This window comes from Vicia villosa, linkage group LG4 (genome assembly GCF_029867415.1).
Source record: "Vicia villosa cultivar HV-30 ecotype Madison, WI linkage group LG4, Vvil1.0, whole genome shotgun sequence".
Classification (NCBI taxonomy): Eukaryota; Viridiplantae; Streptophyta; class Magnoliopsida; order Fabales; family Fabaceae; genus Vicia; species Vicia villosa.
Genome location: NC_081183.1, coordinates 153,978,189 through 154,035,064, shown reverse-complemented (window position 1 = coordinate 154,035,064; position 56,876 = coordinate 153,978,189). Strand labels below are relative to the sequence as shown.

At 30.8% G+C, this 56,876-nt stretch overlaps 6 protein-coding genes across 19 annotated transcripts; 4 read left to right on the top strand and 2 right to left on the bottom strand.

The window, feature by feature from the left end:
- Nucleotides 1–7,829: 7,829 nt before the first annotated feature.
- On the top strand, nt 7,830–8,944 carry LOC131599999 (chitinase 2-like). The gene has a single exon (XM_058872233.1). It carries the CDS (start codon nt 7,872–7,874, stop codon nt 8,778–8,780), a length of 909 nt encoding a protein of 302 aa, XP_058728216.1. The 5' UTR covers nt 7,830–7,871; the 3' UTR covers nt 8,781–8,944.
- Nucleotides 8,945–25,243: 16,299 nt separating this feature from the next.
- On the top strand, nt 25,244–26,981 carry LOC131595572 (U-box domain-containing protein 35-like). 4 transcript variants are annotated; one of them, XR_009281949.1, is made up of 6 exons: nt 25,244–25,523; nt 25,626–25,670; nt 25,774–25,895; nt 26,283–26,404; nt 26,541–26,833; nt 26,921–26,981. XR_009281949.1 is itself a non-coding variant. In XM_058867952.1 (5 exons), the coding sequence occupies exons 2-5, from the start codon at nt 25,646–25,648 to the stop codon at nt 26,629–26,631; spliced, it is 360 nt and encodes a 119-aa protein (XP_058723935.1). In that variant the 5' UTR covers nt 25,244–25,523; nt 25,626–25,645; the 3' UTR covers nt 26,632–26,977. The 4 variants fall into 4 exon arrangements, 2 of the variants coding, with proteins under 2 accessions (XP_058723935.1, XP_058723936.1); XR_009281948.1 differs by having other exon boundaries at nt 25,245–25,523; nt 26,541–26,720; XM_058867952.1 differs by having other exon boundaries at nt 26,541–26,977.
- Nucleotides 26,982–27,421: 440 nt separating this feature from the next.
- On the top strand, nt 27,422–30,335 carry LOC131595570 (uncharacterized). 4 transcript variants are annotated; one of them, XM_058867944.1, is made up of 8 exons: nt 27,422–27,531; nt 27,622–27,687; nt 27,767–27,966; nt 28,756–28,837; nt 28,954–29,063; nt 29,222–29,376; nt 29,536–29,632; nt 29,713–30,335. In XM_058867944.1, exons 3-8 carry the CDS (start codon nt 27,877–27,879, stop codon nt 30,007–30,009), a joined length of 831 nt encoding a protein of 276 aa, XP_058723927.1. In that variant the 5' UTR covers nt 27,422–27,531; nt 27,622–27,687; nt 27,767–27,876; the 3' UTR covers nt 30,010–30,335. The 4 variants fall into 4 exon arrangements, with proteins under 4 accessions (XP_058723927.1, XP_058723928.1, XP_058723925.1 ...); XM_058867945.1 differs by having other exon boundaries at nt 27,622–27,966; nt 29,713–29,923; nt 30,091–30,335; XM_058867942.1 differs by having other exon boundaries at nt 27,622–27,966.
- Nucleotides 30,336–30,862: 527 nt separating this feature from the next.
- Nucleotides 30,863–34,774, bottom strand: LOC131595571 (phosphoglycerate mutase-like protein 1). Of its 8 annotated transcripts, none has more exons than XM_058867949.1 (10): nt 34,166–34,766; nt 33,968–34,051; nt 33,708–33,767; nt 33,556–33,619; nt 33,359–33,477; nt 33,188–33,261; nt 32,213–32,287; nt 32,035–32,123; nt 31,328–31,372; nt 30,863–31,250 (listed from the first exon to the last, which is right to left on the bottom strand). In XM_058867949.1, the coding sequence occupies exons 4-10, from the start codon at nt 33,567–33,569 to the stop codon at nt 31,136–31,138; spliced, it is 531 nt and encodes a 176-aa protein (XP_058723932.1). In that variant the 5' UTR covers nt 33,570–33,619; nt 33,708–33,767; nt 33,968–34,051; nt 34,166–34,766; the 3' UTR covers nt 30,863–31,135. The 8 variants fall into 8 exon arrangements, 6 of the variants coding, with proteins under 6 accessions (XP_058723932.1, XP_058723930.1, XP_058723933.1 ...); XM_058867947.1 differs by having other exon boundaries at nt 34,152–34,762; XM_058867950.1 differs by lacking the exon at nt 33,708–33,767.
- Nucleotides 34,775–38,525: 3,751 nt separating this feature from the next.
- On the bottom strand, nt 38,526–40,453 carry LOC131598115 (uncharacterized). Its single transcript, XM_058870748.1, has 4 exons — nt 40,406–40,453; nt 39,467–39,572; nt 38,632–39,102; nt 38,526–38,530 (listed from the first exon to the last, which is right to left on the bottom strand). Exons 1-4 carry the CDS (start codon nt 40,451–40,453, stop codon nt 38,526–38,528), a joined length of 630 nt encoding a protein of 209 aa, XP_058726731.1.
- A 1,890-nt stretch (nt 40,454–42,343) lies between these two features.
- LOC131598114 (uncharacterized) lies at nt 42,344–42,924 on the top strand. The gene is made up of 2 exons (XM_058870747.1): nt 42,344–42,794; nt 42,899–42,924. Exons 1-2 carry the CDS (start codon nt 42,344–42,346, stop codon nt 42,922–42,924), a joined length of 477 nt encoding a protein of 158 aa, XP_058726730.1.
- The last annotated feature ends 13,952 nt before the right edge of the window (nt 42,925–56,876 follow it).

The window sequence follows — 56,876 nt, the reverse complement described above, 5'->3', positions numbered from 1 at the left end:
AAATAGAAAATACTGGCCAATGCTTCATATACTTTTAATTGGTTTTTTATTTCAAATAAATAACATAGCATAATTGGTTAGGAAGTAAGGCTTGCAAACAAAAGGTCACAGGTTCAATTCCTGCACCCAGACGAATCTGGACACAAGTACGCCCAGATTCTTAATCTTGGAGACCAAGAAAGTCTATGGACCTTTGGGTTACATACGGCCCAATTATTTCAACTTTTGTCCTTGGTGGGATTCCTTACATGATAAATGATTTTAACACTGTGATTTTTTTTATCCATAGTTCGATAGAGTTTTCCATGCAAATTCTATATATCATACATATTAGTTGTTGATTCTTTATACTAAAAACATAATTAAAAGGATACTAGTGCAGGTTCTGAACAGAAGAAAGTCTAACACAAGCTATTCAAACCATAAACAAGAACTCATCATGTTCACTTCACACATAAGACCGCACGGCAGCACCACATTGCAACATTCATCCACACCAACAACAGCCATGGATTCTCCGACGAAATCTTATGACCTCATCACAATTTCACATAACACCGACACCGCCATTCCGAAGCATCACAGCTTCGATTCACCTTCAGCAATTGCGGCATCGAAATTGGGTCACATGTAGTACTGAAACGAAATCGCCAACAAACTTTCTGCAGCAAGCAACCATCAGTCATTATTAATCATAGCCATCACCACTAATTTTCTACTCACACTAACAAACCTGTTATTACAAAACTAACAAAGTCAACCATAATCGACATCAAAGATTCACTTGCAAAACCTCATGAACAGAGTACAAAATTGGGAAAAGGGAAAACTCTAAAGAACTGTGTACAACTCGATCTCTATGTTGTCAACAATATCAAATCCCAACTGATTGATAGAGTTACTTAAAATAGTAGGGTTACATCTGGTTTCCACGATCACCAAAACAGTTGGTTTATAAATATTCACATAATGTTTATAGTATTTATGGAAGGAATTACCAGCCGCTCCTCCGCAATTCCACACCATTACTTTTAAATTTGTACACATCATAAAACCAGGAAATGAGAAAAGGTTTAAGCAGTCCATTGGGTTCCCCCTACTGCCTCGTCTACCTCCACTATATCACGCGCATTTTTATTGGTCTTCTCTTCAACAAAAACTATCGGCTCCAAAACATGTTTAGCATTTGGATCCAATAATAACTCCTTATCTTTTGACGGAAGAGTTATATCAGGAGGCTTATCAAGCTCAAAGTGAAAAAAATTCTCTGCATGAGAATCTTCCAAATGGTCGTTCCCATTTATGGCTATGTTTATATTATTATCCCCCACTTCTGTACTTGTTTCCTTCCTGTGTAGATTAATAGTGTCAAAAGTGTGGGCCATAACATTATCTCCTGGTTTTAGCTGAGCAAAGAGTCCTTCAATACCCTTTTTGCTAATTCTAATAACTTTCTCCTTCATTTGGATACCGCCACATGTAGCCAGTGAAACATTCTTACTTTTTACCTCATTATTCTTCTTGCCACCTCTGTTTGTGTTCCCCGCTGTTTTCCTATTATTATTATTATTTCCATGATTGTGCTCATCATTAATACCTAAAGTATTTAATGATTTGACTAACTCCACATCCTGGTTATTCTTTGGCCCACTGCTAGAATTTACAATTTGCAACACACCAGCTGTCCCGTTAGTCCTTTTATATTTTTAGCATAATCAATTTTTTTCCTTATTTAAAATTGTTAGAGAATCTGCATTATTCTCCAATAACTCCTTCTTTTAAGGCTACATCAATGTCACTAATTTCCACATCAGAACTTTCCAAAGCTAGGAATCTAGATGCACCATTCTGGGCTTTCACATTAATTCTCGTCGGAGCAAAAATTTTCCGGCCATCCACTGCTTTCTTTCCTCGTTTAGGCTTCTGAACAATCTTCCAAGAACCATCCATATTACTTAATAGCAACTCCTGGTTCCCATCAGTAGTCCAATCATGCACCTTATTGGTTCTATCTTCATTTGCGCCTTCCATGCTAGCCTCCGCCACCTTCTCCTTGTTCTTGCACTCTTCCTTATAATGTCCATAATGTCCACAAGCAAGACATAACAAGTGGAGCCCTTCATATTCAATCTTGTAACTCCTTCCTTCATATTAGAGTTTGACCTAACTCATCCTTACAAAACTGATTGGTAAGGTGAGGAGTATCCCTCTTTATATACTCTTTCAATGCTCTATCTCCAACCAATGTGGGACTTTAGGATCTTCCTAATACACCCCCTCACGCCCAACACTCTTTTTGGGCTTGGTGCGTGGATATTAATGGTGGGCGGCCCATGGTCCGATCGATAGGCTCTGATACCATATTAGAGTTTGACCTAACTCATCCTTACAAAACTGGTTGGTAAGGTGAGGAGTGTCCCTCTTTATATACTCTTTCAATGCTCTATCTCCAACCAATGTGGGACTTTAGGATCTTCCTAATACTTCAATACTAACATCGCTAGAAATGACTTTGTTAAGTTTACTACCATACAAATACGCGCATACTTTCCACTTTCTTGCTTGATTGTCGTTCTATCCACTTTAATGGTGCGGCCGATACAATTTCCAAACACCGTCAAAGCTCTCAGATCATAATTTTCAATAGGCAGGCCCGATATTCTCACCCACACCGCCACTTCATCGATAGTTTCACTATCTGGTTGAAAATTAGGACGCCAATCTTTAACTGTTAGATAGTGATCATACATAAACCATGGTCCATTCGACATGGCCGCATTCTTATCATCTTCATGTGAGAAAGCCACCAAGTAATAGTCATTACTTAGATCTATAATGTTGATGACACCTCTGCGAACCCACATCTAATTCAATCTATTCTCCAAAGTTTTGTAGCCAATTCTTCTGCCCAGCAGCTTAACAATGACACCTCTACGCCAATGTCTACGTATTCTTTTTTTCTTCTTCTGCAGAAAAGATAAAGGTTGGGCATTCATAACCTCCAACCATCGTCTCCTCCACTCTGATGTTCCCAAGCCCTTCGTCCAAAACCTCATCATCCTCATCATCCTTATTTCGTTCTTCCTCCATATCATCTTCATTCCTTCTCGTGATTATATCTCTGAAAGATATACCCTTCCCAACAAGAGTTGTACTATCACCGACTCCTTTTCCATGTGTCATCTCTTTAACTTTTTGGTACTATTTTCTTGCAAATCTATCTCCGCCGTACACTTCCCCGGACTCGCCGGAGGAAAAAAGAACTCATCGCCGGAATCTTATTCAAAGTAAAGAGTTTATATAAGTGTTGTTTAATGTTTGAAGTTGCTACTTTTGTTATATAATCCAAGTTGTAGTTCAAGCACAAATTAATTAATATTAGGGTTTGTCATGTTAATTAATTAGTATACAAGTAACATAGTTGTATATATATAGATATTTGTAATTCAATTTTATTAAGCATCCAATAACAAGTCAATCCTTATTATGCATTCTCTCTCATTCTCTTCTCACTCAAAGTGCATCTCGCACTAACAAATTGGTATCTAGAACTCCAGTTAGTTTCTTGGTCGTGTTTTTAGGAATTGCACGCCAGTTGCCGTGTTTCTAGGGATCATGAATCAATTTTGCTGCAGAGATGAATGGTGGCAATAATATTTCCAATTCTTGACGACGATAATTGGATCCGATGGAGCAAGTAGATGAAATGTTTATTCGATTTCTATGAAACCCTTGAAGTTGTCATCCATGGCGTTCTTGAACTAGCTGACAATGCAACTAATGCTCAGAGAATCGGTCACAAGAATGCTAAGAAGAAAGACTGTAAGGCTGCGTTTTGAATTTAGTTGTCGGTAGATGCGTCGAATTTTGATCGGATTTCTCATGTTGAATTAGCGAATGAGGCATGAGATATTCTTGTCAAGTATTATGAAGAGTGTGAGAAGGTTAAAACTATCAAGTTGCAGACACTGCGAAGACTATATGAATTACTGCAGATGGAAGAAGAAAAAAAGATTGTAGACTATGTCTCGAAGGTGCATAAATCTCTCACTTTGATCACATTATCATAGTTATTCAAGAATTCAACAATTTTGAAATTTTAAAATTGAAAATTTTTAATTGATTCGTTGGAGACACATGAAATGAGATGAGGATTGTCCAAAAAAAATGGGTTCAAGATTCAATTCACAACTATGTTATAAACTGCAAATAAATTAGGAAATTTCTCTATAGACCTCCCAACCTTCTAGTCCACCTCTGGTGAAAAACCCAAACTACCCCTGACTTCGGAAGTTCATTTCCGAAATGCAAGAAAAAGGCGTTTTCGGAGATGCATCTCCGAAAGCGCCTTTTTTTGAAAAAATTGTCTTATTTCGGAAGTTCATTTCCGAAAACAGCATTTCGGAAGTTCACTTCCGAAATACTGTGCGTTCTGCAGATTTAACAAAACACTCCCCCTCCCCCATTCATTTACCCTAACTCAAATCAAAACACAACCCCTCTTCAAATTTTCTGCCAAAATCAAGTGTAAGATCAAAGAGCATTCCCAAGTCTTCTTCCAAACTCATCATCAAACACTAATTGGTAAGTTCTACATTGTTTTTTCAAGTTTTAGATCTATTTGAATAAACTCTAATAGGGTGTTTAGAAATTGAAAAAATCACATTAAGATAGGTTAGTACTGATATTAGGATGTTTAGTAGGCATAAAAGTAGTTTTGGTTTAGGTTTTTTGGGTCTGCCATTGGAGGCTGTATTGAAGGTCTGCGCAGGGGTGTTTCGGAAGTTCATTTCCGAAAACACCTCCATCCCAGTTTTCGGAAATGAACTTTCGAACTGTACCAGAAGTTCATTTTTTTTTTTGTTTTTTCATTTGTCTCGCATATTAATCGATTTCGATTATTTACAGGAACATGTCAGGCAACCAACCAGCACGCATCAGACAGGGGAGAGAGTCCCAGACTGCGTCGGCTAGACGCGAGCGGGCGGCGGCGCAGCTGGCGTCGACCCAGGGACGGGGGCAGGGCCGGGGATGCCGTGTGCGAGTTCCCGTGGACGTGGGAGAGGGTACATCTGGTTCAGGATCTAGGAGTCGGCTGGCTCGGGCATCTTCTTCCCGCCAGCGAGAGGAGGAGGAGGTGGCGGCAGTGACTTACCACGAGCCGGAGGGGGTACCGGAAGTTGACCCTCCAACCGGGGAGGAGGATGAGCAGGAGGACGGCTATCCGGGAGGGACCTTTGACACCTCTGTGCTGATTCACTACCACGATCACGTCGCTCGGCGGATCTGGGAGGGAGAGGTATTTTTTTTAATTTAACCGTTTAATTGTCACCATTTTTTATAGTTTAACCGTTTATTTGTCGCTTATTTAATATATGTCGCTTATTTAATATATGTCGTTTATTTGTTTTTTTTTCAACAGGAGCGAGAGCCGTTGAAAATGGTGAACCACGCTCGGAAGATATTTAGTCTGTTTAAACCAACAGCTGAGTGGTTTAACAACCATGTGCGAGGTTCAGGGCTTTGCGGGCTCTGCATGACGGGTTACACCACCATCAGCACTGGCATGCAGGGGGCATTTGTGGAGCGCTGGCACAAGGAGACGTCCTCTTTCCACCTGCCGGTTGGGGAGATGACGATCACCTTGCACGACGTGCAGTGTCTTCTCCACCTGCCTATTAGGGGGCCACTGTTGCACCACTCCCGGATCCAGAGGGTCGAGGCCATTGAGTGGATGACGCTCTATTTGGGCATGGAGCACGAGGTTGCTCACTTTGAGTGCGTCACGACATTTGGGCCTCATGTCCGGTTCACCACACTGAGCACTTATTTTGAGCACCACCTGGACGCGGCTGCCGAGGCTGAGGGTGAGGGTGACGAGCTATTCACACAGTATCACCGCGGTTGCGCTCTCCGGTGCTGGTACATGCATGTGGTAGGCGCTGCATGCTTTGTGGATAAGAGTGCCAGGTACGTCGACGTGACCTACCTCCGCTACTTCATGGACCTGGATACCGTTCACCAGTGGAACTGAGGGGCAGCTACTCTGACATACCTCTACCAGAAGCTGAATGAGGCCTCCAACTGGAGGACGAGGCAGTTGGTCGGATCCTGCACACTACTTACGGTACGTTTTATTTTAACACATTATCGTATTTATTTATTTATTTATTTGTGTTTCGTATTTATTTTTAATACATTATCGTGTTTCTGTTTCAGAGCTGGAACATCTCCTACTTCTCCCGCATCCACGGCTTTCACATCGATCCTGCATACGTGGACGCCATGCCCAGGGCCGCCAGATACGCTCTCCAGAGGGGGAACGATGCGGTGGGACCATACCGTTTGTACCTGGACCGCACGATGCACGACGACGTCACCTGGAGGCCGTTCGTCGACTACGCTCAGATTGTCCCCTTTGACGGCATTGCTCTATATTCAGGCTGGTTGGCATGCGGGACCAGCATCATGGTCCGGTATCTCCCTGAGCGGTGCATGCGTCAGTTCGGATTCGTGCAGCGGATACCCAGGTCACCCTTTGAGGCAGCTCCCGACACAGTGACCCGAGTGCAGCTCACTGCCATATGGGAGGACTGGCAGCATCATGTGGTACCGCAGGAGTACCGTCTCACTCGGGTCACACAGGACTGGCACAGTGAGGAGGGGTACGTCACATGGTTCTACCGGATGTCCCATCCTCTGCTGAGACCCGACGTTCCCGGCGCTCCTAGGCCAGCACATGAGGAGATCCTGGAGAACCAGCAGGCCGAGGATGACCACGCCATTGATCTCTTGCCGATCTGCCAGCGGATAGAGATGCTTGGGCGGGACGCGTTGGATCGAGGTGTCGTTCATCAGGGCGGTCCAGATGCAGTCGTCGTGATGGAGATGATCGTCACTGATGCGGGCCATGCGGCGGGGTACAGGCGGCAAGGAGGGCCCAGGGTGAGAGGGTTAGGCACACCCAGTAGTGGTCGGGTTTATTTATTTTTTGTTTTCGGATTGTATCTTTAGCACACTATTTTTATTTGTTTCGGTTTGTATATATTATTTTCATCGGATTAGTATTTTTTTTTGTTTATTTATCATATTAGTATTTTCAGTTTATCTATTGCTTATTTTATTTGGCGTTTACGTTTAATTAAAATGCGAGACTGTTTTAGATAAAACATAAAAAAAAAACACAGTTTCTGCATAATTCGGAAATGAACTTCCGAATTCACCCCCCATGAGGTGTTTTCGGAAGTTCATCTCCGAAGACACCCCCCATGAGGTGTTTTCGGAGATGCTCTTCCGAATTATGGAAATTTTTTTAAAAAAAAAGCGCTTCGGAAGTTCATTTCCGAAGCAGGGGTATTTTGGGATTTTCGCTGGGGGTGACCCCATAGGGAAGTGGCTAAAAAAATTTTCATAAATTATTTATCAACACATGTCCTTAATATCTTAGAGGCAAATATACTTTTAACATTCCGTAGAATTATCAAAGATCACAATTCACAAGTCAAGAAAAACTAAGAAAGTGGTCCCAAAAAAACAAAATAGTGGAAGTTAGCCGTAAACGGCGATTTACTTTCAAAACAAGCTTCAACAACTTAAAAATATAGTCATACAACTTGACGTTTATAAAGCAATAATAATTATTCTTATAAAAAACGAAAGAAAAATAATTATTCTTATAAAAATAAAAAGGATGGCCAAAACGGCAAGCATAAATAAATCAAATATAATATTGCAAAAAGTTTATTCATCTTCCTTCCTCTATGTTCATATACTCGTTACTTTACTATATATAAGCTTATCAAATTTAATGCAATGCAAACATATTCATTTACAATTCATAATCTCTTTAATTATCTTATAGTTGCACAACAATGGAAATGGTTAAAACAATGTTGATATTATTATTCTTCATTTCATCAACCCATTTAGGAACAACAACAACAACAACCACAAACGACCTATTCAGAGAATACATAGGAGCTGATTCCAACAACGTTAAATTCTCAGATGTTCCAATCAACCCAAGTGTCCAATTCCATTTCATTCTCTCCTTCGGTATCGACTACGACACCTCATCTTCTCCTTCTCCCACCAATGGAAACTTCAACATCTTTTGGGACACTAACAACCTTAGCCCCTCCCAAGTTTCTTCCATCAAAAACCAATATTCAAATGTCAAGGTAGCTCTCAGTCTTGGAGGTGACACTGTTAATGGTGGCAACGCCTATTTCGATCCATCTTCGGTTGATTCATGGCTCTCTAATGCAGTTTCTTCACTCACTAAAATAATCAAAGACTACAACTTGGACGGAATCGACATCGACTACGAGCATTTCAAAGCAGACCCTGATACCTTTGCACACTGCATTGGAAGGCTAATCCAAACTCTTAAAGCAAATGGTGTCATAAGTTTTGCTTCTATTGCTCCTTTCGATGATGATCAAGTTCAGGCTCATTACTTGGCCTTATGGAAGAGTTATGGACATGTTATAGATTATGTTAATTTCCAATTTTATGCATATGATAAAGGTACAACTGTGTCCCAATTTATTGATTACTTCAATAAGCAGAGTTCAAATTATAATGGTGGGAAGGTGTTGGTGAGTTTCATTAGTGATGGGAGTGGAGGATTGTCTCCAAGTAATGGATTTTTTAAGGCATGTCAAAGGTTAAAGAGTCAGCAGAAACTTCATGGTATCTTTGTCTGGTCTGCTGATGACTCAATGGGAAATGGTTTTCGCTTTGAGAAGCAATCGCAGGCCCTCTTGGCTATCCACTAGTAAATTAAATGCATGTCATATATATAAAAATATGTCTAGTTAATTAGTACTCTTGATGATGAGACTTTGTTGTGTAATATATATGTCAATGTATATACATGTTTGATTTCATATATATGTATCTTATACATTTTAATTTACATTTTCATTCAACTTGGTTTTAAGGATAAGTCTTATATTGGTAAAGAAATTATCTAAGGTATTTTTAGCTTAAGAAAAGTTGTTCAAATTTAAAAACAAATAAATGTATAATTAATTTGTGTGAGTTTGAACAAGTGAATGGGTATGCTCACGTGTTTGATGATTGGTTTTGAAAATATCTTTAAAATTGAATTGAGTTTTATACTTGAAATTGGTAAAAAAAAAAAGAAGATTTTAAGAATGATTTGTTCGAAAAGTCAATATCTTGAAATAAAATGAAGATAAGATTAAAGAGTGTTGGGACAATGATGGTTTTCAAGAAAGACGAGGAAGAAGAAGAAAAAGAGAGAATTGTATTTTGAATTTTTTGAAGTTGTTATTACTAAAGCTTACAATCCAAGTCAAAAACATACAAAGTTATATTTTAACTTCGACACAACAACTAAATAATATATTCGACTCTATCGAATACACTGACTTCTACTACTTCGACTAGGTCGAACACACCATGTCAAATACTAACTTGCATCCAAAACATTGAATTATAGCTTCTAACACACCACCTAATTGATATTTTTTAGGCTTGTCACCCCAATGATTTTCTTCAGCTCGTCAAACCTGGCTTTCTTTAATGGCTTTGTGAGTATATCAGCTAGCTGTCATTCTGTCTTGTAATGCTTAAGTTCATACTTGCTTGATCTCCACTGAAATTTAAATCAGTGTAGCCATATACCTCTGCATCTATGATAGTCTTCTGTTGTCTTGGCATCAATACCCCATGATCAATTGTCCCTTTATGAATCTTAGCACTCTATTCACTACAATGAGATGACATTATTGAAGTTTCTCCATGAATCTGCTTAAGAATCTGACACTTGACAAATCTCCGACCTGTGTTGCAAAGATACCTTAAGGATCCAATGATTTATTTGTACAATATTGCACTTGTAAACTCATCATATGTCCCCTTATTTAACTTTGCTCCAATTCTAATATTGTGGCAGCTGCATCACAATTGCTAATCTTGAACCTCCTTAAGATATTTTGGGCATACTTCTTCTGGTGCAAGAACACTTTTTCACATGTGTCTTTGAACTCCATCTCTAAGAAATATGACAATTTTCTTAGGTTGGACATTTCGAACTTCTACATCAGCTTTGACTTGACTCTTTGTATCTCGGCTTCATCTACACCTATAATCAACAAATCATCTAAATACATGCATAAAATGATTCAAATGACCATTTCTACATCATTGACATACACCCCATGATCAGAGACACACTTTATGAAACTTGCTTTGATTAAGAAGCTATCTATTCTCTTGTTCCAAGCCCTCAGGGCTTGCTTTAAGCCATATAGAGTCTTCCTTAATCTATAAACCTTTGACTCCTGTCCTTTGATTTCAAATCCTGGTGGTTGACTGATATAAACTTCTTCTTCCAAAGATCCATTCATAAATGCTGACTTTACCTCCACCTAATGTATCTTCCACCCTTTGTATGTTGCATTCGACACAATAATTATGATTGTCTCCAACCTGTCAACATGTATGTAGACGTTGTCGAAATCAATACCAAGTTTTTGCAGAAAACCTCTCGCCAACAGTCTTGCCTTATGCTTGGAAAATTTTCACCGTTTGACCTTTGTTTCTGTTTGTAGACCCACTTCACATCAATTGGCTTCTTGCTAGATCTTTCAACAAGCTCCTAGGTCTTTTTCTTCTCGATTTCCATGAGTTATTATTTCATGGCTACCAACCAATTCAAATCATTCATGGGTTGATCCAAATTGATTGATTTTGCTTTAGTTATCATCATTGCTTCTTCTATTAAGTCATCATCTACAACGACTGCTTGATCTAGAAATCTTACATATCCATCTAGCATTGTCGATTAAGTTCCCATTCTAGCCAATCTTCTGACATTCTGCTCAAGTGGTTCTTCATTTTGATTGGTTGTGACTTTAGTTTGTCGGTCTTCTTCAAACATAATTGTGATTGTATCTGACTCTTGTCGAACTGACCCATGACTCTAATCCCACCATTTGCTTTCGTCCACAAGAACATCTCTACTGATCACTTGTTCATATTTGTTTGGTGAATACAACTTGTATATTGACCCGACATTTTCACCAGGTCAATGATTCTATATTGACTTAAGTATTTCACAATTTGTTCATATCTCTCTACTTAAATGCAGTTTTAACCTCTTTATTTTAATTTTTATAAGTTTTGAGTCACTCTTTAAAAAAAACCAACTTTTTGTTCTTTTTTTTCATATTTTTTGATGGTCCTTCTTCAATTTTCTTTAGTTGACATTTGAACTTGTCATGTGGACTTGACGTGGCAGAGCCTATGTGGCACCATCTCATTCAACTTTGTCATGTCAAAATTTAAAAAGGGAAATGCTAAAGAGTAGAGCTGTCAAAATGGGCTACCCGACCCTAAACGGGTCGCCCTGATGGGCCCTGGGCTTTTTAGGGCTGGGCCAAAAAGGCTCTGTGTAATATGGGCTCGAGATTTATTACCTGAGTCCGGCCCTAGATGGGCTTCGGGCTACCCGGCCCTAAATGAACTTTTTTTATTTAAAAAAATTAAAATTAAAATCCCATAATATTTATTATAAATAAAATTAAAAATTATGTTATTTTAAACATAATACATTTTTAATTGCTATATTATCTCTCATAAATACTATAATGTGTTTCTAAATATAATATATGTCTAAATTGTGTAAAAAATTACTTGAATATTGATTATAAGAAAAAAATAATATAATACGATGAAAAAATGTTGATTATATTAATGTATAACTAGCGTGATACCCGTGCGTCCGCACGTGTACCCGTTGTGGCCGTGTTATTTTGTTCAATATAGATATTATTCTAGAGGTAAATGTCATAAAACCAGATGTGTAAAATATAGAAATTTCTTTTTAATAGGTTGGGGCAAAGTTTGGGATATTTTCATGAATAAAAAGTATTTTCCCGTTAATATTCAATATTTCGATCATTAACTTCATGTTCCCGTAAATATTTAATATGTTTATCAGTAATTCATGTTCTCGTTAATATTGAATACTTTATTCAGTAACTTCATGTTCCCGTTAATACTCAATATTTTGATCAGTATCTTCATGTTCCCGCTAATATTCATTATTTTGATCAGTCACTTCGTATTCCCGTTAATGTTCCAAACTTGTTCCCGTTAATATTCAATATTTTTATCAGTAACTTCATGTTCCCGTTAATATTCTTTATTTTGATCAGTAACTCCGTGTTCCCGTTAATATCCATTATTTTGATAAATAACTTCGTGTTCCCGTTAATATTCCAAATTTGTTGCCGTTAATATTGAAAAAATTTATCAGTAACTTTGTATTCCGTTTATATTTAAAACAATTATCACTAACTTCGTGTTCTCGTTAATATTCAATATTTTGTCAATAACTCCGTGTTCCCGTTAATATTTATTATTTTGATCAATAACTTTGTGTTCCCATTAATATTCAAAATTTGGATCAGTAACTTAATGTTTCCGATTATATTAAAAATTTTGAAAAGTAACTTTGTCTTCCGTTAATATTCAATATTTTAATCAATAACTCCGTGCTCCCGTTAATATTCATTATTTTAAATATTAACGGGATATTCGTGCATTCGCACGGGGACCAGTGTGGTACGCTCATTTGTTTTAATATTCAATATTTTGATCAGTAACTTCATGTTCCCGTTAATGTTCAATATTTTGATCTGTAACTTCATGTTCCCGTTAATATTCAATATTTTGATCAGTAATTCATGTTTTCGTTAATATTCAATATTTTATTCAGTAACTTCATGTTCCCGTTAATATTCAATATTTTGATTAATAACTTCATGTTCTTGCTTATTTTGTTCAATATTATATTTTTTTTAAAAAGAAACTGATGTAATTATTATTATGATACAATTCGTTCAGCAAAGATACATAATAAAATTAAAAATGAAATTGATAAAGAATAGAATAATGAAGTATTATTTTATTAATATGCAATAAAAATTGGAAAGATCAATAAAGAATATACAATATCGATTGTCCAATGCAATATAAACTTAGTCACATTTACTTTCAACGTATTAACATTGCTTCCCGTTAATATTTAATATTTTAATTGATAACTCCATGTTCCCGTTAATGTTCAATAGTTTGATCAAACTTCATGTTTCCGTTAATATACAATATTTTTACCGATAACTTCATGTTTCCGCTAATATTTATATTTTGATCACTAACTTCATATTCCTGTTAATATTTGATATTTTTATCAGTAACTTCATGTTCTCGTTATTAGTAAATTCATGTTTCCGTTATTATTCAATATTTTAATCAGTAACTTCATATAATTTTGATAATAAAATAATTAAAAATATTTCATATTATCATATAATTTTGATATTATTTAATTCATACATTATTTATGTATTTATTATAGATCACAATACTATACTTTATAATCATATCAAAAACTAAACGAAACAAAACAATACTATACTTTATACTTGTCACTAAACAACACTAATAAAAAACATAAGGTAAGTTGTGTATGAGTTGAATAGTATTGTAGAGAAATAACTATTTACTAAAAATAAATATTTACTATAATTGTTTAAAATTAATTGAGTAATTCAATATTTTTGAAGATTGAAGATAATATTAATTCAATTTGTATATTTAGAAGATTAAAAATATATTTAATTCTATAATTTAATGTTATTAATTGATAAATCTTTCCTTAAAAAATTATGCCAATTATTTAATATGATTGATTAGAATTAATTATGTAAAACAACAATTGATTAAAATTAATATGATTGACTTTTCCTTTCCTCAAAATGAAATATTTATTAAGAATTATGAGGTATAACTTGATGACTTTTAAACTTGATTTTCATTGCCAAAAAATTAAGTGGGGTAAAAAGTCGGTGTTATGTCTAAAAAAGGGCGGGGAGAATCAAATAAATAAGTATTTATGACTCTTAATATATCATATTTATATAGTTTAAATAATATAATATAAATACATATTAAAAATTATAAAATAAAAATTAGAGTAATATTTATGATAATTAATTTAAATAATTGTAATTAATTTTTTTATAACTAATATTTTAATCTTTTATTTTATAAGTAATATGGTTATTTTAAAAAAAAAATTAGAGTATATATAAATAAGCATTATATATAAGTTGAAATGTTAGCTGAATAACAAAACACGTGCCTATAAGTTTTTTTTTGGATATAAATAATATCTGGATCACTATTTTTATAAAAACATTTGTTCCCCATTTATAAAAATAACATTGTCTATATTTAGTTTTTTATATAAAATCATTTTTTATATAATGTTTTATAATTTATTTTTAAATGAATGTAACATTTAATATTTTTAAAATAGAAAAATGAAATATATCGTAGATATTAGAAAATATTAAAAAATAAAAAATTTATTATCATTTAAAAATAAAAAGAATAAAAAAGGAAACAAATCAAATGCATATTATATTATTGTTTCGTCGATTTTGTTGTCTAATAACACTATTACATTAACAAAATGCTAAATATAGACAAATTAATAGACCTATATGGATAATTATATTAAAAATAAATCTTATAACTATTAAATAATACACATAAAAATTAAAATTTTATAAATAGTTGTTCATCAAAATATAACACACCATAGCAAGTTATTTGCAATCTTATCTCCATCCACTCATAAAAATATGTTGTGTCTCCCCTTCATTGGTACGTCGAAGATTTCATTGTATCTTTGCTCTACCGGATATCCTCACCATGACAATTTTAATATTTTTCTCGTATTTAGATAAGTAGTACATATTTATTAAATCATTATTTCAATTACATAGATTTCAATAGTAACATTTTTTTCATATTTAGATCAATAATAAACATTACATTCTATTTTTCTCTTATTTTAATCATTATTATATTTTTTTATTATATTTTTTTCTAAAGTTATTGTAATATATATTTATTTAATTTATTTTAAATATTTTTGAAAAATCAAATTTATAAATATTTATCCATTTTAGACTTTAATGTAGCAATAATAATTATTTTACAAATAGAATTCTCAACTCAACAGAAACAAAAAATTATATTTTATGTCTATCTTCTTTATAATTTAAATGACTTGAATAATAACATAAAAACAATACCTCTTTTTCCGTTTATTTTTCTTATTTTTGATTTGGATTTTGTAGAGAATATTTTTTTATTTTATTTATTTAAAGTCCAATATAATTTATTTAGGTTAAAATTTTTATAAATAAATATTTTGAAATTAATTAAATATATAGTTTATTAATGATCAAATCGTGATTATGCTCTCTTTTTTATCTTTAACATATATAGAAATAATAAAACAAATCAAAATTCATTAGATATAATGGATTAAATTTTATTTATTCTTTTATTCTTAGTTTTTTTTCTTCTTTAAATTCTATTAAAAAAAATATATCAACAAAAACTGAGACCCAAAATCACCGCAATTCGAGAAGAACGGGAAGTACCGTTCAACAGTAAAGTTGAAAAGACGGATTTATAATTCCAGAAGAACTGTTCAACAGTAAAGTTGGAAAGATGAGACTTATAATTCCAGAATAACCGGAAGAACTGTTCAAAAGTAAAGTTGGAAAGATCAGATTTATAAAAGTGGAATCATTTCTAAGGTAGAAAACCAACGGAACCGTTCAACAATAAGATCAAAACAACATAAAAAAATAAAGAGTGAAGACCCATTTTGGTCTCTCACAATTATTACACGAGTCAAATTAGTCCTTCACAATAAAATAGACCCAATTTAATCCCTTATAAAATTTAACCGGATCATATAAGTCCTTTTGTTAATATTTTTTTCAAACCAGTTTTTTCCAAGTTTTAAACCGTGACTGAATTGCCACGTTGGATTTTATTTTATTTTCATTTTTTAAATTTTTATTTTTAATTTCATTTTTAAACAATTATAAATTAATAATATAAAAAAAACAAAATTGTTTCTTATAAGGAGTTGAACTCAGGCCCATGTGGTTAATCTTAAACAATTCTAAATTTTTCATGTGTTTGCATTTTGACACGTACCATCATCACATTTATCACTGTATAATTTATCTATTCTCTTTTCAACCTATTACAAAAATTAATTGCACTCTGATTACAAAAATTGTACTTACATTTGTATTAACTTCTACTTCTTACGTACTCGTACTCTACAATTGTACTTACAAAAATGACAGAAATTAAATAAAACTAATGATTTGAAAACACTGATGGCAGTTTTTCCCTTGTTCAGATGAGTTTTGATGAAAACCCTATCAAAGTACATAAATGTAGAAAATCAAACCAATATGTCAGTTGGTTTGTTCTGATGTTGCTTGATCTCATTTCACCCTCGTATCTAAATAACATAAGACCAAAATAATAGAATATAAGAAAAAAACCATCAAATCATCTCAAAATGCTCCCTCTTGTTCGAAACAACCTTACATTTGTGGTGCACTCGAACAGAAATTTTCCAAAGTTCTTTGCTATCGTTGATGTCACAGATTTTCGCCATTGGTCTCGCCATATCTTACAACCAGTTAGCACAAGCAGCAAAGTAAAAATGGTCTGATACTACAGAAAAGTGGAAGCCACAAATGCTATAAATAACACAATCATTATGTATAATGTAGCAGTTACAAACTCTTCATTACATAACTGATGCAGAAGGTGAATGGACAGAAGAAGATAAAGTCCTCATTATGTTAAGGGAAATTCTACGGTGCATTCGCCCATTTGACTTCAGTGGTGAAGTCACTGCCTGACCAATCAGAATTAAGCCCTAAGTCCTAATAGTGCCACAGTGGACTCAAGCATTAAATGACCCTTATTGACACTTACTGTGGTAATTTTATAGCTTGTATATTGCAACTTAGTCCCTAACATATTAATATTGTTTTTAAATTTTAATGTTTATTAGTCCGTAACATATTAATATTGTTTTTAATTTTTAATGTTTATAAAAGAATAAAATAAATTATGATTCATCTTCCCCACTTCATCTTTTCATAGTCGTAAAAATATAATTTCGGATACCCTTTGATTTCAACAATTTCACTTCAATCTCCACTTCACCAAATCAAAATCTACTCAAAATAAAAAATCAATATAAACATAAATATATAAAAAAAAACTAACGTGAGAAATTAGAATTGGTTCGGAGAATTTTCCGACGGTGGTTCTCCGCCGTTGACATCGACACTGTCATCATATAAGCATCATTAGCATAAATTTTTTGTAGGAAGATGTAGATATTATATTGCTAAATCTAACTGGGTCGTCAATTTCGATTAAAATCAACTGTGTTCATAGATTGATTGAATTGTTCAGTTAGGGTTTATTTGGTACTTTTTGGAAATTCGTATTTATCTTTGGTTGATAGCTTTAATAAGTTACATGGTTGGAACCGTGATGAAATTCTGAGCAATTTGGTATTTTACATTTTTCAATTTGACGAGGAATGGAGAAAATATGAGTTTGGCCATGGTGGTGGTCTTGAGGAAGAAGAAGATGGAGTTTGGCTTTTCACCATTGTTGGGTTCAAATTGGTATTCCTCAAAATAAGTAAAATTGGACAAAAAAGAAGACATTATTGTGTTCAGAATATAATTTCCAATTGAACCATGTGATTTTTTAATATTTATTTGCTGTGTTATATGAGTATGAAATCTGCAGGTCCGGGAAAAGCATGGTGAGAACAATGGAGGAACAGTACCGGCGCAAGCTTTTTAGTTTCAGATTTTTAAGCGCTTTCGTTTGATATATAATGTATAATTTTCGTTTGCTTAAGCGAAGCAAGGATTGCGTAGCGGCAATGGGAGATCTTTAAGATAATAAAGTGCAGGGGCGTTGGTTCGATCCCAGCCTACTGCAGTTTTTCTTTGCCTTTTTTTTTTTAAAGGATGTTGTTTACAGATTCAGTGCAATGAGCCTTCATGCGTCCACGATGTACCTTGGTTCTCTATCACCAGATCCGTACCAAGCAAGGATCCAACGCATCAATGCTGAAGGTTCACCATGGATCATCAAGGGAGTACCACACAGGATTTCTATCCAGGTTTTTTATTATTATTCTTTTATTAGTTTTATAAATTTGTTTTATTTTGTATTTTCAATTTTTTATTTTAGAATTGAATTTAAGGTTTTCTTTTATAAATTTAATTTAGGATTTAAGTGATAAAATTAGGATTAGGTTAATGATTAGGATTTAGGATTTTTCCCGATTATTTCGAATATTTTATTTAATCTATTTAATTAGTTTTAACTATTAAATCACAAAAACCCTATAATGGCCATCAACGCATTAAAGGTTTGCCCAATCCTACTGCCCAAAAACACTAATTCCTATCTAATTGATTCTTGATTAATATAATTTTCTCCTTGATCCAACTAAACCTATTAGTCGCATTGGCGAGAAATAAATTTAATCGAATTAATTTATTTTTGTTAATTTAACTAATTCTGGCTTAATTCTCTCCTCGACCCGACTAAATCTATTAGTCGCAACGACGAGAGATAAAATAATAAAAAATATATACAAACTTTAAAATACATTTTATTTGCTGCCCGCGACGATCGAATCTATCGATCAGAGCAACCAGCAATACATTATTTAATCTGTTAACTATAATGATCAAACCTATTGATCATCGCAACTAACGGTGACATACTAAATCAGGGTTGTACGCCCAAGCATCAAACACACTAAACCACGACACTACGGAAATTCATCTCTTCAACACTGTGATGTTCAAAACTACGATAAGGTAATTCAAAATACCTTCGAACTTCGCATTTCAAAAACTACAATAGGCCATTCAAAAAGCCTTCAAACCATATCAAATCAAATTCAAGGGCGTACAACCTTGTGCCTGAACTACGTTGACTCTGATTCTCCATAAGGAGATACGTAGGCACTTGGTAACAAGGCGAGTCTCCCCCCTTAAAATCTCAATTCAGTTCTAAATCTCAATTTTCACCCTGTTCATTTCCTTAGCTATTAAACCTTAACTTTTAGCCATAAAACTTTTGCCTTAACATAAAACCTTAGGAAATGGTTGAGGGTGCCTAACACCTTCCCTCGACCTGATTATAATAACTTACCCCGATCTCTAAACTGCGTAGGGTTTCCTATTCGCCCTTCAGAATAGGTGGCGACTCTAAGTCTTTATTTATAGGGAGACTACGTTTGTTAAATAGATGATGGTCAACTATGTGTGAACCATGTCAGGGAGTCAACTGATGATGTCCGACTATGTGTGAACCATATCAAGGATGGACTGATGATGGTCGATTATGTGTGAACTATGTCAGGATGCACTGATAATGTTCGACTATATGTGAATCATGTCACGGAGTCAACTGATGATGTCCGACTATGTGTGAACCATGTTATAGATGGATAGGAGATGGTCGACCATGTGTGAACCATGTCAGAGAGTCAATTGATGATGGTGGACCATATGTGAACGTTGCCAGGGAGTAAACAAGTGATGCTCGACTATGTGTGAACTATGCCAGGAAGTCAAATGATGATGATTGACTATGTGTGAACCATGTTATATATGGATGGGAGATGGTTGAGTATGTGTGAACCATGTTACAGATGGATATGAGATGGTCAACTATGTGTGAACCATGTCAAGGAGTCAACTGATGATGGTCAACTATGTGTGAACCATGTCAGAAAGTCAATTGATGATGGTCGACCATGTGTGAACGATGTCAGAGATGCATTGATGATGGTCAAATATGTGTGACCCATGGAAGATAGTCAGCAAAATATGGTAAAATATGTGTGAGTTATGTAAGAGATGCATATATGATGGTCAAATATGTTTAAACCATGTAAGATAGTCAACAAAAGATGGTAAACTATGTGTCAATTATGTCATATCTTACTTAGAATTGTGTACATGTAAGTTGTACAGGTTTTAGTTCATGTATATGCTCACAGATAGCAGTCTCCTGATTAACAAGTGATGTGAAGTTGTATGATCAATGGATGAACAATCCTTCTGAAGCAAGCCTGCAGGTTATTGCAACCTAACTTTTGGCTTACATCATTTTTTTTGAAGTAGTGAATGAAAAGCCAAGCTTGTTGTATCAGGTTGATTCCACGGGTTATTTTGTTTGTTATTATTGTGTCAAAATACTCTTTGATGCACGTCTGATATGCAAGCAACTATGTGTAAATTTTAGGAACACTTTTTTTTTTGTGTAGAAAACTTTTGAAAAGCCAAATTATAATTTCAAGTGCAGGATAAATAGAAAAGAGCATTGTTAAATGTACCCACCTTACGATTGGTACATTTTCCTCATTTTGGAAAAAAACACATAGTTAACATAGGTACTATAAACTTCAGATTCATAAGACTCTAAACTTGTTAAAAAATTTGTTCCTAAAGTTTATGGTAAGAAAAACAAAAAGAGTATGAGATAGTATTTTAGTTATAAATAAATGTAGGTAATTAACACATCTATCTCTTTTATTTCATCCACATTTTAGTTAGAGTTTCTATAACTTTTCCGTGAATTGGATCGTTTAACTTTTATTTTTTTCTCTATCTTTCTCTCTATTTCTATCTTGATTTACTTTCTTTTACATCTTTTTCTCTTTAAAAACTTTGAGTTTATTATATATATTATTGAAGCATTTTGTTGAATGGATGTAATAGCCACCCTAGTGGCAATCATGAGCGTTTTAAGGCTTTCACCCAAGAGGACGCGAGCTCGATCCACTGAGACTCCATTTTTTATTTTCTATGTTATTATTTTGGTTTTGTGTGATTTCTGACTGAATGTTTTAATATAATTTATTCCATTCATATTGTTGTCACCACAGGTGTGTGGTCTGGTGGTTAGCTTTAAGAAATGTTTTCTAAAGGTCTCCATTTCAAGCCTTGATTGTGACAAAAAATTAAGTTTTTATCATTTGTTTTATTTTCTTTGGTTTTTTAACAAACTTCAACAATTTTTTTAATCAATCAAAACTTCTCATTTTGAGATGATTTTTTGCACATTTGTCATTGTCATTTATTATATCTATTTTATGATTATGTCAAAAAATCCCAAAAATATTTATTATTTGATCATTTTTCATTTAATTGAAAACAAGCCATTTTTAATGACTTCAAAACCTTTTCTTTTGGTTTTATTTTCAAAACTCTTGATTAAATATTTTTGGATTGATCAAGGCTCTTCTCATGGGATGCCATACTCCTTGTAAATATTTCTCACTTTTTGGCTTTGTTTATTTGGCTTTTAAAGACTTGTTTTTATGCTTTAATCATAAACATGTCCAAAAACCCTAATTCTTGTCGCTTTGACTTGAACTTTTGATTTCAACACATATAGTTGTTTGAAAACTCATATTTGATTGATCAATGGATATTTGAAGCACTTTTGATTTCAACTATGTGTGAACTATGATGGTCAACTATGAGTGAATAATGGATGATAGTCATAAGATGTTTGTCAATTATGTGGGAACCATGCCAGATGTGCATAAATGATGATCAACTATGTGTGAACTCTGAAAGATAGTCAATAGAAGATGGTTAACTATGTGTGAACTATGATTGTCAACTATGAGTGAACCATGGAAAATAGTCATCAGATGTTGGTCAACTATGTGGGAACCATGTCAGATATGCATAGATGCAGATCAACTATGAGTGAACCATGTCAGGGAGTCAACTGATGACGGTCGACTGTGTGTAAACCATGTTAGGGACGCACTGGTGATGTTCGACTATATGAGAACAATGTCAAGGAGTCAACTGATGATGACCCACTATGTGTGAACCATGTCAGGGATGGATAGGAGATAGTCAACTGTGTGTGAACCATGTTGCAGATGGAAAGGAGATGGTTAACTATGTGTGAACGATGTCAGAGATACATAGATGATGGTCAAATATGTGTGACCCATGGAAGATAGTCAACAAAATATGGTAAAATATGTGTGAACCATGTAATAGATGCATAAATGATTGTCAATTGTTTGTGAACTATGTAATATATGCATAGATGAAGTGTTAGAACAAGATCTGTTCTGATCAATATTCTTAGTTTTGATGATAACAAGGATATGAATTTTGGATAAGATAATGTGGTACTCTAATACATTGCAATTTCCCTTTCAGGAAATATATAAAGAGTATGCACAAATCAGCGCTCAGAAGCTTTGACTCAGAAGGTTCAGCATGCAACATCAGAACATGGTCTGGCAAGACATCAAAAGATGGTCAAGCATAATCAGAACATGGGTCTATGGAAGCATCAGAAGGAACTAAAGATCAGAAGCAGAAGTTGCTGAAGTCATGGTATCACGCTCAGAAGCACTTCAAAGTCAGAAGACAAGAAGATGCTCTGCACCAAGCTGTTTGACTCTGCACCAAGCTATTTGACTTTGATGATATTCAAGTTTTTAGACTACACTTATTCAAACCCCCCCCCCCCCCCTTTCTAAGTGTTTTTATATCCTTCGTGAAGGTCAACTATGTGTGAACTATGTCATAGATGCATAGATGAAGGTCAACTATGTGTGAACCGTGTCAGAAATGCATTGATGATGGTCAACTATGTGTGAACCATAGAAAATTGTCAGTAAACGATGGTGAACCATGTCACAGATGCGTTGATGATGGTCAACTATGTGTGAATCATGTCAGAAATGCATTGATGACGGTCAACTATGTGTGAACCATGAAAAATAGGCAGTAGACGATGGTGAACCATGTCAGAGATGCATTGATGATGGTCAACTATGTGTGAACCATGGAAAATAGTCATTAGATGACGGTGAACCATATAAGAGATGCATTGATGATGATTAACTTTGTGTCAACTATGTCAGAAATGCATTGATGATGGTCGACTATGTGTGAACCACGTTAGAATTGCATTGATGACGGTCAAATTTGTGTTCACACATTGTTAACCATCATATGTTGACTACTTTTCATGGTTCACACATATTTGACCATCATCTATTGAATCTCTGACATGGTTCACTCATAGTTGACCATCATTTATGCATCTCTAACATATTTCGCACATAGTTGATTATCATATATGGATCTCTGACATACTTCACACATAGCTGACCATCATCTATTGACTATCTTCGATGGTCAACTATGTGTGAACCATGTATGGGATGCATTGATGATGGTCAACTATGTGTGAACCATGTCAGACAGTCAACTAATGATGTACGACTATTAGTGAACCATGTCAGGGATGCATTGATGATGGTCAACCTATGTGTGAACCATGTCAGAGACGCATAGAAGACGATCGACTATATGTGAACCATGTAATAGATGCATAAATGATTGTCAACTGTTTGTGAACTATGTAATATATGCATAGATGAAGGTCAACTATGTGTGAACTATGTCATAGATGCATAGATGAAGGTCAACTATGTGTGAACCATGAAAGATAGTGTATAGAAGATGGTCAATTGTGTGTGAACTATGTCAGAGATGCATAGATGATGGTCAACTATGTATGAACCATGGAAGATAGTCAATATATGATGGTTAACTATGAATCATATTTTAGTGGATCAGAGTCAACTAAATGGGTCACATTGCAATGGATGTGAACCATGTCACGAAGTCAACTGATGATGACCGACTATGTGTGAATAATGGAAGATAGTCAACAGAAGATGGTCAATTATATGTGAACTATGTCAGAGATACAGAAATGACAGTCAATTATGTGTGAACAGTGCAAGATAGTCAACAAATGATGGTAAGATATGTGTGAACTATGTTAGAGATGCATATATGATGGCCAACTATGTGTGAACTATGTTTGAGATACATAGATGATGATCAACTATGTGTGAACTATGGAAGATAGTCAACACATGATGGTAACTATGTGTGAACTATGTATGAGATACATAGATGATGATCAACTATGTGTGAACCATGTTAGGGAGTCAACCGATGATGGTCAACTATGTGTGAACTATGTATGAGATACATAGACGATGATCAACTACGTGTGAACCATGTTAGGGAGTCAATCGATGATGTTCGACTATGTGTGAACCATGTCAGGGATGCACTGATGATGGTCGACTATGTGTGAACCATGTCAGGGAGTCAATTGATGATGGTCAACTATGTGTGAACAATGGAAGATAGTCAACAAATGATGGTAAACCATGTGTGAACTATGTCAGAGATGCATAGATGATAGTCAACTATGTGTGAACCATGGAAGATAGTGAATAGATTATGGTTAACTATATGTGGACTGTGTTATAGATAGTTAAAATATGATGGTTAACTATGTGTTAACCATGTCAAAGATTCATAAATGATGGTCAAATATGTGTGCATCATGTAAGACAGTCAATAGAAGATGGTTAACTATGTGTGAACCATGTCAGAGATTCATAAATGATGGTCAAATACGTGTGCACCATGTAAGACAGTCAATAGAAGATGGTCAATTATGTGTGAACTATGTTAGAGATTCATCAGATGATAGTCAATAGATGGCGGTCAATTATGTGTGAACCGTGGAAGATAGTTAATAGAATATTATAAACTATGTGTGAATTATGTTAGAGATGCATAGATGATGGTCAACTATGTGTGTCCCATGGAAGATAGTCAACCGAAGATGGTCAACTATTTGTGAACTATGTCAATGATGCATAGATGATAGTCATATATGTGTGAACCATGGAAGAGATTCAACAAATGATGGTCTACTATGTGTGAACTATGTTAGAGATACATGGATGATGATCAATTATGTGTGAACAATGGAAGATAGTCGACAGATGATGGTAAACTATGTCTTAACTATGTCTGAGATGCATGGATAATGGTTAACTATGTGTGAACCATGGAAGATAGTCAACATAAGATGTAAGCTATGTTAGAGACAAATTTTTATCCGTGTCTAACAGAGACGGACATTGAGACAAAAATTTACAATTAATTAAATAAAAATAAAATAATAAATATTTATTTTAAAAAATGAGACGGTTATATATTGAGACGGTTATATATCGTGTTTTAAAAATGAAAATAACAATTAAATAAATAAATAAAAGAATAAATATTTATTTTTAAATTTTAAGTTTCTAATGTATTTTTCTTAAAATTAGATTAACAATTTATTTATTTTTAAATTTTAAGTTTCTAATGTATTTTTAAATTTATTAAATTTTATTAACTCAAACTTCTCCGGTTCTCCCACTTTTTCATATTCCCTCAACTTTTCTAACAAATCCTAAAAAAATTTAGAACGCTCCAACATTTCCCTCCTTTGAAAGCTCAAAAGTTTTCATCTCCCTCTCTTTTTTGGATACCTATTCAAACACAAATTAGAATACTTGTCTTTCTAATTTCACCAAAACCCATACATCTCTTACTCCTACTATGGCTACGGGTGAAAAGCGGAAGTTCATGCGAAGCTTAATCGATGGCTGTCAAGAGAGCTATCGAGTTTGGAAAAAGGTCAGCCTCGTTCTCTTTCTCTTAACAAATCGAATTTAATTGACATTGTTGTTGTTGTTTTGCTTCTTGTTTTGATTTTGTTTTTTTGGGGTGTTATTATAGCTTCCCGAAAAGAAGGTTCCATGTACAATTGGGAATATAGAGAAAGTAAATGAGACTGTTTGCACGCCTGATGATTAAGATAAAAAAATGTGTTTCATCGTGTTTGTTTGAATTTGATTCTTTGATTCTAACGTTTTTTCAATTTCAGTGGGAGATGTGCTTCCTCTTTCGCAAGTGCCTAATGATGTAGCAATGGCTTTCAAAAGGGAAATCGAGTGGCAAACAAATCACATGCTTTTACCTTTTAAGAGCTTGTGCGAGCAAAGAAAGGTAAACTGTTGTTGTTATGATTGGAGATTTAGCGTGTTTGTTTCTGCGGTGAAATAAACGATTTTGAGTGAATTAATCTGTAAAATTGATTCTGGCGCTAAAAGCAAGTTGAAGGTATAGTGATTTATGTTTTGATAAATTCATGCAAAATCGAGTCGAACAGTAAATTTCAGTGTAAATATTATGTTTAGACTCAAGCTATAAATTCTAGTTTCATGTAAATCAATTATGAAAAGCATAATCAATTATACTAGAGAGTTGCCAAACATGTCAAAATCAGTTATCCAGAATCAATTTTAGGTGCACCAAACGTGAAATGAAACAGACACCAATTAGGATAGATTAATGCAATATATGATTTACATTCTTATACTAGTGTTTGTGCAGGTGCATGTAGATGTTGTAGTGATTGAATCAGATGATGTAGTAACTGCGGTAGCGGAGGAAGTAACTAAGGACGCTTTAACCAAACTTGTCGTTGGAGCTTTGTCTTCTGGTATTTTCAGAAGGTAGTAGTTGAATTTCTGATGTATAATGCCATCATCGTATAATGTCATTCGCTAGTCGTTACCTTACAAGCTGGTTCGATAGGATTTGAATTATCTCTGTCCGAATTCTAAAACAACTTTGAATAATGTGTTTCAGTAAACATAAGGGTATGCACTCCAACATTTTGTACGGTTTACGCTGTTTCAAAGGGAAAATTGTCCATACGGCAATCAGACACACAAGTTGATGGAAGTACTACGGATAAATACTACCATCATGCAGGAAAAAATACACTCATTACAAAATTCTCCGGGATCCATCGAATAACACTCATAGGTGGGAAAAGGGTATTACCTAATTAATATCCGCCTTTACTTCACCTTGTTAATAGGCTTAACTAAAAGTATTTTGTCGTTGATTAACTTGGAATCTTTTTTGGTGGGAAAAAGGTATTACCTAATTAATAAGCCTTTCTTATTGTTTTAGTTACTTTTATCGTGGCCTGTTGATTAACTTGGAATCTTTGTCTTTAACAGTTCAAATATGGCGTAGAGGTTCGGGACGCTCATATGCTGTTGTCCAAAAGTCATCCACAGGCAAGTTTTCATCAATAATGTATATGTCTTGTATGTGTGTTGGTCGTATGTCTTATGTACTTGATTACATTGTCTCCAGGAATGTTTGGTTTGGTTTAGTTAATATCTGAATATGATGTTAATATTAGGAGCCTAAAACTAACTATATATGATGGCTTTTATGCAACTGTCTTAAGTGATGCAAACTGATACAAATAGTAATAATCTGCATGACACTCAACAGATGAAAATTAATGTGGCTGTTTTGATTGTTATTACCAAGGATTAACAAATTTTCATTTGTCTTGTATTTATCTAGTTTAGTTTTTGATAGGACATAAATCAATTTGGCAGGAGACTAAAAGCCACCTTGTAGATATGTTATATTGGTCCCTTAGTTCGTGTTGTTGCTACTTATTTTCTATTGCCTAATCTTAGAAGTTATCAAATATATGGTCATATAGGTCTTTCACATGTAGTTGAATGAAGGGGATGGAGCATTCTATGGACCAAAGATAGATATCAGTGTATCTGATGCGTTGAGTATAAAATTCCAGTGTGCAACTCTACAGGTTTACCCTGTTTGGCTTTACTTGCTTGCATTCACATGGTTCAGTTGTTAACTATTTTTACTGATAATTGGATAAACTGGCTCCTTGCAGCATGACTTACAGCTTCCTGATCGTTAAGTTGGAATTCTCGATTGAGGATGAAGCCAAAATTGAGAGGTTCACCAAAAATCTTTTTCCTTTGTATCTTAACGAAGGATATACCTTGATTTCCTTAATACATGTTGTTTGATCCTAGTTGTTGGATACTCATTGGGAGTCTTTTGTTTATGTTCGGCGAACAATCCGGACTCTCGTTCAAGCTTCTATTTGGAACACGTCTAGTGCTGGTGCCTGGTCTTGACGCATATGTATTGTCTCGCTCAAAAATTACTTGGCTCTGGACCTTCTTTTTTGCCCATGACTGTAAACCAAACACAAAGAGGAAGTGACAGTAAGGTTATTATTAAGAGTACAGTAATTTATATGGCATGAATCTTTTCATGAACAACATAATGTTAGCAGCGATTAAATACTTGCTTTTAACTGATTTGTGAAGCTGTCACAATTTATTTAATGTGATACACTAGCTTTCTGCTCTGAATATTGCATGCTCCAAAACGGTTTTTCTCAGCAGATTTAGTTTGAACTTTCAATAAGAGTAACATTTTGATATTGATCTCTTCTTTTTCCCTTGATGCACATGAAAGCTATATCTTGCCGACTGTGAATATTGATATTGGGTTGAGGTTGTTAGTTAGAATAGAACAAAGTATCATATTATATCTTAACATATTACTGTATCTTAAACTGTCTTATTTTGGACTCAATTGTAACATACTAGAATGATGAAGACAATTAAAAAAATAAAATGAATAAAATGAATAAAATGTGGATCTGTAAGCAGGTCAGAAAATTATAAGCTACCACTTATAGAAATAATGATGTTCATAGTTCATTTCCTACATGATATAATATTAAGAGAGGTTGCTATTATTTGTGGTTTGGGCTGGAATTTCTTCAAAGTATAATATGCTCATTTCGTTCTGTATAAAAAGAAGTTTAACATTCAAATTTTGTTATGAAAGTGATTTTCTTCCACCCACTCTAGGTTTTGTTAATCTTCCTCTGATTTTTTGTTTTTCTACCTCTTCTCACACATTTGCATTTGTGTTGCATTAAACTGTACACAACATTTCCCTGTTATCATTATTTCGTTAAAATTTGTTTATTTTTCTACAACTTTAGATTCTTGATGAGCCGTGCTCATCGGATGGCGTGCATGAAGTTGAATTGCTTATACCATTTTTGAGTAATAGTTCTATTGAAGGTATATTTTCCATCAATCTTATATCATATGAATATTCTCGTTACATTAGCTCTTGTTAATTTTCCAGTTGGTTTAGAACTTCATTTTCTAACATTAATTGTTAATATCTTATAAAGCATACAACCAAAAAGATGTTTCTGGTATTCTTTCCTTTAGTGGTACAGTATGTTCTTTTGCGTACCTGAATTCAAAAGAGCCAATTTCACAAGCTGTTACTGATTTGAAGGTGAGTAATAATAATACATGATGAAAGTTCTTCTCTTTTATTCAAGAGCTCTCTTAAGTTTGACATTTGTTTGGAAATATCTTCCCCGAAGTATGGTTATTTGGAAATATCTTCCTGATCTTTTCTAATATTGTCATGGATCACAATTTTGTGCAAAGGGAGATATCATTACGAGCCTGCAAAGTATATTGGATATAATCTGTGATGAGACAGATGTTGATTCATATAATCATCATGATGTTGGAAGGCAAATAAGTGATGATGATGTATCAGTTGAAAAACCTTTTTCTCAACTTGTGCTGCATTTATTGAGGTAAGTAGTTTGTAGTGTATTTACAAAATACCACTCATTGATATACTAGTGTTTTTTGAAAGTAAATCTTTGCGTGCGTGTACGTAACATCTAGAAGTGATAATAAATTCAATCCATATATGATAGTTGGTACATTTTGTTATTTTGGCTTCTGAACAGAAAAGAATGCAACCTTCCATTTCCTAGAAGAGTTTTTGCACCATGGTTAGCGGGGACATATGTGTGCGATTACTTGCAGCCTTCTGAGACAGTTGAGGTTTGGTTTCTAGCTGTGCGTGAATTTTGTTTACATGTCTCATTTAGTTTTAAATTCATTTACTTGCGATTTGTTCTTAGGTTTTAAAAGATCACTGTATGGAGTTGTTATCCATGGAAGCTCCAACCGAGGTCTCTACAATTTTGGAGCCAGAAAAAAAAGTCATATCATTCAAAACTAAATCTTTCTGGGATGTAGCAATACCCTCTTATTCAGAAACTCACCTCGTGGAGGACAAGTTGAAACTTGATGGCAGAGGAGAGAGTTCTAGTAATAAATCGGCGAAGTCAGGTCAAATTAGTGTTGTAGCTGCTGGTCTCATCATTCTACTATCTAAAGCAATACCCTTAAGCGGTGATGGCTTTATCTCTGCATAAATTCTCTCATCTCTCCAACACGAATGCACAATTCACGTAGTTTCCAAAACTGCATAACTTTTATACTTTCAAACTTTACAGCAGCCGGTTTGGAATTTGTTTTTGAAGGAATGAGGAAGATCCTTGCCTGGTATCAACAGCAGTAACAAAATCATCATCATGTATTTGTGGATTATGGAAAATTTAATTTCAATTTTATCGCGATAATAGCAAGATATATATCAGACTTAAAAAATGAAGGTATAAATATCATTTGTATAATGGTGAAATAAGATGCAATGTTTGCTATATGCTCTTAAAACACAGTTTCCTCTGTTTGTCTTTAACATTACAAAAATGTTGTCTTTTGAATTATAAAAATCATGTGTTTCTGTTTTTAATACTTAAAAATTGCTCAATGATGAACTTAAATATAGTATTTTACTAAACATCAAGAGTATAAATATAAAATTATGGCCTTTTGATGCCCAGGATATAGGGTTAAATTTTTTTATATTATGTCTTTTTTTAAAGTTGTCAATTTATAAGAGTAAAAAATAAAAAAATTATAAATTTATTCTATTTTGGTTTAACTAAATATAGAAATTAAAATCCTACTCATTTTAAGAAACTTGATGATACATGCATTGATGAGTTAAAATACTTAAAAGCAATCATCAAAGGGGGTCTTAAGAATCCACCCTCAAGGTCCACCTATAATTCCAATGGAGAGGGCACATAATTGTGAGATTAATGGTTATCATAATCAGTCCATTTCGAATTTAACTAGTCCAAACAAAGTTTGAAATTTCAAATAACGACTAATTCACACTCAAATTTCAAATGAGTGACAGTTTTAAAACTACTTTTACCATGGTTCTGAATTTGGTCGCCTTTTTGGCTACTATTATTTTTTTACAAAGATCTTTTCTTTCTAAGGTGAAAGAAGGGGCCAGAGGTTAAAATGTATCATGAGAAAAATGGGAAGGGAACTGGGAAAGTAAAAGAACATATCTAATATTTCCATGTAAGAATCAATGGCCATTAATGAATGTTAAATTGGAGCAATCACAGTAATCATCATCTTGAAAAGTTGACACCTAGGTTTCTTTGCAGAAATCATATAACAGAAGAAAATCTTCTCATGTTACTTAGTTAGATCATTCGCAGCATTTTTCTCGTCAGCAACATCACTGGGAAGGTCAAGGCCGTGTGGAATCTTGTCAGGAAAGTTGGTAGAGGACTCATTTGATCCAATCATCCTGCAAAATTGAAAACTCAGAAACTGAATTTTCTAAAGAAGCTTGAGTATAAGTTGTTCTGTAAATACGATGCTCACCCTCTATCGATGATAACCACTGAACGCAGCTCACAATTAGCAAAGCTGTTGAAAAAGAAAGGCAAAATTTTACAAAGCCACCTTATTATTAATTATATGTCATATATCCCCAAGTTTGAATTCATAAAAAACAGTTTTAAATATCAAATAGTACCATCGAACCAGAGAGACATTCAAATTATAGACAGTGTGGGTTCAAGGTTCAACTAGTTGAACTGGCTGTTCGATTTTTAGAATATTGTAAGAAAAAGATGATACATTATTTTTAGATGAATACTTATTGTGTGCAGATTTCACTCTTCACATTTGGATGGCAATCATTTCCAAAAGCACTTAGAGTATGAAATAGAAAACCACTGTGAGTAACAACATCAATCTCTTTTTCTTTATGAGTCCACAACCTGGATAAATACAAAAATATGAATAGAATAGATATAATCATAGTAGAGACTAATATAACTATCTGTTTCAGATGCTGTGCAATGCTCTAGAAAAATAAAAACCGAATTGGGCAACCATAAGCACACTCTGGATTTCTTGATATTATCATAGTAGGGCAAAAAGATCAGGTTAAATCTAGATCATAGTAATGTGGACCCTTTTTTCAGTATGCTTAATCTTTTGGCTCTCCCTACTTTTTTTTCAATAACAGTTTTGCTAAATAAGCATAGTCACAGACATGAAACGTGACTCATTTAATCACTCACCATTCCAAAAATTTCAGTCCCCTGGCAGCAACTTCTTCATTCTTCTCTCGAATATCAGGTTTCCACAAAATGTCGTCATCAGACTCAATCTAAACATAGTTCATACTAAGCATGAGTCATGTCTAACCAAATATCAATCATACCTTAGCTTTTGAGATAATCAAAATAGATCACTTACCAGTGAAAAATCAATTGCTGGAAACATTTTCTTGTACTCAGTGATGTGCCTTCTCTTATCACAAGGATGCACCCCCTAAATTAACCAAAAAAAGCATAACACAGAGACTAAGTTTAATACAGCACCATTCTTTTATAAATAATAAAGTATAGTATCCATTCAATTTTGAAACTTCTCTCTAATTACAGTAGAAACCAACTGACAGAAAATAAGGAAAATCTTTGGATAACAGTAGAAAGAAGTTGGGTCAGCTTATTTTAGATTTCTCTACTTTAAATTAGAAGTTGAGCCAAACAATATTTTTAAAAGCTCTGGGTAAAAAAAGTAGCTTAGTTTGTGCATACACAAATGAAGAGCTTTTGACAAAGCTCTGCTAGAGGGAGCTTTTTCTAGCAAAAGTGGAACTTAAGATAACAAGCCACCGCTGCAAGCACATAGGCCCCAAGAATTCTGAAAACCAGTCATGTCGATCTATTATTCAATAGGAAAAGAGAGGAAAATAGTGGCCAGATATAAAATCTGGGTAGACAGTTGACTTTGATACTAATCTTAGAATTTGAAATGGCCCATATAGCAGCAAATATCGGTAGGGGAATCAATGCAAAAAAGGTATCGAATTTACCTTAAAAAAGAACTTGATTTGCTTATAATTGTTCTTAAAACAATAGAATTTGAAAACCAAAATGTCAACTTGTATGCTAATCAGTAAGAAATCGGAACAGTGTATATTAAAATTATAATCTCGACATCGTGCAGTAGAATTCTGATGATGAGATTCGAGTTAACAACAACATTGGCATCGAAGTTGGTAAGAACAACCATACTAATCCCCCGTCCTCTAGTGCGAAATTGTCGGTCGAACAAACCCCACTGATCCATAATAGTTTTAGTTGAATCGCATTAAATTTAGGTTGTGGGAAAGATAATTATATTCGTCAAGTAGATTTTAAGTATTGCTTTTAGCCTACCTTTTACCTGGATGCCGGCGTGACTACAGAGATAAAAATCAAACTCGGTTGGGTGATCGATTTTTGTATAAACATCAGTTCCTGAAAGCATATCAAAAGCAGAAAATATCAATCGTAATATTCAAATACCGGTAAATTCGTTTGCATGTAACAACCATTTTAGGAACACTCCACATACCAGACAGTATATTTTCACTACTATATGTATTATTCCTGTCCGTGTGGTTGTTCGCGAATAACTTAGTATGATGTCTTTTTTGTACAACTATGAAAGTTTGGCTCCAAAGAAACACACACCTTTATAAAAATCTTATATGTTAATATAGGAACAACTTCAACAAACAATTACAGTAGGAGTGAGTCAACAGTTCAAACCTTCCGAATCTCATCAAGCTCGTATAGTAGAACTTGGTAAAATTGTCCTTCACTTACACCATCCCTGTACAATTAGTAGTCCATTTAGATGTCATCATTTAGATATATCATGATATTATTTTTTAAAATACATATAAATTAAAGATACAGACGTATAAAATATAATCCTTTGCAGCATCCGTCCTGTTGCTCTAAACGAAACCAACAAATCTCTGCAGAAATAGGACATGAAGTTTATGGTATTACTAAAAGTTGAAATTCATATGTCACCACTAACCACGCCACGAACATGATCGTGCTAATTTTTGTAAAAATCTTGTATAAGTTCTTGTCTTTGAGGTTGGGCATAAAATGAACCTGCTCATTGATCATGAAAATAACTTAAAATCGAGAATAAGAAAAAGATTATAACCTTAAGTGCTTTGTTGAAAGCAAAATCAGGAGCCTTGATGGGGAGAGAGATAAAGCCATTCATGAAATCAGTAAAGGCAAAACCCTGAAGCATTGATGGGGAGAGAGATAAACCAATAGCTATAAAATTAGACTCAAAATTGGAATAACTGAGAAATCAAAGTTGTCAGGAACAGAAGACAAACCAGAGGGTTGAAACCTGAGTGATCTAGGATTAACAGTGGAACTAAAAATGGTACCAAAACCTCTTTTACTATAGTACTGCTACTACTCAGTTCGATTTCCATGACGATGAAATCAGATCTCAAACTACAGCAACTGCTCATTACTATAATGTCGTTTCGTTTCATCTAACAAAGCACATTTTGGGCAACACCTACAAGAGCGAGTCTATGAGTCTGCCGGTGAAGTTAATAGAAAGTGCATAACTCTTCCTCCGTCGGCGGAGACGAATCGACATCAGAGAAGCTTTCCGCCAACAAATCTCTGGATAAGACGCTGGAGGTTTTCTCGTTGTATAGGAGGTCGTCATCGAGAAAGAAGTTGGAGTAGGAGAGTGACATCGCAGTGGAGGGATTTAGAAATTTAGGGTTTTGAATTGCAATTTCGAATTCATCAATTGGAAAGTTGAGAGAAAGAAAAAGAGGGAACTTGAAAGGAAGAAGAAGAACAACCAAGAATATAATTCAATTAGGAAGTTGGGAGAAAGAAGAGGAGGGAAGTTGGGAGAAAGAAAATAACAACGAAAAGTATAATTTGTGTTTAAAAAAATTACAATTATATAAAACTTATTTCTAATTTCTAATTTGTAAAATATAATTTGTAAAATATTATTAAGTGAATGGGACTGAAATGCAATATTTAAAAGATTTTTTTACAATGGGTCCCACAGTAAAATTATTTTTACCATAGAGCTGATGTGGCTTAAATTAACTTAGAATTAATTAGGGTTGATTAGGGCTTTAATTCTATTGGTCAATTGCAGTGACTTCACCACTGAAGTCAAATGGGCGAATGCACCGTAGAATCTCCCTTATGTTAATTATGTAACACATAATTATGCAGAATGGAAGATGCATGGACAGAACCACACAAATGTTAATTATGTAACACATTCATAGTGGAAGATGGAAGAACATAACTTCATAAATGAACAGTACACGTGGCGCATCCATAAGCAACATTTCCTACTCTCAGAATAAGCCACTTGGCAGCATGAGAGGAACTCTTCAAAAAGATAGAGTTTTCTTATATTATAGATATTTAAAAGCAGGGACGGATCTAGGTTGTAGGAATTGGGGGCACTTGACCCCACATATTTAATTTGATTTTAATAAATAATTAATTGCTTTTATATTTTGCCCCCAATCAAAATAAAATGTTGCCCCCACATATCATGGTATCACAAAAATGACATACATTTTAGTCTAACAAATGAGCATAATAAACATCACTTCTTACTTTTTTTATCATATAGGAATATAACCTATTTGTTACTATTTTATATTTATTTTTCTTGTAAATTCTAAATTGTCTTTGAAAATATATTCAACATTTACTAAAAATTTCATTTCCTTAAACTTTTGATTATTATTATTACAATTGATAGTCAAATTTACATGTAATTAAATTTTTGTTTGGCTTGAATTAGCAATAAGCCTGATCTCTTCCTAATGCACTCTTGAAAGATAAAATCATAAGTGAAAGTGGATAGTTCGAAAAAGAAAACCGGAAGTAAAATTGAAACAATATTAAATTTTATAGGAGTAACTTTTAACTATCAAATTTTACTATTATATATTTATTTTTCTTCTCAAAATATCAAAACACGTTGAAATCAGTTATAAGTTATAAATTTTGAAGTGTGTTCAATTTTTTGATATACAATAATATAGTTTTCATAATTTTTGTATTTCTCGATATATATAATGTAATCATTTATCTTTTATATATTTGTATATTTTTAAGAATTAGTTTTGACCCCACTTATCAAAATTTCTGGATCCGTCCCTGTTTAAAAGAGAAAAATTGAATAGAATAGAGATAGAATTTAGTGAGATGAGAAAAATCAATGCGCTATTTTGGAGTAAGATAATATTAATATTAATATTTTTTTCAAATTTACAATTATGCGGGCCTAATGGGCTACCCACGGCCCATATGGACTAACCCTAATGGGTAGCGGGCTTTTCAGAGCTGGGTTAAAAAGGCCCTGAAAATATGGGCTCTGATTTTAAGGCCCGAGCCCTATGATTTTTCGGGCCTGGTGGGCCAGCCCATCTGGGATAGCCCATTTTGACAACTCTACTAACGAGTGTCTCAGGGGCACTTGTTAAGAGTTTAAAAAAATAAATAATACTTATATTTAATGTTTTTTTTATGACTTATATTTAATGTTCTAGAAATAGAAATAACTGACTTTTTTAAAGAATAACAAAATTTGTTTTATTGAAATTGCGTGTATTCAATATATTGGATATTGAAATAAATCATTTGAGTATTGGATATTGAAATTCCTTACATAAATAATTTATTTAAGGAATTTTTTCTTTGATATGGAATGCTTAACGAATGCCCCATGTGACACTTGTTAGCATGACCTATTTAAAAATTAAATTGGTTTTGGTTCATTTTCATTTAATGTAATTTTCAACTTTTTCAAACACATTTTCAACCTTTGAATGTATCCGAAGTGAACAATCCTAAATTTAATTTTGCACAGATTTGTTCTAAATCAATTGAATTATATAATCTACGTAGAATCATATTTATAAATAGTAAGTATTGATTTTATAAACAATTGTCTGATTATATTAAGTATTGATTTTATAAACAATTGTCTGACCTCTAATATAATCTCTTTTAAATAATTGATCAATTACAAAATTTAAACACTTATTAATGGGCATTATTATAAAATAAACACTAATTAATGATGATATTATTATTAAATATTTATAAAATTACGACAATATTTATACAATTACAATTTATGATATCACAAATACTAAATCTTGTATTTATGATTTCTTTTTTTGTCAATTTATATTTATGATTTCACTAATACTATAAATTTTAAAAATGTTTTTTTCTTCAAATATTAGAAAGTAAAATAAAATAAAATAATTAATTTATCTATTTAATATTTTTATTAATATCTTTAAATGACTAAAATATCGATATTTAAAATTTTATTATTAATTTAAATATTTTTTTATAGGTAAAAAAATTTATTGTTAATTCAAATGTTTTCAAACACGGTTATTTTTATAAACGAAACTAAGTTTACTATTGATTTAAATATGTTTATAAATAATATAAAAATAAAAATAATATTTATTATTTTTATAGACCGGAAAAAATATATTATTGATTCAAATACTTTTATGTATGAAAAATATTATAACTTTCAATAACTTTATCTTTTATTTATTTATTATTGTTACACTTTAAAAACAAATGCTTATAACAACTATAAAAAACAAATTTTTTATCAAATCATAACTTATCCTATATAATCTTTTCTTTTATTATTAGATGATACATTATTTCTAAATTAATGCAATGTTTTCAAATAATATATTTCTACGATGTTAAGTTTTTCCATAAAAATAATGTATTTGATTTTTATTTTTAAAAAAATAAGATTTGACTAGATCTTAAAAAATATTTAAAATAAAATTTATACACAGGAATAATTTAATCATTGATTCAAATATTTTTATAAATAATCTCGTGTCAAAAGTAATATCATTGGATCTGCTTGATAGCATTTTAAAATGTGATTCTCATCATCACATTTAATACACCAAAAGAAAAATTAAAATGTAAATTGAACTTCAATAGAGTTTTCATTGAATCAGATTGCAAAGATCATCAAAGTCCAGATAATCACTTTTAAATCCATGAACCAAATGATCTCTAAATTTAACACCTTTAGTCGATCTAATTACACACCTTACAACTTAGTGATTTGAATTTATATGTTTTGAATTTGAAATAAATTTAACAATTTAAGTCTAACTACACTTAACTACATGTCTAACCATTTAGTTAGAACATGTCTAACCATTTAGTTACTGAAGTTTTTACATTTTAGCATTGCATATCCAACATGTTTCGAATGTCAAAATATTGATTATAACAATTGGAACACCAAAAGAGCTGGAACCGGCTGTTGTTGAAAGTTGAAACTTTTTTTTAGTTCAGTAAGCAACTCATTTGATAAGGTGAAAACTGTACCCTTGTAAAACAGTTTCATGCATTCTAAGCCAAAAAGAACATCATCACAACACAATAGAGAGCTGGTATATACACAAAGTAGAAAAAACCACACTATGCAAAGCTATATACACGAATGGACTGAGGATGAAAAACAAACCAAAATAAGAGAGATTCATTATTTATTAAGTACATATAAACCCTTTCAAATTCAATTTCCCTTCACTGCAGATTATGGTTAGTGAATTCCTATACACACGTTCACAAAGAGTTGGAATTTCATAGTCTGGCAAACTTCTAAACTTCTATTTACAAGCACTTCATTTTAGGGGTGATGTTCAATCTACAAGCAAGATAACCAAATAGTATCAGTACGTGTATGAGCAAAGATTAAGATAATGTTAATGTCAGCAGCATAGCATATGAATTGGAAAGAAAACATACCAGAACTCTGAAAAAAATCAGCAGTCAGATCTGAAAGGCTGAAGTTTCTAGAAATATCCATAGATCCAAATGATGAAATATCTGAGTCAATAGGAATCTGCCCCAAAGATCCAAATGATGAAATATCTGAGTCAATGAGTGCTCCATTCATAGAATGGGAGTTTGAGTCAACACTATTAAACGATGTAACCGCTGCATCACCAATAGTTGGGCATACTTCCAGGACAGTGCCATCATGACCAAAAATGTAAGGGGGACTACCGGAACATCCGGGTTGAGATGAAAGCATGCTTGGTGGGCTGTTAATCCTATTGCCACGAGCAGATATCGGAGTCAATTCGTGCATACTTGTGTTCAGCGATGAGCCGCCATTGTTAAGCACATCATGTATGGTGGAATGTCTCATATTCTTTGGCTTCTTCACAACTGCACTGGATTGCTCAGAGGCATAGCAAGATGGATTCTGAGGTACTGTTAAGAAAAGAGACATGAAAACTTTTAGGGTAATGGAAAACAGAAACAATAAAAGTTCACTTCAAAGGGATGAAAACAATTACATGAAGAAATATGTGAACCATTAGAGTTGGGTAGTGAAGCAACAGCAAGTGATTGTAGCTGACTTAACTCAGCTTGTTCCTGAAGCAACCTGTTGAACTCAGTTATTTGCTCCTTCAGCTTCAACCTCAAATAATAAGCCTTGAAAAATTCTTGATTTTGTTCTTCAAGCTTTTGCCAAACTGAAGCATCAATACACATGTACATGTTAGAAAGAGAAAACAACATAATGCAGTGAGTAGTAAAGCAGAAAAAGATAATAGTGAACAAAAGTTCGTACCAGATTCTGTAATACCACGCTCAATTTTTGCTTTAATAAGTAGAGTTTCCACAATTTCTTTTGGGTTCATATATAGTTGCATACATCGTTCTATGAGATTTTGTACCTGAAATCAGCCAAAGTGTCAGTAGAACGAATGGTAAAGAGATTTTAGGAAGAGTCGGTCAAAGGGGAAATATATTAACTGGATTGGACGAAGCATTTTAAAGATGGAAATAATTTTTTTTAGAGAAATTAAAATAATTTGATTAGAATTTATTGTTTGGATAATAAATATAGAGAATGTTAAAATGATGTAAATTTTTTATGAAGTATTTTATTTAAGGAATTTCAAATGATATCAAAGAATAAAAAATTTAAAATTGCTCCATAATTTAAATTTAAATGTTAAATTGTTTATTATTAATTTTTAAAATTTTGCAAGATGGTCTTTATATTTTATGAAAATTATAAATTTATCTCAAAAATTTGCAAATTAGTCTTAATAATTTTCAAAAATTGGTCCTTTGAAATTTTCAAAAATTGCAAATTAGTCCTTATTTTTTTAATTTTGCTGAAATTTTTTAAAATTTATGATAATTATCAAAAAAAAAATTTAACAATAAATTATTTTAATACTCCATCCAAATAAAGAAATTTTTAATTGAATCATATTAATTACTTAAAATTTCAAAAATTTTAAAAATTTTCAATTATCTCATTCGAACACAACCTTACGTATTAGTTAGATTTGCCATGTGTATATATTGTATCCGGATCTCTCTTTGATACATTTTAATAAGACAGATACAATATTCTTCGGTCATAAGTTCGTATCAAGAGCTAGGTTCCAAAAATCCTAGTAAAAAACTCCTTGTTTCAGTTTTCGATGTCCTTAAATACAATGGTACAAATTAAAAACTGAAAGTTTAGGTGTGTGTAGTAAAAAGATCAAGTTACCTGCTCGATTTCTTTCAGCGAAATCTTTTTGACAGATCCACTTGACATGTCTGAAATTTCAAAATTCATTGGCATAATAAACATAAAGAATATCGTAAACCATTAACTAGTTTCACTTAAATACACACTTAGTACCACAACATTTTTATATTGCCCAGCATTTAGTACCATAAAGTATTGTCAATCTTAATGGTTGTCTAATAAGAGGAACTTTTCTATCAAAATTTTAACAGATAAGTTTAAAAGTTGTCGAGAACGGATATTATTTTTCACAAATTAACTACCAAAAATCTGATATTAGAATCACTAAGCAAATACTGAAACAGAATACAAAAACGAATATTATTTTTCATGAATTAGCTTTCAAAAAATACAATGAATTAACCAACCTGAAAAGATTGGAAGTTTTGAGAGAGGAAGAGAATTGAACGGTGACGACGGGAAGTGGTGTAATGAGCTACTTATTCTTCGTTTCATATTATTTATAAATATATTTGAATCAATAGTTTCCGTATATAAATTTCAATTTGGGATTCTATTTTTAGATATAATCAAATCTATTTTCAAATATAATCAAACACATTGAATTCAATTATACATTTTTAAAATTATATTTGATTTATTTTTAAAATTATATTTGATTTTTAAAGTAGAAACTAAAGATACTCTTATCAAATTTGTAAAATATACATATTTTATAATATATTAAAAAATAATTATAAATATAATATAATTAAAATTAATTATACAACATATAATCAAATCTATGATAAAAAATAACCAAACATATTAAATTCAATTATACATTTTTAAAACTATATTTGATTTTTAAAGTAGAAACTAAAATACTCTTATAAAAATTTTCAAATATACATATTTTATAAAATATTCAAAAATAATTATAAATATAGAGTTTAATTGAAATGCACTGACAGTGTAAAGAAGTTTTACACCGTCAATGAATAATGAACGTTGGGTTGTAAATTATATTTTATTTTTAATTTAATTATTTATTAATTCGTATTAGTGGGTGGTTATGATTCACTGACTGTGTAAAAAAATTTACACTGACAGTGCATAGTAATTAATCTCATAAATATAATATAACTAAATATAATTAAAATTAATTCTAAAACACATAAATATAATCAAATCTATTTAAAAAAATAATCAAACACATTAAATTCAATTATACACTTTTAAAATTACTTTTGATTCTTTAAAGTAGAAACAAAAGATACTCTTATCAAATTTTTAAAATTTACATATTTTAAAAAATATAAAAAATAATTACAAATATAATATAATTAAATATAATTAAAATTAATTATTAATTATACAACATATAATCAAATCTATTTTTAAAAATAATCAAACACATTAAATTCAATTAAACACTTTTAAAATTACTTTTGATTTTTTAAAGTAGAAACTAAAATACTCTTATCAAAATTTTAAAATACACATATTTTATAAAATATAAAAAATAATTATAAATACAACATAGTTAAATATAATTAAAATTAATTATACACCATAATTAAATATTAGTATTAAAATCATTTATACATAATAATTATATATTGTTATAACTAAAAGTTGGAGCCTAACGACGCTAATTGGAATGGGTTGTGGTCAATTCTTGCTCCTCCTCGAGTGAAACATCTTCTTTGGCGTATTTGCTCAGGATGTTTGCCCTCTCGGGTTCGGCTAAGTTAGCATCATGTCCCTTGTCCTCTTTTTTGTCAGTTTTGTGGGGTGGCCGAGGAGGATGATTGACACGTTTTTTTCGGGTGTCCGGAAACTAACTCGTGTTGGAAGGAAGCAGGTTTGTATGACACTATTGCACCTCTTCTTCATCTTTCTAACGACATTAGATCCCTCATTCTTATTTTGTGTAGTAAGGAGGATAGGAAGGTTGCTGGGCGTTTTGCTATGATGGTAGATACTTTATGGCACAATAGGAATGAGTTCATTTGGAACAATGAAAAGGAGGAGGCATTGAGGCTTGGGTGGTTAGCTTTCCACAAGTGGCAAGAGTGGTGGTTGGCTCAAAATTCTCAAGATGGCGAAACGACCCCCCTCCACACTCATCAATGGCTTCCACCCCCTCCGGGTTGGTTCAAGTGTAATGTCGATGCGGATTTTAATCGTAATTGTGGTACTACTAATAGAGGTTGGTGCATTCGGGATGATTTGGGGAACTTTATTACCGCGGGTGTCGCTTGGGATGTGGGTTCTTCTTCTACTTTAGAAGCGGAGGCTTTGGCTTTGAAGGAAGCTATCCAAGGAGCTTTAGCCCTCCATCTTGATCATGTTGTTTTCTCGAGCGACTCTCAACAAGTGGTGCAAGCTATCCATTCAAATTCCATAGGAGGGTCCGAGTTCAGTTTTATTATTCGTTCTATTAAGTTGTTGTTACTTTATTCTTCAAACTTTGAGGTAGAGTTTGTTAAGCGTCAAGCGAATATGGTTGCTCATTGTTTAACAAAGGCGGCCAATTCTTGGTCTCGACGTAGTTCCGTTAATTATATACCTCATTGTATTGAAACTATTTTAAATAATGAAAGAAGTTAAGTTTGTTTGGGTAAAAAAAAAAGTGTCAAATCATAATGTTATTTTTAAATAAATTATATGACATGACTAAATTAATTGTACAACATAATTAAATATTAGTATTAAAATCAATTATACATAATAATTATATATTGTTATAAATAAAAGGTGAGAATAAATGATACATGTAAAATTATTTTATATCATCAACCAATTACAATCATGTTAAATGTCAAATCATACTTTTATTTTTAAATAAATTATACGACGTGACTAAATGATAAATTTTCATTAGATGACATTGTAAAATTATTTTACACGGACAGTGCACTTTTTTTTAACTCATAAAAATTATTTAATATTGTATTAGATAAATTATTATTTTAACTTTTTTGACAAATAAAATTATTAATTTATAATAGAGAATAAAATTTTAAAATAACCACTTTTGGGTATTATTATTAAAACGTTAATGTTATATTTGTTATAAAATTAACCAAAACAATATAGAGATGAAGGAGAGATGAAGGAGAGAAAGAGTAGAGAAAATGTAATATTGTATTATCATCTTTCAAGTAAATCTCTTTACATTGCAAAGTGGTATCTATTTATAGGACATTAGGAAGATGAAAAATCATAACCTTACTATACCACTTAATAAGGAATATGAAGATGAAAGATAAGAATATATATGGACATCCACAATATTTATTCATAACACTCCCCCTTGGATGTCCATTGAGGATATGCCTCGTTAAAACCTTACTAGAGAAAACCCAGTGGGAAAAATTCTAGTGAAGGAAAAAGAGTACAATATCCCTTGAATGTGAATTGCCTCGTTAAAAACCTTACCAGGAAAACCCAATGGGACAAAACCATGGTGAAGGAAAAAAGAGTGCAAAACATATGTATTTCTCCCCCTCACGCAGACATTTACATGTGAGACGATATTCTTTGTAGTCGTTGCTTAAAATGTCTTCTTCGAAGTGACTTCATGTAGTGGTAATAGTTATGCAGGATTTTATGAAGTTGTTTCCATGATTTGTTTCATAGATCTCCATGAAATGGTTGTACCATCACATGTAAATAAATAACCTCTTTCTAATCTACCATTGTGAGAATCTGACAAGTAACCTGCATCTCTAAGATAACGAAGTATATGTTTGACCGCTTTCCAATTTCTTCGTATAGGTGAATAATTCTATCTTACTTATAGATTGACCGCAAATGATATATCATGATGTGTATATTTAGCAAGGTGCATTAGTACTCCAATTGCACTAAGATATGATACTTCTGGACCAAGCAATTTTTATCCTTTTCTCGAGGCCTAAAAAGATCTTTCTCCACATCTAATGATCTAACAACCATATTGGAGTAGGAAACATGTGACATTTGTTCATATAGAATCATTTCAACACTTTTTTATATAGCCTTTTGATGTACAAATATTCTTTTGTCCACATGCTCAATTTAGAAACCTAGACATATTTTGTCTTTTCTAGGTCCTTCATCTCAAAATCTTTATTTAAACAATTTGTAGCTTTTGGAAGCTCTTCAGGAGTTTCAATAATACTAATGTCATCCACATAGACAACTATTATTGCAAATACTTTTCCACACCATTTTATGAAAATACAAGGACAAATTGAGTTATTAGTATATTCGTCATTTAGTAAATATTCACTGAGGCGATTATACCACATGCATCCAGATTCTTTCAGCCCATAGAGAGACTTGTTCAATTTTATGTAGTAGTTTTCTCGAGATCCACAACTACGTGCCTCTGGTATATTGAACCCTTCAGGGAGTTTCACATAAATGTCACTATTAAGTGAACCATATAAATAAGATGTCATTACATCCATCATGTTCAAATTAAGTCCTTCATGTGTTACAAGACTAATTAATCAAAAATTGATTGAATCCACTACAGGTGAATATGTTTTTATCAAAATCTATCTTAGGTCTTTGTGAAAATCATTGAGCAATAAATCAGACTTCATATCATTCTTATTTTTCTTTTTCACAAAAACTCATTTATATCCAATTAGTTTCACACCTTGAGGTGTTCAGACTACAGGTCCAAAAGTGAGTCACTTGTAAAGTGAGTTTAATTCTTCTTCAATTGAATATATTTATTTTGGCCAATTCTCACTTAGTCTACAATCTTTAATAGACTTTGACTCATGATCCTCGTTATCATTGATCACTTTTAGCGCTATATTGTATACAAAGACATTGTCAATATTGACTTTATTTGGTTATCTCAATTTCGGTTCCATTCCATTTCATCCATGACATAATTTATCGAGATCTTTTTATTTCATATTTCAAGTACTTGATTTGTTCTTCTGGAACTGAAAATTAAATTAGATCAAAGTGCTTTTAGCATTTTCATATCCTCACTTGGGTCATCTTTAGTTTCTTTTCTTAGTAGAGGACTTTTAATATTGGAACCGACTTTCATACCACGCTTCAGGCGCAGCAACAACTCATTTGCAATATTATATTATCCAATAGGAGAATCCACTTTGAGTGGAGTATTATCAGCTGATAATTTATTTCATAAACTTTGCAAATGAATAATATTTTGAACTTTTGGTTTATATTGATTTGTACGAGGATCAAGACAACAATTTATTTTAAATTGTTCATTTGAACTTCTTGTTCATGATTTTAGTTGTTCAATTGAACTTCTTGTTCATGATTTTAGTTGTTCATTTGAACTTCTTGTTCATGATTTCAGCTGCTTATTCCCTCCCCCTAATATTGGGAAAATTAATTTATCAAGTGATAATCAGCCTACTGGGCTGTAATCAAGTATTTGATTATTTTCTCAAATTATATCCTCAAAATTGAGATTCATATTAATTATATTTTTCTAATATTCTTTCAAGACTCATCTTAATGTATTGTATTGGAGCAATTGGAATATACACAACACATCCAAATATTCACTTAGATGAGAAGTATTATAATAAATAGGGAGGAGTAAGATATAGTATCTTGTTGGCTTAATGCGAATAAATATCTTAATATCATACTTTGGGTGTTTCAAATATATAATTTAGAATTGATGATCTCATAAGTATCAACCATATAATTAACTTTAGACGTCTAAAGAATGGATCTTCGGGTCCATTTTCTTTTTATGAACATATATTATATGATATTTAATATCAATTTTAATAATATATTTGATACTTATACATGAATTTCTAAAAAATCCAGAAAATAAGATCATAGTCTAATTAGTTGAGAAAATAATTTCACAAACTTCTGGTTGTGAATAGAGACATATGCATGATATTTTAGTCGATGCAACAGTTAATGTCATAAAAATGCAATTTCTCATATTTTTATTTTCCTTTAGAAACACACAAAAATTTAATGGATTGAAGAAACTTCTGGTTCTTCAATACAAATTATTCGCATCATATTATATCCGAGATGACCCAACCGATTTTACCAACGACACATTTAAGTAAACTACTGGTTTACAATAGCATGTGCTTAAATTGTATAATATAAGTGTAGTACAAGCCCGAGGGAAAAATCGATACCTTTTCTATTATACATTTTATGTCCAAATTCATTTGTGTAATACAAAGATATTCAATACCTCCAGTATAATTCAAAACCAATATAATAGTATCTCATTATTAAACACTTTAATCAAATACATTCATATGAACATATGATCATATAATTATCAAACAGTTACCCCTTATAAAATTAAACATATTTAATCAAACAATATTATATCACTAAAATTATATCGTCATATAATTAATTTGATTCACTATCCTTCAGGGATGGATAAGTTCTTCAGGAACTATAAAAATAATTTGTTATAATCAATAATCTAAAAAATATATATAATCTTAAGTATTGAACGTTGAATTCTTCTGGAATTCATCAATTATTGATAAACACAATATTCGATTAAACTCAATCTTTGAACAATAATTTGGAGTTAGTTTAATAATCTTTAGTTCTACAAATATCACATCACAAACTATTTCCATAAACAATGGTCAATAAAAATTATTCTTTGAGCAATCCTTCAGGGATATGTTATTAGTATAGATGCAATCCTTCTAGGATTCAATAATATCATGATGAAATTCTTCTAATATTATAGATACAATATTTTAAGATGTGATAAATCCTTATTTTAAAACTTTAACTCTTCGGGAATTATATATCACAATTGATCTACGTAGTGATAAAAAAAATTGTGTGTGGGTAGTTCTTCAGGAACTCAATCACAATAGTTTTTCATGAACTCAATCACATTTTGTAGTTCTTCAGGAATTATATATCAAACTCAATATTATCCTTCTAGGATATTTGATATGTTCTTCAAGAACTATATAACAAACTTAATACTATCTTTAATGGATATTTGTTAAGTTCTTCAGGAACTATATAACAAACACGTTATTTTGTAATCATTTAGAGAATATTGATAATCTAATAAGATATAATATCAAAATTCAACACGGATAATGAGAAAGAAAAATAATAAAATAATTACCTAATATTACCTCTAACACTTAGGACTTCAAAAAAAATTTCTTCCAAGTTTGGTAGAGCTTCGTGCTGATAACGTGTTATAAAATTAACCAAAACAATATAGAGATGAAGGAGAGATGAAGGAGAGAAAGAGTAGAGAAAATGTAATATTGTATTATCATCTTTCAAGTAAATCTCTTTACATTGCAAAGTGGTATCTATTTATAGGACATTAGGAAGATGAAAAATCATAACCTTACTATACCACTTAATAAGGAATATGAAGATGAAAGATAAGAATATATATGGACATCCACAATATTTATTCATAACAATATTTTAAAATTCATTAATTTTTTTATGTAACTTTATTTTATCTTATTTTATATAAATTATTAATATTATTAAAACAATAATAATATATAATACACTAACCATTATTAGAAACTATGGTATAAATAATGCGTAGTAACGTAAATTTAAAATTGAATATTAATTATGATTTTGTTGCTCTTTAAAAAATTATCATTTTCTATTACCTTTTAATTTTCATTGTTTTAAAATTGAATATTAATTATGTTATGTTTTAATTTTCATTGTTTTTAAAGATTGGAATTCTAATTTTTTTTGTTAAATGTATTAATTGGTTGTTTCATTATGATCAAAACTAGTGTCTTACCCGTGCGTTCGCACGGGTACCCGTCGTTTTCACGCATTGTGATTGAGAAAAATAAAAGATATTAGTAAAAGATTAAGTTTTGGGTAAAATTGAAAAAGTTATAAAAATAGTAATATTTTATTTAACAAATTATAATGAAGGAAAAGTTTTAAAATCGCAAATTCACAAATTATAATGAAGAAATATTCAATCAAATTATATAATTCAATTAGTGATAACTATTAGCCCAATCTCAAACTATCAGCTAAGGAGAATCGATTATTTTTTGCTAGCTAAGGAGAAAATTAATTATTTTGGCTCAATTATAACTACAAACTATCAGCTCAATCTCAAACTATCAGCTCTGTCTTGTAGGCCAATGAGAAACCACTACAAACTCCATTTATAATAATGATTCATTCAAAATGCATAATTAATAGAAAAATACTTTGACCAGTTACTTCATGTTCCCGTTAATATTCATTATTTTGATAAGTAACTTCGTATTCCCGTTAATATTTCAAATTTCTTCCCGTTAATTTTCAAAATTTTGATCAGTAACTTCATGTTCTTGTTAATATTCATTATTTTGATCAGTAACTCCTTGTTCCCGTTAATATTCATTATTTTGATCAATAAGTTCGTGTTCCCGTTAATATTCCAAATTCGTTTCCGTTAATATTCAAAAAAATTATCAGTAACTTAATGTTCCTGTTAATATTCAATATTTTGTCAATAACTCCGTGTTCCCGTCAACATTTATTATTTTGATTAGTAACTTTGTGTTCCCGTTAATATTCAAAATTTGTTCCTGTTAATTTTTAAAATTTGGATAGTAACTTAATGTTTTCGATAATATTCAAAATTTTGATCATTAACTTTGTGTTCCCATTAATATTTAATATTTTAATCAATAACTCCGTGCTCCCGTTAATATTCAATATTTTGATCAGTAACTCCGTGTTCCCACTAATATTCAATATTTTGATCAATAAACTTCATTTCCCATTAATATTCAATATTTTGACCAGTAACTTCATGTTCCCCTTAATATTTAATATTTTGATCAGTAACTTCGTGTTCTCGTTGATATTCAATATTTTGTTCAGTAACTTCATGTTCCCGTTAAAATTCAATATTTTGATCAATAACTTCAAGTTCCCATTAATATTCATTATTTTGATCACTAACTTCGTGTTTCTGTTAATGTTTCAAATTTGTTTCTGTTAATATTCAATAGTTTGATTAATAACGCCATGTTTCCGTTATTATTCAATATTTTTAGCAGTAACTCCATGTTCCCGTTAATATTATATGCTTTGCTCTGTAATTTAATACTCACGTTAATATTCAATATTTTGATTACTAACTTCATGTTCTCGTTAATATTCAATATTTTGATTAATAACTTCATGTTCCCGTTAATATTCAATATAGTTTGATTAATAACTTTGTTTTCCCGTTAATATTCAATAGTTTGATCAATAACTTCGTGTTCTCGTTAATATTCAATATTTTGATCAGTAACTTTATGCTCTCGTTAACATGCCATTTTTTATCAGTAACTTCATGTTTCCGTTAATATTCAATACATTTAATATTTTGATCAGTAATTTAATATTATCTTTAATATTCAATATTTTGATTAGTAACTTCATGTACCCATTAATATTAAAAAAAATTCTATTAATATTCAATATTTTGATTAATAACTACATGTTCCCGTTAATATTCAATTTTTTTATCAGTAACTTCATGTTTCTATTAATATTCAATATTTTGATGATATTTTTGAAACAAAAATAAATTAATTTTAACATTGTTTAAAAATATTTGATGATAATTAAATTTTTTTATAATAACAAAAATCTTAAATTGACAAATTATAATGAAGAAATATTCTATCAAATTATATAATACAATTAATAATAAATATTTAATATAATTGATTAAACTCAATTTACAAATCAAATATATTATTCCATATATAAAATATTTGAATCAATAGTTAATTATTCCTATATATAAATATTTTTGTTTTGGAATTATTTATAAAACTATTTAACTATTTAAATCAATTGTAAACTTATTCTCGTTATTACATTTAATTAAATGTGTTAATATCAGTACCATATGTGCGTATCATATAATTACCCGTGTGTATCCGTAATATATTATTTTGTATTTGGATAGAATTGACCCATTAAAGTTTTAATGGTAATATTTCAATTATATTATATTATATAGATACATACATACATATATATATATATATATATATATATATATATATATATATATATATATATATATATATATATATATATATATATATATATATATATATATATATATATATATATATATATATATTGATTATTGATGAACTTGTTCAATTAAATTTTAAATTTTATAAATGACAAACAAATTGTATGATTAATAAAAAATATCATACAATTTTGATATTATTTATTCATATATTACTTATGATTTATTCTATTACTACTTATTCATACATTACTTATGTTTCATTCTATTACTATTTATTCATACAATACTTATGTTTCATTCGATTACTTATGCTTATTAACACCCATAGTTATTTTTAAAAAGTGTCAATAGATCTAATATATTTATTTTATTTAATAATCTCTAAAAAATTTCATTTATATATATATATATATATATATATATATATATATATATATAACTTTCATATTTTATATTTTAAATAATTTAGTAGTATTAGTAAGAAATCTTATTAAAGTGAAAATAGAAAATAGTAGTTAGTTTTTCTATACAGAGAATGACGATGGCACATGTTGTATTTTAAATATTTTGAAAATATACTTTATTTTTATAATAATATCTATGAATTTTTTATCAAAAAAACTCCATACAATATATAAAAGCAATGATATGCCTAAAATATTTTATTAAAATATGTATCTAATAATATTTATCTTGTTAAATGAGAGGTTAAAAATCTTCTAACCATATGAAATTTGGTTTCAAAATTATGTTGATAAATTCATTATTTTGGAAAGTTTCTATTAAATAATTTTGAAGGAAATCAAGTGAGATAAATTATATTTATTAATTTTTAATGATAATATGATTCACTCAATTTTTGGTGATACAACATCAATATAATTGGAGTACTAAATATATTTGTAACGTATTTATTTTATACCAATTAAGATATTGGTAAGTAATTGATATGATTTTAATGTATTGATTCTATATCAATTAAATTATTCCCAACGTACTGATTTTAAGGTATGGGTCGTTAAAAAGGCTTTTATATCTTACAAAGTTAGATAATTTTAGGTAAATCATACAAAAGTACAATATTTACTCAAAATTATATTATTTTTAGGTAAATCATACAATATTGTAAAAACAATATAATTTTGTAAGATATAAAAGTACAATATTTTCTCAAATCTAATAATTTAAATATACATATGGTAAGTACTAAAAGAATAAGAAATCAAAAGTTGCAATCACATGCATTAAATCATAAATTAAAAGTTGCAATCAATCGATCAATGATTACTAAAGATAATTATGATATTTAAATTTTTTATAAGTAAATGATTTATGTCTTTTCATTCTAAACTCTTTATTTACCTAAAAAAAATACTGTTTTTTTCATTATTCTTTGATTCTATTTTCTTATACATTTCAAAATTATGTATATGTTTTGAATTTGTAATATTTTATTATATTCTATATTTATTTATTTTTGTTCGACCTTAGAATAAATAAATATCAATAATATTTTATAAAACTAACTTTATAAATTATATATATATATATATATATATATATTGATAAACTTAATTTTTTTAATTTGACCTAACTAAAATATTCTTTAGTTATATGAATTAATATACAATATTATGTTATTTATATATTATAATATCTATAATTTTTATAGCTACTAAGATTTAATATAAATATCACTCCAAGATAAAATCAATTAATCAATGAAATTTATTTATTAAAATTTGCAATAATGTATTAATTATTTCTATATCAAGAAAATAGGTGTGCTGCTTCATTATTTCAACAAACCATTCTTTAAAATCACGTTCAAATCGACCATAATGTTTGGATTATTATAGATAAGAAGTTAAAAATTGTAATCACATTAAATCACAAAATTAAAAATAATAAATCAAAAGTTGCAATCAGATTAAATCAAAAATTAAAGTTGCAATCAAGTAAAATGATTATGATCTTTAATTTTTTTATAGGTAAATGATTTATGTCTTTTCATTTCAAAACTCTTTATTTACCTAAACAAATATAATGTTTTTTTCTTTACTCTTTGATTCTATTTTCATATAAATTTCAAAATTATGTATACATTTTTAATTTGTAATATTTTATCTTTATTTTTTGTTTTGTTCGACCTTATAATAAATAAATATCAATAATATTTTATAAAACTAACTTTGTATATATTGATAACCTTAATTTCTTAATTTGACCTAACTAAAATATTCTTTAGTTCTATGAATTAATATAAAATATTATCTTATTTACATATTATAATATCTACAATTTCTATAATTACTAAGATTTAATATAAATATCACTCAAACATAAAATCAATCAATTAAGATTTATTTATAAATATTTGCACTTAAAATATAAAAAATTAAAGTTCATTCTATGAATTAATATAAAATATCATGTTATTTACATAGTATAATATCTACATTTTTGACAAAACTTGCACAAGCATAACCCAGTAATTTCAAGCAGATTCTCCATTGTATATTGACACCAGCCAACTTGATTTCTACTTCTACAGCTCAAACTTTCGGGACAGTCAAAGAAGAATATTTATTTCAAACGAATCGTATAGACGATGTTTTCTACTTTCTGCACCAGAAAAAAATCCAAAACACATATTAGGACAATATTTAAATTGTTACTAAAAAATAGAAAATAGGGATTGGAAACAACCCATGTAAAAAACGAACCATATACTATGAAGTGACGCGAATTGGTACTTCAGAATGATACATTACAAATTCAACCTGCAAATAACATGAAACGCCAATTAGTACTTCAGAATGATACACTACAAATTCAACCTGCAAATAACATGAAAGATATTTTCTATCAAGAAAAGAAAGAAAAAAATGTTAAATTCCGGTTTGTCCATGAATAGTCATGGGAATGGTTGTAATTGCAAAAATAGTATAAACCAAAATTTTTCACATGAATAGTCGTGGGAATGGCTGTAATTGCAAAAATAGTATAAACCAAAATTTTCCACGATTAGGTTTGATGAATATGATAGATACTGTGAAAGTATGATGGTTATATATAGTAATGATAAGGTGGAGGGCTTGGAAGGCAGAAGGGGCTTGGAAGGCAGAAGCATTATATGAGGTCATTAGTGCTGTAAGCAGTTGTGAATGTGAATGGCCAGAGAAAGTAAATAATTTGTAACTGCGAGATCATGAGAGGTTGGAGGTTTAAAGTTCAATCCTACAATGGGAAAGGAATGATGTGGAATTTTGTGAGAAGAGAGGCTGATGTGGCATAGCTAAGAGATGAGGAAATGGTAGACTTTTCTTATATGATAGATTACATATAAAATTTTAGTAGTATATTATTATAAGATTCTCTTTTAAACACTCTCTCTTCCTACTCATCAATTTGGTGGATTGACTCTCTCTCTTAAAATATATCATAAATATTATTTTATTTTACTTTTTATAAATAATCTAATTAATTCTAATAGAGGACAAAATGTATACTCTCTTATCTTATAATTAATTTTTTAAAACCCGAACCAGTCATCGATCCAATCAAGTTATTGGATCACTAGTAGGGGTGAAAATAGGTTAGGCTAGGCTTTAGAAGGCTTGAGCCTGGCCTACGATAAACTTAAAAGGCCTAAGCCTGGCCTACGGCCTATCATAGGCTCAGTTTTTTGGCCTGGCCTGGCCTTTTTAAAAGTCTGGCCTGGCCTGAAAGCCTATTTAAAAAGCATGTCTCTCATTAAAGTTTTCAATTAATCTATATAACTTAAGAAGTCTTGTAGGTCATATATAAGTGAACCTATTTAGCATTTGTTATATATATATATATATATATATATATATATATATATATATATATATATATATGGTAGCCTATTTAGTTTTTTTTAATATATATACATACATGAACCAACTTATTTAACATATTTTTAATATATATAAAAATATAGGCCGGCCTATAAGGCTTCATAGGCTTTTATAATAGCCTAAGCCTGGCCTATTTAATAAAATATGCTTTTAAAAAAGCCTAAGCCTGGTCTCTTTATTAAATAGGCTTGGCCTGGCCTAGGCCTATGTAGGCTAGGCCGTAGGCCCCTGTAGGCCGGTCTGGCCTATTCCCACCCCTAATCACTAGGTTAATGGTCGGATCAGTGGATTACCGGTTGGACCACATAAATTCTAATAATAAAAGAAAATATAGTTTTATATTTTTTTATAATTTGATTTTTTAAAAAACTTTTATTAGTTTAAAGTATTATTATATTGTAAAATAATAATTAAGATAAAAAATAAATATATAAAAATTAACTCGTCGAATAAGAAACCCACCAATTCACAGGTCTGACCAGTGATTCGGATGGGTCACACCAGTTTTTACCGGATCAATTGCAAAAATGGTCTGAAGATCTTACCGGACCGCTCTACTCACCGGTTCACGGTCTAACCGATTCGACCAACCAGAATGGTCCGGGTTTTAAAACTATGCTTATAATAATCATCCATAATATTTTTCACATATTTTAAAAAATAAATAAAAATATTTAATAGATTTATTATGTTTATTAATCTTTCAAAAATATTATTCATATAATAATAAGTATAACTTTGATTCGCATATTTTTAAGATCAAATTAAAATATGACTTGCAATTTCGTAATTTATAATAACTCTTACATCATATTTATTTATCGATTACAATTTCAAGAATTTAACAATATCTATCCTATTTATTGAATCATCTAATTTATTTAGAAATATATATATATATATATATATATATATATATATATATATATATATATATATATATATATATATATATATATATATATATATATATATAAAAAGGAGGGTTATATTTACTCCAGAGTAAGTTATTATAACTTACTCCAAATCTAGACCATTGATTATTTTCAATCTAGTGGTTAAAAATAATAAGTAATTAAATATGGAGAGAGAAAACTATTACTTATTATTTTTAACCATTAGATTGAAAAGAATCAATGGTCTAGATTTGGAGTAAGTTATAATAACTTACTCCTGGAGTAAATATATATATATATATATATATATATATATATATATATATATATATATATATATATATATATATATGAGGAGGGATATTCTTACTCCAAGAGTAAGTTATCAAGACTTACTCCTCATCACGACCATTGATTATTCTCAATCTAATGGTTAAAGTTAACGAGTATTATTTTTCTCTCTCTACATTTAATTACTTATTAATTTTAACGATTAGATTGAAAAAAATAATGGTCATGATGAGCAGCAAGTCTTGATAACTTACTCTTGGAGTAAGACTATCCCTCCTCATATATATGACTATTCATAAGACTAAAATAAAATATACGATTAAATCTAATAAATGATGATTTATTTAAAATATTTATATATACGACTATTCATAAGACTAAAATAAAATAAAATGTATAATAAATATTCAATTTCGATTCTAAAAATTCCAAAATTACATATTATTAATAATTATAATAATACTAATATATATTAGATTTAATATATTAGTATTATTAATTATTATTATATCAGATTTAATACTATTATGTTATTAGATATAATATATTATTATTATATTAGATTTAATAATTATTATTATTATATTAGATTTAATACTATTAAATCTAATATATTAAACAATAAATATATTACTAATATATATTTTTTTTAATAAGCAATTTGTACTTAGCGGGTTTCAAACTTGAGACCTTGAGAGGAGCATACTAATATATAATACTAATCAATAAATGTTTATTAATTATAATTATTATTATTGTCACATTCTCACTCACAATATCAATATTGATCGTTATTAGGTCACTTTACTCAATTACCATATTAGTAAAAAGTTGAATATAAATAATATAAAAAATATTTTTGCTTTTATAAAAATAATCATCCATGTAAATAATAAAAAGTCAAATGGTGCCCTTTTAAGGATGATTTATGATTTTTTATTAAAAGTTTAAACTATTATTATTATGGAAAATGCTTATTAGTAAGAAAGTGGATAAATAAAAAATGCAAGAATAGATCTTAACTATCCATTATCACCACAACTCCATGATCCCTATTAAAAAGAAAGTTAAATTTAAAAATAATTTAAAATTTACCACTAAAATAGTGACACATACTCATTCTTACATTTCTTCTTCAAATTGCTTCGTACTACTAAATAGTACTACTCATTATTATTATTCATTATTGTCCACTAGCGTCCAGATGGATATTCAGTGCCCATCTGTCAGCTTTTCATTATACATCCGTGAAAATATAAGTTATATTTTTTATTTAAATTGAATTTTAAAAAATACAACATGTGAAAGTTATATAAGGGAGAGGAGTTATGTGAATGTTAATAATAACGGTTCCAATAGAAATTATTAGGTAAATTACACAATATTGTAAGGGT

Coding starts and splice junctions, on each gene's coding strand:
- LOC131599999 (XM_058872233.1), top strand. CDS start 7,872: ATGGAAATGGTTAAAACAATGTTGATATTATTATTCTTCATTTCATCA.
- LOC131595572 (XM_058867952.1), top strand. CDS start 25,646: ATGTACAATTGGGAATATAGAGAAA. Junction 25,896..26,282: donor GCTTGTGCGAGCAAAGAAAG/GTAAACTGTTGT, acceptor GTGTTTGTGCAG/GTGCATGTAGATGTTGTAGT. Junction 26,405..26,540: donor TCTTCTGGTATTTTCAGAAG/GTAGTAGTTGAA, acceptor AATGTGTTTCAG/TAAACATAAGGGTATGCACT.
- LOC131595570 (XM_058867944.1), top strand. CDS start 27,877: ATGTATTGTCTCGCTCAAAAATTACTTGGCTCTGGACCTTCTTTTTTG. Junction 28,838..28,953: donor GAGTAATAGTTCTATTGAAG/GTATATTTTCCA, acceptor TATCTTATAAAG/CATACAACCAAAAAGATGTT. Junction 29,064..29,221: donor AAGCTGTTACTGATTTGAAG/GTGAGTAATAAT, acceptor TTTTGTGCAAAG/GGAGATATCATTACGAGCCT.
- LOC131595571 (XM_058867949.1), bottom strand. Junction 33,262..33,358: donor TAGTGAAAATATACTGTCTG/GTATGTGGAGTG, acceptor ATATGCTTTCAG/GAACTGATGTTTATACAAAA. Junction 31,251..31,327: donor GTGGTTATCATCGATAGAGG/GTGAGCATCGTA, acceptor TCAATTTTGCAG/GATGATTGGATCAAATGAGT.
- LOC131598115 (XM_058870748.1), bottom strand. CDS start 40,453: ATGTCAAGTGGATCTGTCAAAAAGATTTCGCTGAAAGAAATCGAGCAG. Junction 39,573..40,405: donor CGCTGAAAGAAATCGAGCAG/GTAACTTGATCT, acceptor GGCTGATTTCAG/GTACAAAATCTCATAGAACG. Junction 39,103..39,466: donor GCGTGGTATTACAGAATCTG/GTACGAACTTTT, acceptor TTTTCTTAACAG/TACCTCAGAATCCATCTTGC.
- LOC131598114 (XM_058870747.1), top strand. CDS start 42,344: ATGGTAGATACTTTATGGCACAATAGGAATGAGTTCATTTGGAACAAT. Junction 42,795..42,898: donor CATAGGAGGGTCCGAGTTCA/GTTTTATTATTC, acceptor TGTTTAACAAAG/GCGGCCAATTCTTGGTCTCG.